Source organism: Eublepharis macularius, chromosome 1 (genome assembly GCF_028583425.1).
Source record: "Eublepharis macularius isolate TG4126 chromosome 1, MPM_Emac_v1.0, whole genome shotgun sequence".
Lineage (NCBI taxonomy): Eukaryota > Metazoa > Chordata > Lepidosauria > Squamata > Eublepharidae > Eublepharis > Eublepharis macularius.
This window is the reverse complement of record NC_072790.1, coordinates 230,581,886-230,653,974: the sequence shown is the minus strand read 5'-3', so window position 1 is coordinate 230,653,974 and position 72,089 is coordinate 230,581,886. Positions and strand designations below refer to the sequence as shown.

Sequence of the window (72,089 nt, the reverse complement as noted above, 5' to 3'; positions counted from 1 at the left end):
GGCAAAATACCCACAAATAGTGGGAGGGGATGGTGGGAGGGAGGGGAAATAATGCTGGGCATGGGTGGGTAGGTGAGGAAACCAACACCTTCCTTTCCACTCTTTTCTATTTTTACTTTGGGTACAATCTTCCAAGAAAAAGAGCTTTGTATCTTTTCTCCTGCAGGGGAAAAACAGTTTGGGGGATGGTGTTGATCTGGAACTATGAACCTGCCTAAGCCAGCTCTGAATAAAAAACAGTGGAGAGAGAGAGAAGAATCACATAACTAGCACATAATTTATGTACAAACTTGCATGCAGATTTTATTTGGGCAAAATTACCATGAATGGGGCTTTAGATACCAATGCGTGGTATTGCAAAGCAGAAAAGGCTGCTGGAGAACATTCCATGGCATCAGAGCTGCTCAGCCAGTGTCTGTTTGTGGAGATAATAATGTCATTAACTTTGTAAACCGCTCTGAGTGTGGCATTAACTTATCCTGAAGAGCTGTATATAAGCACAAGGTTGTTGTTGTTGTATTTCAGCTGAACTTGATGCTACCATTTCACAGTAGTGTGCTCCTCAAATACATTTTTAGGTGTAGAGTGGTGAGGAGCAGTACTGCAGCCCAAGCTCTGCTCACGACCTGAGTTCGATCCTGGCAGAAGCTGGATTCAGGTAGCCAGCTCAAGGTTGACTCAGCCTTCCATCCTTCCGAGGTCGGTAAAATGAGTACCCAGTTTTCTGGGGGTAAAGTATAGATGACAGGGGAAGGCAATGGCAAACCACCCTGTAAAAAAGTCTACCAAGAAAACGTCGTGGTACGATGTCCCCCTCCATGGGTCAGTAATGACTCAGTGTTTGCACAGGGGACTACCTTTACCTTCAGTATGGCAGATATTCATTAATCTGAAACTGTACAGTTCTGAAAATATACTCAAATTATTACTCAAGGCCTTTTTTATGATGGTACTCGTTGCTATTGAATATCTGCACTTTTTCTCAGGGGTCTCCCAGGTTCTGAGGTGGGAATTGGTGCAAATCGGCAGAACCTTTTATATGAGTGCCGGCACTTTTTTAAAAACAAAAAAAGCACTGCTAATACATTGCCTAGTATGTGTTGTGACAAAAATTGCACGCCAGGTGCAAAATCGCACGCCAGGTACATTGGAAATTTAGCCGATTCAATCTTCCTTGTTCCATCGCAGATGTGCCTCTCCTGAGTCAACAGTCCTCAGCATTGCTTTTTGCCAAATATTGGGTCCCACTTCTCATTGTTCTTGTGGTGTTGCTTATCCTGTTCCTCATGTACAGACGAAAGAGAGGAAGAGGTGAGTTTCTTTTGTCGTTCATTTCATTAGTAGGGAAAATTATGTGTAGAAAGCTCTTTGCATAGCCTTTGCATAGCTCTGCCTTTTGGAGTCACTATAGAAGGTTCCAATTCATGCTTAAGTTCAAAGCAATTCAGATAGAACCCTGTCAAAGGCCTTATCTAAAAAATATACTTACCACATTCCGGGCTGGTGATGGGATGTCTGACAAGAGTACTTGGGACGAATGTTGATCATTGCAAATATTAGTCTGCATCGTATTGCATGGTATAAAGGCTTTTAAAAACATTCCGTGGAGCTCTGAAATTTTCTTATAACATAAGTCATTGCAAGCTTCCTAAAGGAAGTTGTAGACACCATTATTTTGATGGAGAACCATTGATACCTAGATGGCTAGTCTGTCCCGATTTTGAAATCTGAATACTGTAGTTATCCGATACTGAAAGGCTGCCTTCCCCAATAGTATGCCATGGGAGTTCATGTCATGGGCTAAGCACAGGAAACCCTCATGGAATTTTTGAAGTGGCAAGGAACTAACTCAACATGCTGTGGTATCTCTCATAAATAAACAACTGTGTCACATTGTCAGGGTGGCCCCTGCCATACATTGAGGTTAGGGTTGCCAGGCCCCCTCAATCTCCCAGCGGGAGATTGGGTCCTGGCTCTTACCTGGGGGGGGGGTGCACATGCGCTTTGCACGCTCGCTTGCTCCCGCAAGCGTGATGACGTCACTTCTGGGAAGTGACGTCATCACGCACCCCCTGGATTGCGCCGTTGGGGGCTGCTGCGGAGCACAGGAACGCTCCTGCACTTCGCAGCAGCCCAAAACGGGCCCGATCCGTGCCAAAACAGGCACTGATTGGGCCCGTTTTGGTGTGGATCGGGCCCGTTTTGGCGCGGATCGGGCCTGTTGTGGGCCCCTGTGGAGCGCAGGAGCGTTCCTGTGCTCCGCAGGGGCCCACAATGGGCCCAATCCACGCCAAAACGGACCTGATCCGCGCCCATTTTGGTGCAGATCGGGCCCGTTTTGAAGCGGATCTGGTCGTTTTGGGCCCCTGTGGAGCGCAGGAATGCTCCCGCGCTCCACAGGGGCCCCGAGCCAGGCCAAAACAGGTGTGATCCTGGCAGCTGCTGTGCGCAGGGGGGCGCAGCACAGCAGGGGGTGCGCATGGAAGGTGCGCACCCCCCTGCTGGCCAGGTAAGTGTGGTGGGAGGGGGGGCAGGGGATCCCCCACCCCCACTGGGGGTCTGGCAGCCCTAATTGAGGTGTTCATGGAATTCACTGGAGGGGTGTTACCATGGAGACAAAGAGGATCCGCAGACCTAGTCAAAACTATAACATTGTTTACTTTCATTTTACTTTCTGCAGCTTATTAGAAGTGAACTTAGAGCTTAGTCTCGGGGGGAGTAGAGTGGGTAGTTCCTGAAGAATTTAATGCTTAACAGGGGGAGGGGACAGCCATTCCTATCAAGAAGGTTCTTCTGTACTGAACTCTTAGGTTATCAATAATAGCTTTAACTCATGCATCCTTGGACTCGTGCAGTGAATTTACTTGAGATCTAAGCTGGCAGTCTCTGACACACATTAAAAGATATATTATCTCCCTGTGATGCCTGATCATCGTACAGTCTAGACCTGAGTCCCTTGAAAGGGGTTGCTTATTATAGGATACAGTGCTGGGTCCAATGAACCAATGTTCTGGCTCAGGTGAGACACATTGGTGTTAGTGGGAGGTATTCATGGCTCAGCAATAGAATACATGCTGAGGGATTCGGTTTCGTTTTCTCAGCCATGCCAGACGCTCCTCTCGGCTGGTCCGGGAGGAAACGACTGGGCACCCTGACCGGGCGGCTGATCCGCAAGGATTAGCCCCCAGGACTCCCAGGGAGGGAGCCAGGGTCCGGGACGCAGCGGGAAGAACTCCCCGAAATCAATGCGGGGGGGAATTGCCCGTTTGTCCCTATGGAGGCCGGCAGATGTGCGCAGCGCCTCGAGTGCCGCCGGGCAACGAGAAACGGCAAGTAAAAGAAACAGGCGGAAGCCTGTAAACAAGCGAATCCCTTCTGTTCTACAAGCGTTTGTGAAGGAGAGGTTGATCTGAAGAAGACTCGCTCTTCCCCTTCGTTGAGTTCCAGAATTTTGTTGGCGCCCCCCCCCCCCCCCAAATGGCAGCAAAGAAGCAAAGTCCCGCTCTCGGTAAGTCAATCTCGGCTACCTTGCAGAAGCGGGAGTCGCTCGAAGAGTTGGTGCGCAGGGCGGTGGTGGAAGCCATAAAACCCTTTGTTGACAAGCTGAACGAAACTGATCAAAGGGTGGGCTTAATTGAAAGCGAGGTGAAAACCATTAAGGCAGCAGCGGGGGGGGGGCAGAAAAGTCTGCTCTGGAAAGTGCGTCACTTGTGAAGGCTACAAAAAAGGAGCTGAAGTTGGTGGAGAACCAGCTGATCGGGCTACAGGTGGAACGAACGCAGACAATTTTGCGTCTCCAAAACGTGAAAGAGGAGGAAAATGAGGATCTGTGGGATTTGGTCTCGGAACTACTGGCGACACCCGCGAGGACAACTAAAGAAGAGGTTAAAAGCGCCATTTTGGAGGTCCGTCGGGCTTCTTCAAAATATGCAACAAAGCGACAGTTGCCTCGTGAGATCATTATTGACTTTTCATCTAAAAAGATTCGGGACACCATCCTATATAACTCATACAATGCGGATTTGGACTTTATGGGTTTGAAAGTCAAGATTTTGAAGGACGTTCCATTTCTAGTCCGGAAACGGCGTTTTAAATATAGAAAGTTTGCAGCTCTTCTGAGGGACCATGGAATAAAGTACAAATGGTTATTCCCGGAAGGAATATGGTTCAGATATAAAGATCAGGCCTATAAGATATTATCAGAAGATCAACTAAAGGATTTTGAGAATAAAAACCCAGAACTCTGCTGCACCAAGAACGAAGAAAAGGAGGAGCCGGAGGGGGGGGAGGAGGAGGAGAGCATCGCAACAGCAGTTGCACAGAGAGAACTGCGTCCGGGACCTAGAAGGGGGAGGAAAGTTTAATCAGATTTTGAAATGTTTATTCTCTGTATGATTAACCACTCCATCATTATTCTATGGAGCTATTTTTGTATTATGACAGTATGAAGGGAAACATTGAAGTGTAGTGTTTAGTGTTTGTAGTTCATTCCCCCCCCCCCTTTTCTTTTTCCACCCCCCTTTGTCCCTTCCCTCTCCCTTTTCCTTGTGATAGTCTGGTGTAGTGTTTTGTAGTTATGAAAAATAAAAAAATTTATAAAAAAAAAAAAAGAATACATGCTGAGGGTTCCATCTCTGGCATCTCCATCTTAAAGGTCCACATGTGGCAGGGCTAGGAAAGATGCTCCCTACCTGAGACCATGGAAAGCTGCTGTAAGTCAGAGTAGATAGTAATGAACTAGATGGACCATTAGTCTGAATCAGCGTCAGGCAGCATCAAAGTACTTACAACTTCTCATCAGAGCCAAGCTACAAGTGACGCCTTACACAGGTTGGACACTTGTCAGCTTACCTCAAGTTTTGATGGGAAATGTAGGCATCCTGGTTTTACAGCTTGGCTCTCCATTACAGCTGCAAGACCAGGATGCTTACATTTCCCATCAAAACTTGAGGGAAGTTGACAAGTATCCAACCTGTGTCAGGCGTCACTTGTAGCTTGGCTCTTAAAAGCAAAACTTGTACCCACTGGTATGGCATAGGGCGGGATTAGAGTGTCAGGCTAGGCCCTGAGTCGACTGGGCTTTAATCTCTCACTTAAACATGGAAGTCCATCACGTGACCTTTGGCCCCATCTCAGTCTCTCAACCTAACCCACCCTCACAAGGTTGTTGATGTGAGGATTAAACAGAGGAGGGGGGAACAATGTGAAAAGCCGCTTTGAATCCCTGTTCAGTGGGGGAAGAGGGGTATAAAATGTAAAAATAAGAAGAGATTGGCTTGTGCCTTGTGCAGAATTGTTCCTAAGGTCAATGAAGAGTGATCCCCCTAACTTCTTGTTGATTCCAGCCTCTTCAACTTGATGTAGATATTTATGTATTTATTTATTATTTATACTACAACATTCTTCCCTATGGCGACCCAAAATAGCTTACATCATTCACCTCTCCTCCATTTTATCCTCACAACAACCCTGTAAGGTAGGATAGGCTGAGTCTCTGTGACTGGCCCAAGTTCACCGAGTGAGATTCCATGGCAGAGTGAGGATTCAAACCTGGTTCTCCCAGATCCTGGTACAGCACTCTACTCACTACAAATCACTGTCTCTCCATGACCCCCCCTCCCCTTGTGTTGGATTCTAGGCCACCTGCAGCCAGGAATGATGGGTGTGCTTTGAGAATATTTGCATGATATACCATATCTGCTGCTAACTGTTGGAGTAGGTTCCAGAAGGCCCAGGTTCAAGTCCCCATCCTTCCCCAAAGCACACTGGGTAATCTTGGCCTGGTCATTCTCTCTCAGCATCACCACCTTGCAGGATTATTTTGAGGCCAAAATGGAGAAGGCAGAATCCTATGTACCGTTCTCAGCAGAAGAAGAGTAACATGAACAAGTCCTAGACAGATTAATCCATCAATGGACAGCACATATGTTTTCCATGCCAAAGGTTCCAGCTTCAGTCCTTGGTATTCATGGTAGCCAGGGCTTTTTTTCTGGGAAAAGAGGTGGTGGAACTCAGTGGGTTGCCCTTGGAGAAAATGGTCACATGGCCCTGCCCCCTGATCTCCAGACAGAGGGGAGTTTAGATTGCGGTGTGGAGGGCTATCTAAACTCCCCTCTGTCTGGAGATCAGGGGGCAGGGCCGCCAACCATGTGACCATTTTCAAGAGGTTCCGGAACTCCGTTCCACCGCGTTCCAGCTGAAAAAAAGCCCTGATGGTAGGCAGCATTAGTCTGAGATCTTCAAGTAGGGTTGCCAACTCTGAGTTGGGAAATTCTTGGAGATTTGGGGGTAGATTCTGGGGATCGCAGTGTTTGAGAAAGGGAGGGACCCCAACGGGGTATAATGCCATTCAGTCCGCCCTCCAAAGCAGCTGTTTTCTATAGGGAACTGTATTCTGGAGCTCAGTTCTAATTCCAGAAGATCTCCAGGCTCCACCTGTCCTAGAGAGCTGCTACCAGTCAGAGTAGACAATGCTGAGCAAAGGTAGCATACTTGTCTGACTCAGAATAAAGCACCTTCCTATAATTATACAAAGATTCTGCCAGGTTGACCACTAAATAGATTCCACCTGGTTTGTCAAGGACTTAAACATTAAATGCAGTCCATTTTTAGAACTCCAGAAGAGAAGTTTTGCTATTATTGGAAGACATAGAGACACATGTTAATTTAATGCCCTTTTCTTTTCTTGGACACAGCAAGCCGCAGTAGGACGGTATCCATCAACGAATCTTCAGGTACGGAGATCTGCAATGCCTGTTGCAGTACTTGTTTACAGAGCAAATAGTGGGTATTTGTGTTCAAGCAGGGCCTAGCTAGACTTCCTTTCAAGGCGAGACTCCCATATTTCCAGAAAAGGCTTCAAAAAAGTGTACGGAGAGTCAGTGATTTTCTCACAGTGAAAAGTAACTTCTAGAGGCCTCTGACCAAGGTCTTTTCCACATGGCAGTGATGTCCTGAGGAAGCCCAGGCAAATAACCCATGTGGGGAGAAACCCATGTGGTCTATAAACGGATAAAGATCCAGAGGAGTTAGCCGTGTTAGTCTGTAGTCGCAAAATAGTAAAGAGTCCAGTAGCACCTTTAAGACTAACCAAATTTTTGTAGCATAAGCTTTCGAGAACCACAGGTCTCTTCGTCAGATGCTACTGGACTCTTTACTATTTTATGAATGGATAGCATCAGATACTTACAAGATGGATAAGAACAGTTATTTTTAAAAAATTCAGTAGCTTCTTTTGGCCTTGTTATGATCCCCTTCCTTAAGTAACATCCCGAAGTTACAGTCTTTTAGCACTTTGGCGTGCAGAATGTTATAGTTAAAGGGTGAGACTCATTTAAAGGGTGAGAATCATTTAAGATTAAAGGTAATATTTGATCTTGTACAATCCATTTTGAGTTCAGAAGGTAAAATGGACAGAGTTTGGAGCTGGAGGGGCATTTTCTACCACAAATATTTTTAAGCCAGAATTTTTCCTAGTTAAAGCTCTTATTTTTTACCTTAGGGTTAACCGCCTCCAGGTGGTGGCTGGAGATCTCCCGGATTTGCAGTTGATCTCCAGGCCATAGAGATCAGTTCCCCTGGAGAAAATGGCTGCTTTGGAGGGTGGAGTCTATAGGATTATACTCTGCTGAGGTCTCTCCATTCCCCAAATCCTGCCCTCCAGGCTCCACTCCCAAAATCTCCAGGAATTTCCCAACCTGGAGCTGGCAACCCTATTTTACCTGGAAGCTGTTGGAAAACAAATTGCAATGCCTTTTTAAAAAGGAAAATGTCAGATGTGTAAAATCAGTGTTCTGGGAGAGGGCAGCTCCCCCTGGTGTCAACTTGTATCCAACACTACTAAGAATCTCTATAGTTCATCCTAAAGTGCACATAAATTCTGTCAATATTCTGTATAACACAGTTTATAAAGTAGATAGCATATTGTGATTGGGAGATGCTCAGCAGTATGGATTGGCTGAAGATAATTAATAATCCTGAACTTTCATTTGCAGACTCCGACGCTGAGGTCTATCATGTTACAGAACAGTCAGCACAACTAGACCCTCTGCCCAAAGTAATTTGATTTACATTTTAAAAACATTTTTCTACTTAAAACATCATCAAACAAGCCTTAGCAGCAAGGGGTTACAGAAGCAGAGAAGTATCCAGAACCCATTCACCATCATAATACTTAGTGATTGGGGGAGAAGCTTTCAGAATATGATCTACCCCTTGTGAGGTACCACGAAATCACATCAATATATCTAATAGGCAACATGGCCGTCTCTGCAGATACTTAAATCTCCAGATCAGGACCCTGTAGATACAAAAGAGATATTTCTACAAAAGGAGGGAGGTCTGCATAACATTCTAAAAGTTAAACACACAACTATTCCTCAGAGGAAGGGAAAGTGTGAGGAGAAGGGGGAGAAAATGAGTAGAAACCGCTGCCGTCTGCTGCTTTCAGCCACTGAGGTGGCAACAGGATGCGCAGAAGACCCTAGCCATGCCTGCAGCTGAGGTGGTGATGCTCCTTGCCCACCCCCCACCCCAATGCTACAGGCAGCCAAAGGGAGGAGCAGAAGCCTGAGCTACCATGGGAGCGGCTTGGTGAGTGGTGGAGGGAAGAGTGATAGAGAAGGAGAGGAAGGAGAGAAAGGAGAAGAGTAACGGAGAAGAGTTGGGGGTGAAAGAGAGGGGGGAAGATCAACAGTGGGGGAGAGGGGAGGAGGCAAAATCAGGGATAATGAGATGCAGCTGTTTGCAGGGCCCCCCCCCCCTTATACTCTTATTTGCAGCATAGCATACTGGCTAAGTGAATGACCTGCGCTCAGGGAAGTCACTGGTTCAAATCTCACCAATGCATGAGATGACCTTTTGTGAGCCACTCTCTCCTAGCCTCTTCTTCCCACCCACAAGATGATGGCTATATTGGAACCTCTACCTTGCATGACATTTGCAAGGATTATATCAAGATCTGGTAGGCAAGTGCTTTGAACATTGAAAGTGTTATATAAATTCTATCCTCACCACCACAGATAATCCCTGTTTTCTGACCTCCAACATAGTCCCTTTGTTTAACTTGTTGGTGAAAAGTTAAAGATGTCTTTTCGAAAACATTCCTTCTTTCTTAAACACATGAAGTTGCCTTATGTCAAGTTTCTCAGGCCATTGGCCTATCAAGGTCAGTCTTGTCTACCTAGTTGCATCCTACCTAGTTACATTAAGCAAAGAAACACCTGTAGTAGTGGCTCCACAGTTCTTGGTTACGAAGCTCTTGGCTGACCCCAAGTGGATCACTTACGTTCCAACTTGACTATCAAGCTCCAGATTTGGTCACAGGATTGATTGATCGTGTTGCGTTTTTGATTGCTGCAGGCCTGGAAGCAGATTCCTGAGGACAGCCTGCAAACAACAGAAGCCTCGGCAACAGAGAACGATGAAGAGAATTTGGATACCCAAGATCGGCCCCTGAGCCAAGTATGATTTTAGAGTGACTCTCTTGCTTCAGACCCTAACTGAAAGAATCTCTAGGAACAGGGCTGAGATCACAGACAGATTAGGATGTTAAAAGAGTCCTGCAGCAAGCTGGCTGCTGATGTGCGGGAAGCCCCACAGAGGCCACCTCACGGCTCTGCTTGCTCCGAGCTGGCAGGTAGCCCTCTAAGACAACAACCCACTGGGAACTTTCCCAGTTAGCTAAATGGCCATTCCACCACCTCTGCAGGAAAAATTGTTCTGTGCCTGAGATCCTGGAGTATTGCTACCAGTCAGACTAGGTAATTAAAGGCTAAATAGGCCAAAGATCTGACTCGATTGAAGATACTTCCTTAAATATATCTTAACCTTCTCATTATTTAAGGTCTGTCATGGAAGGCCAAATCCAAAAATAACTACACTGATCTCCTTTGAATGTGACAGGTGAAAAGTTTTCCTTTCGAATCTCTTAAGAATCACAAAAGGCTGTGTTGGCTCTTTTATTTCAAAAAGGTTGCCATGGTCTTACTGCCGTTTGATTTACTGCTGCTCTCATTCATGGTACACTTGGTTTCTATTGTTTTGGTTATGGTCATGGGAGGGTTTTTTTCATTGTAAAGTAGAAACAGAGGGCCACATTCTCTGGGTAACTCAAAAGAAAGGGAATGAAAAGCAATCCATGCGTGCAAGATGAACTGTCCATTGGATTTTTTTAAGTCCTTTAAAATCAACAGATTTATTTTAAAAAAAAATTAAAATCCTTTACAAATTCAACTTGAATGATTTTTGAATAGCACTTATCTCCAGAGATGCAACATAAAAATTACAAAAAATTCACTGATTTCAACTAAATTGCTCATATGCGGGGGTGCATGAGCAACTCTGTTGTCCCATATGTTAAGTCACAGAGGCTGGATATACAGTAATTTTCAATGGCTATCAGGAGTAAGATAATCATTTACCAGGTGGAAGTGGAGGAACTCCAAACCCCTGTTGCCTGCACTCACTCCAGCAAGTGGGGGGGAGGGAGCAGGAGGCAGAATGGCAACCCCCCAATGTAATGACATCAATTCCAGCCATGTAGTAGAAAGTGACATCACCCCATAGCTGGTCGCTCTAACATTCTCTTAAAATGTGGTTTTACCGTAGTGTTTCAAATGAATGCTAGAGTGGCTGGCAGTGCCACTTCTGGTTACGCAGCAGGAAATGACATCATGACATCGAGGGATGCCATTCTTGTAAGTTTCCATCCTCTGAAGTATCCTAGGATCAGGAGACCATCCATACCCATAAGCCCACTGGCTCTCGGCAGCAGGAAGTGCTATAAAAGCCCCAAGGAAGTCTGGGAATTCTTATCCACTTAACATACCTGCCTAGCAGGCTCCATCCAGCTGAACCTATCAGAAAAAAGGTGGGAGCAGATGGGCCAGAGAATCCCACAAGATGGTTTAAAGTTCTGTTGCTCTGTGTGAATCATGACACTTCCTTGCTAGCCTTTTCAAGCTGATGCTAATGGTAAAAAAGTCAAATCACTGGAATATTTATGATTGATTGGATCTTACTTTTTTAAAAAAAATAAGTCATGGGGGTATGTACGTGGATTAGGGTTGCAACACATGGTACACACACGCTTCCCCTAACAAAGTCAGGAAAGTAGCATGGGCGGAATGAACTCTCTCCATCCTCCTGTGCTGTAGCCCCGATCTAGAACACCGCCCCCAGCTGCTATTTTCTAAAAAAGTGTATTGATAAACACATCATGTCTCCCTGGGCAGTTGGTCTGGTTTTACTCTTCATTCTCCTGTAATCACCTTTTCAGTTCGTTACTAGCCTGTCTTTAAAAGGTCTGATTTTTTCTAAGTTCAATAGATCTCTCATCTTGCGCTGTGAATCGGGGTCCACTTCTGTCTTTCCCTTATTCCTCTGCTTTATTATAGTTTTAAAATTTGTCATACAAAATGGTATACCATTAAATAAGTGCATTTGTGTTTTGTTGCTCCCCTTCTCCAGTTAGCTAAAGATTTCAGCTGATGTGCTTAATCTTACCTGCAATGTGGAATACATAATTCTGAATAGCTGAACTATACAGGGACTGTCTCTCCCTGTATGTGCCCCAGAGAGCACTTCGTTCAACCAGAAAACATCTACTGGTGGTCCAAGGCCCCAGGGAGGGTTGGCTGGCCTCTACCAGGGCCAGGGCCTTTTTGGTCCTGGCCCCAACCTGGTGGAACTCTCTGTCTGAGGACACTCAGGCCCGCCAGGATCTTGTATCATTTAGGCAGGCCTGTAAGACAGAGATGTTCCGCCAGGCATATGGTGGAGGCTAATTTTAGCCAATCATTGCCGAGCCTTCCACTGGTCTCCCTCTACAAGGGGTATGGAGAGTCCACTCCTGCTGGCTGCTCCAAAAGGGGCACAGTATTTTATCTGTTTTTATAATTGATTTTAAGCGGCATTTTAACCGTTGTACCTCGCCCTGAGCCCGCTTGTGGGGAGGGCGGGTTAAAAATAAATAAATAAACTTCAACAATTATATTCATCCACTGTAGCATATGGTGAGGGAGAGTTATGATATGGTCTCCTCACACACAAACACAGCCTCTGGATTGTGGCCTCAGCCGGTAACATTCAATACCTAATATCAGATTGGTAGAATTCACAGCACACCCAAATGTTCATTTCTGAATATAAAGCAACCTCACATTTGACTGCGACTGATTAAAGGTTGCAAATCAACCCTTTGTATTTTGGAACTGTCTAAACAATTTCTCATAAAAATGCCGCATTTTGCTCTCTATCAGGAATTGACAGCCAGGCTCAAGCTGTATTGATGCCGCATCATGGCCGAGTCGTACACTCAGTAGCGCAGCCCCTCTCGATTGCTTTTCTGCACCGTCGCCTCATCACAGACATGTGCCCTTCCTGTAATGGAGCTTAATTAACCAGTTAATGCATTTCAGTCGCTCAGGGCTCGATGGGAAAGAAGCAGCCGGCGAAAGCCTTTGAAGAAACAGGCAGAGTTGGCCATTTGCTGCCAGGGACAAAATCCTCTTGTGTAGTTTTCAGAAGCAAAAAATCCCCCCTTGTTCTGAATCTGACAAGGCAGAAATTGAACACAGTTCAGTTTGCTGCTTGGTTATTATCTGCTCCCGGTAGATTCCAGGGGTCGTTCTGAGCCTCACTGGGATAAATATCCTCGGTATGATTTGCAGAGAGCCATGGGGTCAGAAGATCGGCTTTGCATGCAGAAGGCCCCAGGATGAATCTCCACTAAAAAGAACTCTGATAGCAAGCAATGGGCCCATCCCTCCTTGAGACAAAAGAGCTGGAAAGATAATACTGAGGTGGGACAATAGCCTGACTCAATAGAGTTAGCAAATTCATCCCATTTTATCATTGCAATCCCAATTTAGGGAGATTAGAAGGGGAGATTGGCCTGTATCCACTTGGTTCAGAAAACGAGGTTGCTAGGCTGCAGTGGAAGGGGGAAAACAGCAAAAACCACCTTACAAAGAGTAGGGCGCTGGACATTGTGACCACTGCAAGGCCACCCAGTTAGCTTATTTATATATTTCTACTCTACCGTACTCAAAACAGCTCTCCTCCGTTTTATCCTCACAACAACTGCCCTGCAAAGTAGGATAGGGCAAGAGAGTGACTGGATCCATCCTCCAGTGACCTTCCATAAGCAGTATTTGAGGTGTCTTTGGCTCGTAGGTAACAAATTTCAGCCTTCTATGTGCTGTGGAATTATCTTAATTTTGAATGGATCAGCGTGGTCAAAATCTATCCAGCCACACAGCACTTGTTCTTGGGAGTACCAATCTCAGCAACTCTGGGAAAGTCAGTATCTCCCAGTTCTGGTAAGTTTGCAGCAGTATTGTGAAATCCCTGAGCGAAATACCTTGATAGCCAGCACACTTCTCTGTCATTCGCTCAGTCTGGTTACGGAGGATCAAAAGTAGGAGCCCTAATAGCCCAGATTAGCCCAGTCTCATCAGACCTCAGAAACTTAAGCAGGGTGAGTACTTGGATGGGAAGCCACCAAGGGTGATGGGGGCTGCTATACAGAGGGAGGCAATGGCAAACTCCCTCTTGTTTTTTAAACCGTATGAGGCAGAAATTCATGGGGTCGCCATGAGCATGATAGTGTGGAGTATGGCTCTTACCACTCATGACAGCAGGGAAACTCAGCCCCGCATAACCAAGGCTGTGAGTTCTATTAAGGCAGAGATCACCAAAGTATGCAAAAATGTGACTTTGTAATTTAAAAAAAACAGGCTGAGCCTGCTCTAGGTGTCACAGAATGTTATGAATCAGTCTCTCTACACAAGATATCTTACAGGAGAACGTTCAAGTGAGGGGAGATGCAATGCTAGCCAGGAAGCATACTTTTAAAAGACAGAGTTTAAGGCTCTGTTAATTTCACCTCTCTACAGCCCGTGGCGCAGAGTGGTAAGCGGCAGTACTGCAGCCCAAGCTCTGCTTACAACCTGAGTTCGATCCTGGCGGAAGCCAGGTTCACATAGCCATCTCAAAGTTGACTCAGCCTTCCATCCTTCCGAGGTCGGTAAAATGAGTACCCAGTTTCCGGGGGGCAAAGTGTAGACGACTGGGGAAGGCAATGGCAAACCACCCCGTAAAAAGCCTGCCAAGAAAACGTCATGATGTGATGTTTCCCTCATGAGTCAGTCATGACTCGGTGCTTGCACACCTTTACCTTTTTACAGAGCTGGCAAAGATGCTCCTCAGAGGGTTTGTTAATTTCCTCCTCTTCTCATCCCCAAAGGCTCTGTCATGTGCAGAGGAAATTAACAAACCCTCCGAGACCACCCCTGTAGAAAGGTGAAATTGGCTCTGTTTTAAAACTACGCTTTCTGGCTAACATTGTGTCTCTCTATAACTGAGCATTCTCGTGTAAGATGTCTCATGCGGGGAGACTTAGTTAAAAATGGAAAACACAGAGACAGGCAAACTGGCCTACACTCTATGAGAATTCACGGTATGTTGGAGAGAGAGATTTGGGTTGTGTTTCCCAAGATCGTCCCAGTCGCCCTTCCCTAACAATTCCCCAGCAAGAACTTTCAGCAGAAAGCCAATAGAGCTATTAGGAAAATCCTTTACCCCACACCTCTCCAGTAAATATCCCATGGACCCTGAGCAAGGAAAGAAGGAAATGGAATACAAAAGGTCCAAAGGTGTTTATTTTTTTTTAAAAATGTACAGTTTTAGTTCCTATATTTATGAAAAAAACCCTATCATGGCCATAATGCTTAGATTCACGGCAAACTGTAAAAAGAAATTTTATATATTAAAAAACAATTTTACATTTTACAATTTTCTACACGCATGCACAAGGTTTATCAAACTCTGTCTTTTAAAAAAAATTAACAGAAATTCTTTTCCTAAATTCAGTGTGTGTGCGTTTGTGTGTATGCCTGCACACAAGTGTGTGTGCGCATGTGTGGTTTGTAAGGGGAGAGGGGAGGAGGGTTTTATTTTTTCTTTCTATGTATTATCTTGCAAAATCACTCTCATGAAAAGCCATCTTTATTTTATTTGTGACAACATGGAACATCAGTGGTAAAGTCACACCCTGGAAAATCAGGATATGAGGTGCACAGATACATGGATTAAAATACGTAATCAAGCAGGAAAGCAGAGGAAGAGGTCATGGCTGAAAAGATAAAAATTGTGTCTCTGGGTTCTCCAGGAAAGAGACCAACGCCATGTTCATATGGGTATTTCATCTTAGCAGAGCCACTTACTGGTTTTCACCATGTAATGGCCCAGTCCTCACTGGGAGACCGCTACAACCAGTAGACCAAAGTCACACAACAAACACATTATTGCCACACAAATCATTATTGGATCAACTGAAGCTGCTTCTAAAGTAAGAGAGCAAGATTCAAATCCAGTAGCACCTTAAAGACCAACAAGATTTCCAGGGTATAAGCTTTTGAGTGTTGAAGCTCTGATGAAGGGAGTTTTGACTCTCGAAAGCTCATACTCTGGACTCTCAGAGCCAAGCTACAAGTGACGCCTGACACAGGTTGGACACTTGTCAGCTTACCTCAAGTTCTGATGGGAAATGTAGGCATCCTGGTTATACAGCTTGGCTCTCCATTACAGCTGCCAGACCAGGACGCCTACATTTCCCGCCAAAACTTGAGGGAAGCTGACAAGCGTCCAACCTGCGTCAGGCGTCACTTGTAGCTTGGCTCTAAGGTGCTACTTCTTGCTCTTCTACTGCACTGCAACATGGGTACCCACCTGAAATTATCTTCTATGCAATAAAATCACTTCAACGCATTAAACACACTTCTGTTGATCGACAGACTTGCAGAGAGAGAATGAGCTCTGGCCTAATCATTTCAGTCAACTACCTCCACGAGCAACCAGGGGCGGGAGGGGGGTGGTGGCTGGTAATGCGAGGATACTGCCATGACTTCAGACAACCACCTCTCCACCCGGTAAATATTTAAAGGGCTGCGATGTGGTTTTCTGTCAACTATTTCCACCTTGGCTGAGGTATTTGTGCCCACGAGTATTAATTCCAGTGCCACGTTAAAGGAGATAGGCGTATCTTAGCTGCATCAAGCCTACCAGTCACAGCTGAGACAAGAAGAAGGGGGGAGTCAGACCACCGCCATAATTTTACAGTGGGATGGCAGCCAAACACACGCACACACACACACACACACACACACAAAATGGAAGAATGGCCAAAGGACAGGAACTAGATAGCGAGAGAACAGGGGTGACTGCAGGAGGAAAGAGAGAAGTGTATCACCAGGGTAATCTCCCACTGACATAAGATGAACATTACCGATAGATGCCTATGGGTAATTTTAAATATTACACAGAAACCCAGGTATGTCAATCTGTATCTTCTTCAAGGAGAAATACAGCCAGTCCTGGACCGCTGGCAAATTGTGCTGCACAAGTTTCACATCTTCACATTTCACATTACAATGTACGCTTAAACATACCGGCTCTCTTAGGCCTCCTCCTGGGTGCTCCCTGCAGCAAACTGGACTTTACAGCATGGGGCAGGGGGTGGGGACGAGGAGAATGCTCTCCATACAAAACATACAACCTCACAGATCTGACTAGGAAATATACCTCTTTTTGCTGATCCAGCCAAAGTGTGGCAAATTAAGGCCTGTGGATTTCACTCGGACAAGGGTCTGCTGGTTGCCATTTGGTCCACAACAAAATCCAAAGCTCCATGAAATACTTTTTATGAAGACCAACCAAAATGACACAAAACATGGTGCAAACTTCTGTGTTCTCCAATACTCATTAGGCTGGTTGTTTTTTGTTTTTGTTTTTTCGAAAAGGGGTAGAGAGAGAGATGTCTTAGATTATGATCTTAAGGGACACCCTCTCCTACTTGAATTCTGTGTAGAATTCCAGGTAGGGCTTGAATGGATGGGTGCTGGATCAAGCTGGTATCCTAAGTAGGGTTAATCCCTTCCTAAGTTCATTGACTTCAATGGGCTTAGAAGGGTGTAACTCTGCTTAGGGTAGAGATTAGGATGTCCCTTAGGATAGCTATGGAGGGTCTTCTCGGACAGAGAAAGGTCTTTCCCAGCACTGCTATCTAAATTCCTTGGAAATGAAGATGTTCAAGACCAAACACAGGAGCTTCCAAAAGCCAGCTTCAAACACAAATCAGGGGCTGTAGAGCAGAAGTATAAATTTTCCCACATTGAAAATGAAAATGACCCCCTTCCCACAGACACACCATGTCCTGAGAACCATATAGTCAGTCCATGCTGGCCGTCTGGCCATGCTTCAGTGGCAGAGCACCTCTTTGCAAGGGGAAGGTCACTCACAGGTTTAATGTTTTTATCCCTCCCTTCTGCTAAAAAAAAAAAAGCACTGGTGATGACTCACCAAGGGCGGTGGGGTGGGTGGGAATGCACTAATACAAAATCCCAGTCACCTCCCATTAAAGGTCCTTGTGGAGCAGAGACTGGGGCTTGTGCCTGTAAAGTCGATGGGACCAAAGGAATGACCTGCTATAAAAAAAGCTTCAGATATAATCTTGGACTACTTCCAACTGCTAAGTCACTGCAGACCCCGTTTCCCCGTCAGAATATTTTTCCTGAAAGCTGTATTATATTGGGTCAGATCACTGCTCCATCTAACGCACTCTGCCAACTCTTGATTGGTGGTGCCTCTTTCCAGGTCAGGAAAGGTCTTTCCCTCTACTTAATTCTTTAATTAGAGACGCTGAGGGTTGAACCTGGGGATTTTTCTTGGCAAACAAACCATGAGTTCGACCACAGAGTCCCTTTCAATCAAGTTGCCGGAGAGACGGAATGCAGCATATCATACAAATGCGACACCTGGTGATGAATTAGTAGCACAAGGCAACGTTCTCCCACAAGGAAGGGGCAAAGCAGAACACTGTATATTACAGACGCCTATGCAGGAAAAATTCTCCCTCTGAAGAGGTTGGAAACATTTAGAAGTCCGGGAGTTTTTAAACTATGCCTCTTGAGTATCACTGACCTCAGAAATAACTGGGTGTAAGGTGAAAAATACATTATTTCTTCTCTCATTCCTGTATAGGTTCTGCCCTTGAGAGGACATAACTACACCGATTTATCTAGCACAGGGTTAAACTACCCTGGCTGGCAAAAGATCTCAGGCAGATTTTCTAAAGGGTACCCAAACAGCTTAACGACAGGTGCCAGGGACTGAACGCAGGACCTTCTACGTGCAAGGCAGACGCTCTGCTCCTGAGCCACAGCCCTTCTCACGGAAACCAATAGGATTTAAAAGCGCTTCACATTAGCTGGATCATGCCCCAAGTATTAAAATAACTGTTATTTAAAAAATCACAGTGATTAAATACAAGGTATCTCACGCCACGTCCTCACCTTCAGCCTTTAAGCAAAACAACCCACCCACAGACAATTCCCAACACCAAAAAGCACCAACTTAGCAATCACTTTTAGAGCAACCGAAACTCTGCCCTTCTTTATTTAAAAATATTTTTAAAAAATTAGATAACTGGAACTGCAGCAGACATACAAAGAGCCCCTTCAAAAGAAAAAAAAATCCTGAGGTATCTGTAACAAAAAGGGATTCCTTCCAGAAAAATAAGCGGATTTTTTTTAAAAAATCCACGTTGAAGACATGAATGTGAAGAACTGATTTACAGGTGTTGTGATGTCATCATTCCTTGTCAACAATGGCAGCCAATAAGCATCTTGGATGTGCTGGTGCTGGCCAATAAGCCTCTTGGAATTCTTGATGGCGGCCAATAAATATACTGGAATTCTCAAGAGATGCTGGTGGAATTTGTGGAGATCTGCGGCTCTGACCTGATGGCATGCAGAAGCCCAAAGTGGGAAATCCCCAGCCTACAGACCTCTTGCAACTTGTCTAGGGACTTTTCTAGCTGAAGGTAGCACTGCAGCATCACCCAACAGAAGGCATTCAGCTAGATTACTCTAGAAGGGCCCACTAACCCCAGATCTCCTCCAGGTGCACAGTAGTTAACACTATTTTAAGCATATAAAAACTTACAGAGGCAGAGTGAAGCCAACTGCCTGCCTGAGGGCCAAAATTATAATTGGCCAACTCTTACATTGGACACATTTTTGCTCTAACGTGGCTGGTATAAGAGGACATCATACTTGAAGGTGGTGAGATACTAGGGCCATAAAACCAAGATAAACAACCAACAGCCATGCAATTCACGCTGTTGCTAGTGGTTTACAACAGCTAAGGACACAATCCAAATGGATGTTCTTCCGTACACGCCTTGTTGAGATGAACAGAAACTGCTCAAGAGAGTCCAATAATTTCAAAAGATCGTGAGCAGGGGAATGTCCCATGGATCATGTTCCAAAAGAGCAGTGCCTCGATTCAGATCAGAGACAGGAAATGGCTAAAGTGCCTGAAGTTCCAGTTAAAAAAACTTGAGTGCAGCTATGATTCTGCTATAGGCACTGAGCAGAACTGCTCTATTCCTTGGCATCTCTATGGAGAGAACCCTCTCTGGCTGTGATCTTTGGCCCTTCCAGACCCAGGGACCCACTGAGCTGCAATCATATGACAGGAAGTCATGTGACACCAAAAACATGGCAGGATGGTCAAGTATGTGACTGTGGGCTGCAGACCTAAAGAGCAGGGGACAGGAACCAAGCTGGGGTGCCATAGTGAGGAATAAGTGAACGGTTACACTCATGGAGGAATCCACCTCTCTATTTTGCCTTGCCATTCTGTTGCCTCTCTCAGTGTATTTGTGCAAAGAGAGGCACGCAGCCCTCGCTCTCTAGGTGTGGGCACTAGCAGCAGGTCCTTCCTAAAGGAAGCAAGAGAATGGCTGGGGTTTGGGACACAGCAGTGACCTCCCCGTCCCCCCATGGCTGAAAGAGCACTGCTCTATTGCACTGAAAGTTAAAGGAGTGGAACAGCAATTCAATTTTAGAAGAGAACTGTCAAGGAGGGCTGTGATACTGCGCTCTCCTCCAGGTCTCACACCGAGGGTCTTCCGACACACAACCACCTCTGAGTAAATGAGGCTCCAACCACAAGGAGAGGTGCACACAACTATGATTCCGGCGATCCTAACAGAAGTCAATTATTTACAACACACAGGATTTCTTTAAAAAAGCACAGCGATCAACATCATTTTTAGAAGGAAAAAAACCCCTCACCATTTTAAAACATTACCCCAAAAACCCCATCGTTTTTTTTTTTTGTTTCGTTTTGTACTGAAAAAAGTTGTGCTGGGAAAAAACAGCCGAGGAAAATGAAACGGAGGGGTGTTTCTGTACCAAAGTTGCAAACGACAAAAGAGGGGCCAGCTGGGTCCATCCTCCACGCTCCACGTAGGGATGGAAGATCAAAAATAGCAGCCACCGGGCAGAGGTTGCTTTCTTCTTCCGTGATGCTCTATAAAGTCTTGTGCAAGTCAGGTTGGAGCTTGGGGACCGAGAGATGCCAACACCGAAACTGGGCGATGTTTCAGAGGCTGGAGCCAAGAGGTTAGTTGGTTGCTATTTTTACTTTTTTAAAAAAACACATTCAAGGAAGTTCCTCAGACCCCACTGCGTTTGGAGATGCTGGTGAAGACAGTGAACGGAATTAGCCCTTAAATTTGGCACCACACTTTCGATTGTGTCTTTTTGCAAGGGGAGAGGGGAGATATATGCCATCCGTCACCCCTGTGCGCCTTCTGGGTTTTGCTACAAGCACAACTGGGATTGGAGAGAACGGAAACTGGGAGGGGCAGAAAGAGGTCGCCCCCCATCTCCTGACTACTCCCCCTCAATAGGTGTTGTGAAGAACTGGTGGAGGGGAGATCTGGAGGAAACGGAAATCGAGTGGTCGATGTCAGCGCATCAAACGATGCAGAGATGCAGACGTCAACTCCCACACCAGGAAGGCTTTCGGCCAACTGGATAGCCTCTTCCAAATCCCAGAGAGAACAAAAGAAAAAAGATGTGCACCTGCCTGCTCCCTTCACAGAAGGCCATCTCCAAGCCCTTCAAGCCCCTTGCCCCAGTTTCAGTTCACACCGAGGTCTCTGACTGAAGCCGCATCACAAACTTGTGCGATTTGGGGTCCACAAATTCTTCCGAGAGTTTGAAGAATGGAATCTTTTTGGTGCTCACAACCAGGCTGAAGTCGTGGCGCTTGAGGATAAAGACCACTCCGTCCTTCAGGCCGTTGGTCACTGGTTCCTCACTGACCAGAGTCCACTGCTTGGCAAGCCAGCGGTCTTTGTGGTACTGGATGGTAGGACCCGCGGTCAGGTAACGTTCAAGGAATGCCTATAGAAACAGAAGAGCAGAGGGACCTCAGTATGTGCCGTTATCTGGGTTGGACACCAGGGCTTTTTTTCAGGGGGAACGCAGGGGAACGGAGTTCTGGAACCGCTTGAAAACGGTCACATGGCTGGTGGCCCCGCCCCCTGATCTCCAGACAGAGGGCAGTTTAGATTGCCCTCCGTGCCGTGGAGCGGCGTGGAGGGCAATCTAAACTCCCCTCTGTCTAGAGATCAGGGGGCGGGGCCACCAGCCATGTGACCATTTTCTCTGAGGGCAACCCACTGAGTTCCACCACCTCTTTTCCCAGAAAAAAACCCCTGTTGGACACTATTTTATCCCACATCCTCCAAAGAGCGCAGGATACATGTTATTTCCCTCTCCTGTTTTATCTTCACAACAACCCTATGAGGTAGGATAGTCTGAACATGAATGACTGAAAAAAGGCACTGAATGAACTTTGTGGTAAGAGGGAGGTTTTCAACCAAGGTCTCCCAGACCCTTGTCCAACGCTGCAACCACTACACCACAAGGTTGCCAATGAATAGCTGCTCCCTTGTTCCAGCTGTTTTCTTGTTCTGGACCCCCACCTTCATTCAAAACTCTAGGGGCAAAGTGCACCACAGATTTCAAAAAGAAATACAAAAATATACACCAGCACAAAAATCAAGGTAAGACCCTAGAGCCGGAAGGGCCATTCAACCAACTGGTTAGCCTCTTCCAAATCCCAGAAAATGACAGATGTTGCCTCCTCAAGCTCTTCCCTCTCTCAGAAGACTTAAATCCAGACATCAAAAGCCAGTTTAAAAAGAAAAAACGGCTGCCTTTGGCCCAAAAGGCAGTGAAGGGAATCCTGTAGCCCACAACGGCAGCAGCATCCATGCTTGACTACTGTCACGTGCTTTATAAGGGGCTCTTGCTGAAGACTGTTCAGAAACTAAAGCTAGTCTAGAACATTACAGTCTAAAAGCTATCAAAAACATTAGCTGTAGGGAACATATTTCCCCAATAATAAAGGTCTTCAGTGACTCTCAGTTTGTTTCAGGACACGATCCTAAAGTGACGACCTGTAAAGCCCAACAGCAGCCTGAACAGCCCTGACTAGCCTGAGCTCATCAGAGCTTGGAAGCTAAGCAGGGTCTGCTCTGGTCAGTACTTGGATGGGAGACCACCAAAGAAGCCCAGGACAGTTATGGCAAACTATCTCTGTTCATCTTCCCTGGAATGCCCCGAGGATGGGGTCACCTTAAGTCTGTTACAAACTGACAGCATTTAATTATTATTAAAGCTCTACACCAAGGTATCTTTAGGGCCACTTGTTCTCAAATTAATTTGCCTGGCAGCTGAGATCTGCATCTGTAACCCCACAGTAATGTAGCCTGTCCAAGCTCCACCCCTTCTGTAGAGGATTTTAATGTCATACACAGAAGTCTCCTGACAAGGAGCCCTTCATGGTTAGCACTGGGTTCCAATAAGGGACTCCCTTACCTTGGGTGTCATGTCATGGGTAATGCAGAACTCCAAATGTTGCAGGATGCTCTCCATTGTGTGGTAGGGCTGCTGCTTGGTGGTACGCAAGTATTTCTGCATGGCCCGGGCCATGGAGGCAAAGATGGCCTGAGCTGCCTCTCGTGGGTCCATGATCTCTCGTGGGTTTTTCTGATCCTCCTCCTGGAGCCGTTTGATGTGCGTGAAGGCCTCTTCTACGGCTACCACTAGCCTGTTGTGACAAGAACAAGGTTTTGTGATAGTAAGCTATAAAGCAATTAATTATATCCCTGCCCTCCATAGCAAGAGGAGATGATGCAACAGAGAAAAGGAAAGCCACAGAATCTATATTGAACACCAATGCACTAAGCTGGTGCGAGAGCATGGAATGTTTGTAATCATTCAATCTTCTCAGGGAACAAAAACTGTCAGAATGTTTGCAGCCCAACTTCTCTGAGGGAAGGACAAACTGTCATTTCAGTTGCAGAGATGCGTTGTATGGCTGGGTTAGACTGAGCACATATACTGATTGGGAAAAAATAACAGAAATGGAAAGGGAAGAGTAGGAAGGAGGAAAAAGAGGAGATAGGGAATTGAGGCAATTTCCTAAATTGACTCAAGGCTGCTCATTCTTTTGCTTAGGGCATTTTGCAACCCGGGGCTGCCATAATGCACTTCACCATCCAATTTGTGCACACAGTCAAGGGGGACAATGGTTAGGCTTCCTGGTTGTTCACTGGTGGTGAGCAATCCAATTGCTGGCAATCCGTGGGAGGTGGCAAGTCCCCAAGGAGATTGCCTGCCACCAACAAGCAACTCAGGAAAGTGTTCATCAGGCGCGCTCCTGGCGGGGCACAACAACATCAAAATAGGCTAGAATTAGCCCTGCCCAGAGCATGGGAGCACACCTGTACCAGCATAATGACATCATCTTCCTAGAAATGATGTCATCACGCAAGCACAGGAAGTGCACGTGAAAAAGAACACATACAAGGCATGAAGTAAATGCCAAATGTTGCCCCGCCTCCCCCCGTCCTGCTGGGAGGGTATAGAAACCTGGCAACCCTAACAATGGTCTCAGTGACAACATAATAGCCTAAAAAGATTTTCCAGGCCTATAATACCAGCTGTATTGGGAGAAAATATATATTGGAACACTCATAAATTGGGAGTGAAGGAAGACAAAACAACAACTCCCCACACACAGAAAGCTAGCACATCAGGGAGGCCATTCTCCAAACCCTATCCATGGCATATTCTTCCTTTCCTTATTAATGCTTCTGATTTGATTACTTGTTTTAAAAAGCCTGATCCCCTTGCAGACTGGGCAGATCTCGTGGAATGAGGGTCCAAAGGAGTGGCCAAGGTCCGTACTTGGCCCCCCAAAGAGGCTCCCTGACCCAGGGAGGAATTCTGGCTTGGTAACTAGGCTGCTCCGTTCAAAACCTTTGTGGATAGGCTTTGGATGTAAGCAGTGGAGTGAGGGAGGAGCACAGGCAACCGGCTGTCTCAAACTGACTCTGCTCCATTAAAGCTTGGGTATTCTGATAATCAATTTCTCATAGCTACAACCAACCTATTTTTAAAAAATTATAAAAGGGGGGAGGTTAATTCTCCCCTCTCCCTTCTTAAGCAAAATTTTTAGTGCCAATGAAGGACACAGAGTGACATAAGTAGGTCCCTGCCCCAAGGGGGTTGCAATGTAAATTTCAGCAGTGCAGGGAGACAACAATGAGAACGAGGGCCGAGTCAACCTCTGCTTCTTCCCTCCAGCAAGGTGGCAAGCCCCCCCCCTTCCGCTTGCCACCCTGGACGGATGTACCTGGCACGTCGTTTCCGCACCCTGCGCTCATGCTCCGCCTCCTCGTAGTAATATTCATTGTGGCTGTTGTCCCGCCTCCGGGCAGCTGCGGCAATGACAGCCCGCGACTGGCTCGTTGAGTTGTTGGTTGTGTTTTCTGGAGGAGAGGAAAATGGGGTGCAGGGGTCAGAAGGTCAGGATCATCTTTTCTGATCATCTCCTGAGATTCTGCCACCGTTGAGGTACTGGAGCCTGAGCCACACAAAGCACCACCCGGAGCCGGATTCTGCACCCAGTTCCTTGTGAGATTTAGGCTCAAACTTGACACAACAGAGGCAAACCGGAACGGAAGGATCATGTCTAAAGTAGGAGATGGGGTGCGGACTGCAAGGAGGTAATCAGCAAGCATGGGGGAAGTTTCACTGCAACCCTTTTGCTCCAAAAATCCACCACCAACCACCACCAGGGAGTCAGCTAGGCAATCTTTGACCTACACCCTCCTTGAACATTTAAGACATTAATTAGTTGTACGCACACATACAAATATGATCCAGCTGGAGCTTAGCACTTTAAAGCCCCCTTTGTTCCAAGGGGAGATTTCTGAAATCTCCTGCACAGCAGATGAATTTTAAAAAGGGTTTCACTTTGCCTGGGTAATGCCCAAGGTTTTTCCACGGAAAGCCATAAAGTACAAATGAGACCAGCACAAATTCAGAAGTGTGCACATCTGCATGGTAGCCAGAGCAGTGCAGTGATTCGTGTTGGACTAGCATCTGGTTCAAAGCCCCACTCCGCCAGGGAAACTTGCCAGATGACCTTGAGCCAATCACATTTTCTCACCCTAGCCTACCTTACAGGATTGCTGTTGTGAGGATAAAAGGAAGACGAGAATGATGGTGTAAGCTGCTTAGGTCCCCGCAGGGGAGAAAAATGGGGTATAACAATGTAAAGAAATAAATAAGCACTCTCATCAGGGATGGAGAGGAGAGGAGAATGAGTTAAAAGAGCAGCACAGGGCAAGGACAGAATCCGAATTCAGTTTCCCAAAGAACTGGAAAATCCCAAGTTCCTAGATCTTATCAATACAAGCTAAGTCTGAAAATGTGTGCCATTCCTGGCAAAATCTAACTCATGGCTCCTCTTTGGTGCTTCTCTTGGCTCCGAATCCGGGTAGGTCGGTTTGTTTTTAGCACAGAGTACACACAGGCTTGCTTATAATTGCTAATTTGCGCAATTATTGTAATCACGCACAATCAGTGTGGGAGGGAGGGCGTGCCAGTAAAGACGGCAGAAAATAAGGGTGAAGACAGACCGTCAAAGAGAGCAGAGAAAACAGAGGCAGGGAGGAAGTCCCAGGGAGGAGTGGCAGCTCTGAGGCAGAGCACGTGCTTTGCATACAAAAAGACGTGGGTTAAAATAAGAGGCTCTGGCAGCAGGAGATAGCATTGAGGTCAGCGGACAATAAAACGGTTCCAGAGGAACTCCTGAGCTTTGAGAGGGGCTGGAGCTCAGCAAGCTTTGTCTTTCGAAGGTCCAGGGTTCAATCCCGACTATCTCCAATTAAAAACATCTCAGACAATGGAGGCTGGGAAAGACCTTGGAGTGGTGTTAACTCCGGCCAGAGTAAGCAATGGATGGACCAGCGGCTTGAGTCATACAGCACATGTGAAGCTGCCCCATACTGACTGAGATCCTTGGTCCATCAAAGTCAGCACTGTCTATTCAGACGGATAGCGACTCTCCAGCATCTCAGGCAGAGGTCTTTTACATCACTTCCTGCCTGATTCTTTTAACTGGAGATGCCAGTGCCCAAACCTGGGTCCTTATGCATGCCAGCAGAGGCTCTACACTGAGCCCTGGACTCTTCTGTGGAAAGGCAGCTTCGTACGTTCATTGGATGCATTCGCTCACTGACAAGAGCACCGGCTTTGTATGCAGAAGGTCTCAAGTCCAATCCCTGGCATTGCCAGTTTAATGGGTTTTAAGCAGCTGGGGCTTTTGCAACAGTGCACTAATAGTGTAAGGCAAACCCTTAGGCCGTGGCTCAGTGGCAGAGCTCTCACTTTTTATGCAGAAAGTCCCAGCTTCAATCCCCAGCATCTTCAGTTAAAAGGATATGAGAAATCAGGAAGGAAGGGAAATATCTTTTTCTGCTTCACATTTTAAAGAGAGAGACTCCACTTCCAGCAGGGGGAATATCTGGCTAGACAAACGAATGGCTCGACTCGATCTAAGGCAGTTTCAGGTAGTCAGGAGACCAGGGCTTTTTTTCAGCTGGAACGCGGTGGAACGGAGTTCCGGAACCTCTTGAAAATGGTCACATGGCCGGTGGCCCCACCCCCTGATCTCCAGACAGAGGGGAGTTTAGATTGCCCTCAGCGCCGCACGCGGAGGGCAATCTCAACTCCCCTCTGTCTGGAGATCAGGGGGCGGGGCCACCGGCCCATGTGACCATTTTCTCCGAGGGCGACCCACTGAGTTCCACCACCTCTTTTCCCAGAAAAAAAGCCCTGCAGGAGACATATGACAACTTACCTTCCCCAAGGGAGTACACCTTGAACCCAGACATTTTCTTGGACAGAACAGACTTTGGCAGGTTAAGGAGAGCAGGGTTGTAAACTGGGAAGTCGTGGTAGTAATTTTCAAGGATCCACACTGCAACTCGCTGGATGCTGCAGGGAGAGACAAAGGAAGACATGAGGCGTGGGGTAAGCAAAATCTTTGGCTTCATCTGACATGAGCAGATGATATTTCATCACCAAATGTTATCCGCCAAAGTTTCTGGCTCGCTGCAAGGAATGCCGAGACATATAGAAAACATGCCTAAATTTGACCAGCAGAGGGCAGCAGTGAGACTTACCAGTATTACCCATGCATGGAGGCCAATTCTCCCACATCCTTCTCTGTTCCCAAAGCCCTTTTTGATCCCCAGAAAGATCATTCCTGGGGGGGAGGGGGGCACATAATCTGTATGGTGGGACACCTGTGTGGGTGGGTGGGGTGAAGAGGAACAAGGGGTTGAGACTGGCTACATTCCTGTGCTTGTAGAAGAGAGAGCAATTTTACCCTTTCTCCTCCTTTACTACAGTTCCTCAACCTTTGCTCTAATTCCTCCATGTGGGTCCCACAACCTTGAGAGTGATCTTTTGGGGGGGTCATAAGAGGCTGCAAACAATAACAACATTCAATATATCTACCACCTTTCAGGACAACTTAACGTCCACTCAGAGTGGTTTACAAAGTGTGTTATTATCTTCACAACAGTCACCCTGTGAGGTGGGTGAGGCTGAGAGAGCTCTGAGAGAGCTGTGGCTGACCCAAGGTCACTCAGCTGGCTTCAAGCGGAGGAGTGGGGAATCACACCTGGCTTTCCAGATTAGAGTCCTGCCACTCTTAACCACTACACCAAACCGGTTCTCAAAACACAGAGGAAGATATGAAAGCAAGGAATTTCATACATGGAGTGGAAAGTACAAGCTGCCATTTTCTGTCTTATGTACAGACATTTCTGGTGTCTGAAGAAGGGAGCTCTGACTCTCAAAAGCCACCTCTCCAGATCTGCTCGAGGTGGCTTCCTCACAACACGAATTCCTCTTGCATACCATTCCTTACCTGAGATGGCCGACATTATAGAACCGGCTGGCCCCATCAGTAGAGCGCACCACCTTGAGGGTGAAGTGAGGCTGGAGTTGCCGCAGCTCAAGAAGAACCACAGCCAAGTAGTGGACGAAGAGCAGGGCGTCCACAAGGGAGACGGCGTACTGCACGATGCCCTGGTAGTTGGTGTCACGTGAGTCCAGGATGCGGACGCCATAGAAGAGCCAGTAAGAGACCACCAGGAGGAAAACCAGCACCATAAGCAAGGCCCGGAAGACAAAGATGCGAGGGAAGAAGGCCTTGGGGCGGCGGAAGAAGAGAGCCCAGCTGCCCAAGAGGAGGATGAGGAGCTTGAAGGCCACCGAGATGAAGAGCCCTTCACAAGGTGTCCCACAGGGCTCCAGTTTCTCTCCCCATAGTAACTGGGGCAGGAGCATGAAGGCCAAGGGGGTGAGGAAGGAGAGGAGGGCCAAGGCCCCGCCGAGCGAGACGCCCAGGTGGCGTGAGCAGTCCAAGTGGGCACTGTCCTCCATGTCCTTTGTGATACGTGTGATGTCATCGTGGGAGATGCTGTGCTCCGATGTGCCCGTCACCACTGTGGTGGTCTCCCCCCAGTTGTCATCCTGCCGGGGAAGGAAGACCCAAAAGGGAGGTTACTCTGGCCTGCATCCCGTCTCCATGAAGCCCCAGGCCTTTCCAGAATTCTTTATCACTCCAATGCGAGGGATGGTGTGACATTCATAGAATCATAGAGTTGGAAGGGGCCATACAGACCATCTAGTCCAACCCCTTGCCCAGTGCAGGATCACCATAATTCACCACTGATACAAGACGCAGCTTTATTTCTAGATACACAGTAATCTAACCATGTTGGTTTCTGGACTGTACCACTTCAGACAGCGGTTGAGGAATCACATAACTGAATGGTCCTCCAAGGGGCCTGAATAGTACATAGAAAACTAGATAGAAAACTAGACCATCAGGCAAACAGCTAGGCTAGGTCCCTTCTCCTGCTCTTCACACAGACAGAAAAATGGAGTAGGGGGGAAGTCAAGAATCCCTCCTCCCCCTACAGAGTAGTAGTCCCAACCAGAGTTGGGTCCCCAGTGTGCGGTTGGAAGGAGTTGTGAGAACTCACTGTACAAAACAGAGATATGTCTCCAAGGTGAACTCAGAACACCATCTCATCGAGTTTGGCCCTGAGATCTTTTAACTAGGGATTGCTGGGGACTGAACCCAAGACCTTCTGCATACAAGGCTCTGCCATTAAGCCACAGCTCCTCCTAATCACTAGCTAATTATGGTTATGTAACAAACATATGCATGCGCTTACAACAATATTTTAAGAACATGGTCATCTTTAACATTTCTATAGCATGCATATGTAAGGCAGGCTAGTATTATCCCCATATAAAGGAGTGGAGGAAGATGCTAAAGCTGAGAATGGAAGCGCCCGTCTATCTGTGTGGTTTACCTAAGGCTGTCCAATAGATTCACGGGTGCAGCAAGGCTTGGCACAGGAATGGCCTAGGCTCTCCATTCATCCGCCAGCTCACTATACAACCGTAATGGAGTCATATTGAAAAACCCGGCATTACTCCAAGCTGCTGTATTTTCAAAAGGATCATAAGCCTAATATATCCTGTTTTTCTTCTATGGTATGTATGTTCCCTTTGCCCATATAATATGGTGGAACTACCAGGCTCAATCCAAGTCCACAACCCCAGAAATGTCACCCACGCTTTGGGAGCTGTGCCCCGGAAGGCAGCTCAGGAAAAGGGAGGGAAAGACTATGCAGGCTGTGAGCCCTCGTAGCTTTTCCATGAAAGCATTGCTCTGGCCACTCACCCGTTCATCTCCACGGGTTGACTCGTTGTCCAGCAGAGGCTCCCCGGGGGCCTGAATAGTCACTGACTTGTCCCCTCGGCTCCCATCTCGGCTCTTGGACCGATGCCGCTCCCGCCTATCTCTGCATGGGAGGAGAGAGAGAAAAAGAAATTGTGGACTTCATAGCTCCCAATTCTGCATTAAGTGACTCACTTCAGCAGAGGATCCTAATTTAGCTGCCGTCTTGGATATCCCCCATCCAACCGTTAAAGCCCACATAGTGAAGCCTCTGGCAGTAACAGATAATTCTAAAACTAACCAGTCAATATTCTTGAAACATGATCCAATATGGAGACCAAATGATAGACCCATTTCTGTGGGCTCTCGTGCCGGTTCTGTTTCCTGGGCTTCTGCCAGGCAGGGTTGGGAAAATCAACCTGAGCCTATTTCCTTACTGATACCCCAGCTATCATGTGCTGGGAATATTGGAGGATTTTGGGGGGCTCTTTTTAATTAGACAGCTGAAGAATTCTCTGTATCCCGAAGACGCAGAAACATCAAAGCAGGAACAGACCAAGTCCAGCCAAGGCCAGAAAGTCTGCTGTGGATTGTTAATATATATTAATAGATATCTTTCACAACGTGCGAGTATACTGTTTATAAGATGCCTTGAGCTGCCTGGGAAAGGCAAGATAAAAATATTTTTTAATATTGGACTGTCAAAGACATTGATTAGGAAAAGTCAACAAAGACGGAAGTGAATGGAACAAAAACATCAGAAAGCTGGATTTCAAAGCAGAAGGGCAAAGCATCCCCTACTCGAAGAGGAAGCGCAACAGATCCACCCTGACCTCATGCTCACCTGTGTTTCCGGGAGCTGCGCGAGTGACCCGACTTGTAGGAGTACCCCGAGTACTGCGACTCGTTGTCCATGTTGTCAGAACGCCGAGCCTTGTAGCGGTCCACGTTGACGGATTTGGGTCTCCCGGCCCCCGGGACAGCTGCCAAGGCAGCTGCTGCCTCCTTCAGAGTGGGCTTCTTCAGGCCGAGGGGCACCTTCAGGAAGTCAACTTTCACCTTGAGGGACTCTATTTTGATTGGCTGACTGGGCTCGTCTCAGAAGAAAAAAGGGGTACCTACATATGGAGATAGGAAACGTTTAACCAAACGAACTATACACAGTGAACAAAGCAAGTCCACTCCCCCTGAAATGGGCTGTACCGTTACAAATTGCAAAAGGGGAGGAAGAGAAAAAAAAATGCCATGTTCGATCGGTTACTGCATTAAAAAAACGTATGCAGAAAACACATGAAGCTGCCTTATACTGAGTCAGACCATTGGTACATCTATCTTGGTTCTGTCTCCCCTGAATAGCAGAAGAAACACTTATCCAGGGTATGAGGCAGGCAATGACCTTTTCCAACATCTGTTACCAGGGATACTTTGAACAGAGGTGCCAAGGGCTGAATATGGGACCTTGTAAATGCAAGGCAGACATTTTTCCATTGAGCCACCCCTGCCTCCACTCCTCAACGTCTCCAAACTAAGCACAACCAACAAGAGGACAGGTAAGTCAGAAGCCCTCTCCCTGACACACTGGCTTTCCACATCCAGGGAAGGGGCCGTTGGGGAGGGATTTTCATTTGCTTAATTCCATACATATGTACACCTGCATTCTGAAAGGGCACAATAAGGCCAAGCACATCAGACAAAGAAAGTTTAGTTGATTCATCATATGAGTTTAACAGATTAAATGGGGGGGGGGAACCCGCACACACGAAAGGAAAAAAACAAACACGTATTCTTGTTTTTAAAACCATGCATGTACGAGGCATCAACATTCACCCCACCCTCCCTTTTGCCTCTCCTAAGATGAAATTCGTGGTCTGCAATACTTACAAGTACTTGCAAAAAAGCAACTCAATGGCAAACAAGTTTTATAATGCAATCTTTTATAGTCTTTTATAACGCAAGTTTTATAATGCAACCTGCACTGTTAAAGGTTTTTTTTTTTTAAAAAAATAATAAGTAAACCAGGGGAGCTTTTTTTTGTCAGTTATAAAAAATGGGGCCAGTCACTTCTCTCTCAGTCTAACCTACCTCACATAGTTATTGTGAGAGGGGGAGGATGGAGAAGGCAAGAACCACACACTGTTTCCTGGAGGAAGAATGGTATAGAAACATGATATACAGCTCCATTAACTCAATGTTGCAGCCCTAGACTCAACGGGTGACTTTGTTCAGAACACCCTATTTCCCTCAAGCCAAAACTACAGCTCACCAAGTACTTTCACTCAGGGAGAAGAGCGATGTTGCAAACCAAGATGCAGAGTACCGAAATGCTACTCAACATAAATGCACATTCAGTCACAGATTTTACCAAAACCAAAAAATAACACACCCACATTTTAAAGATTTTCCTCTGTGAACAGGAGAGCTTTTTAAAATGAACGCTGAGATAACGGGATCCCTTTTCCACCAGCAAAATTTCCTTGCGTGGCACGATGGGGTTATACAGAGCACAAAGCCCTGGCCAAGATCACATGCACAGACGGACAGAATGGGAGTAGTGGAAGAATTAAATCCCCACCAACTGGCGCTAAAGAGGATCTTGTGTAAATGTTCTTCCCCAGAACAACAAGCAAAGCACCAAACGTACTTGCCCAGCTATTTCGACAGAATATCACCCCCAGCTTGGGCTGCCAGAATTCACATCCCCCCTCCCTTTCTGTTATTTCCACTGCTGCAAAATTAAACATTTCACATGATTTATGTTTTCATTAATGTTACGCTCCACATATTAATTGCCTGAAAGAAAGCCTGGGGTAGAAGCCAGCGCAGAAATGAATTATTCAAGGCAAACGCCGGCTCAGTGCCCGCTGCAGGGCTTCGGGTTTCTGTCAGAACAAGTTTTGATACAGAGACTCCGGGAGGAATCTAAGCCGACAAACGATGAACTCCTATTTCCCAGCAAAGGAACCTTTCAACAGACTCCCAGATCCGGTTCTCTCCCCTTTCCCGGGAGGGAGGGGGGCTGTAACTCAATGGCAGAGGACATGCTTGGCATGTTAAAAGATCCAGGTATAATTCCCAGCTTCAGCAGCTGAAAGACCTCCAGCTATAGGAACCAGAACCTTCTGGACTCTGTGGCCTTGGACAAATGATAGTTAATTTGGAGGGGACAACGGGCCAGTAGAATAACTCTTTCTTCTGGTGAATGCGGAAATTCTGAGAAAAGTTCATAGCTGAGTGGTACAGTACCTGCTTTGCATATGGGCTTAATCGCTGTTCAAATTACCCCAAGATCACAGGGACTCATTCCTAACTATTACGGTTTAATTATGTCCAACAGACCTATCTGCCATGAACTCAGAAAGAGCCTCGCTGGATTGAATCTAGCTTGTTTCCAAGAGCAGCCTGTCAAATACTATACGAAAACCCACACGCAGGAAACAAAGGCGATTGCTCTGCCCTCTTGTTTGTTCCCCGGCATCTGATATTCAAGGAAAGATTGCCTCTGAGGTGACAGAACAGCAACTGCAGGCCCATCCATTCTGCCATGTTGGTGGGAAATGCTGTCAAGCTGCAGTCGACTTATGGTGATTCCACAGGGTTTTCAAGGCAAGAGACGTCCAGAGGTGGTTTCCCATTGGCCGCCTCTGCTTAAAGACCCTGCACTTCCTTGATGGTCTCCCATCCAAGCACTAACCAGGGCCAACCCTGCTTAGCTTCCATGGGGAGAGGGGATGTACCTCGCTTTCATCTCTCCTCAGGGAGAACCCCACTTCTCCAACCTGCTTTCACACACCCTACCCCAACAGCTCCCAATTATTATGCCATTTCTCTAGAGAACCTGCTCAAGATAGTTAACAAAACTTGCTGGGAATCAAATCAGCATAAACATTGTTTAAAAAAATAGTAACAAACCCATAAAAACCCAGCATTAAAAATCCCAGACAGAGCATGAAACCAGTACAAAACATTTAGCAGCATAAAAAGGAGTCTCAGAAATAGGTTTTCAGGGTAGGAGCTGTAAAAACACTATTAAAAGATTAACCCTTTAGTTAAAAGCTTGGGTAAACAAAAATGTTTGGCCTGGTGCCTAAAAGACAGTATGGTAGGAGTTAGGCTAGCTTCAAGGGGGAGAGCATTCCAAAAGTGAGGTGCCACCACAGAAAAAGCGCTGCCTCTGTTTGCCACCCGCCTCACTGCTAAAGGTGGGGCGAAAGACAGCCATGCTGTGAAAAGAACTGACAGGCTGAACAATACGGGCAGAGGCCCTTGAATAAGCATCTTTTACCACTTGCATGTGCCACTTTAGGTCCCTCTGAAAATAAAACCATTTCTTCTTGTCTAAGGAGTCTCCTCTAGGCCTTTTCTGGCCCCTTGCATAGCTTGGACCAAGTTCAGCTTTTTAGAAGGGTGCAAAAAGAAGAAAATAACTGGTAGTGATTAGTTTAAAAAAAAGGAAAATGTTTAGCTGAACAAGATTTTCTAGCAATTACAGAGCAAAAGAAAAATAATTTTATTATTTATTGGTATCTACTTTTCCCCCCAGTGAGGACCCAAAGTGACTTACAATATTAGTCCCCCCTTCTCCATTTTATCATCAAAACAAACCTATGAGTTAAGTTAGGCTGACTCTGACTGGCCCACAAGCTTCCATGGCAAAATGGAGGCTTGAACATGGGACACCTAGATCCTAGTCTGTCTCTCTTCCTAACTTACCCTTCAATAGGAGTTGCTAGATGGGACCATGGGCGTAGGGGGAAAGTAGAGGCTCTACAAACTGGCATTACTGATGCCATAATATACCCAGAAGTGACGTCACATTGTCACAGGAGGTTCTAGGAATTTCCCAGATCTCTACGGTTTTTACCATAAAGGCTTTTTCATAGAGATTTGTGAAACACTTACCGTTTTTACCACAGATATTTGGATTTCAAGAGCATCATGCAACACTGTGACATCTCTTCTAGATATACAAGCAAGAGTGACATTACAGCATTGTACAACACCAATTTCCCCCCAATTTTTCTCCCACTGCTCCATGGCAGGAATCCACAGTACAGAGGTGCCCCTATCCTTGTATGATAATTAAGAGCTAGGCAGGATAATCTTTGAGTTAGCAGATTTCAGTTTCCATCTTTTTCTCACATTTTGAGAAACTGTGTGTATAGTGGTTAGAGCAACGGATTATGCCCAGGGAGACCTAGTTCAAACCACTGCTTGCCCTGAAACTCACTGGATAACTCAGGGCTAGTTATTTTCTCTTTGACTAAGCTGCCTCACTTTTTGTGATGATTAAGTGACGCTAGGGAGAACCACATGAAATGTCCTGAACTGCTGGGAAGAAAGATAAGCTAGAAATATCCTAAACGGAGGCTCTATTTAGTCTTCATAGACCTCTCTCCTTCCAAGTTTGCCTAACCCCCTTCAAAAGCCATCACTTCCTCATGCGGCAACCAAATCCCCACAAATTCTACACTGTGTGGAGAAGCGCCAGCTTTTGTCTGTCTTGAATTCTACTGAAGAATTCCAGAAAGGGAGGGAGGGGGTGGTGGAAATCCAAGTATCCATGATACGATGGATCAAAATCCAATTAACTGCTCAAGGCCTTAAGCTGAAAATATACATGACTGAAATTTTGAAATGTGCCTGTTAACAGTGAATGCAAATAAACTTGCTCACTGCAAGTTGCAAACGGAAAGTGGTTACATCTTTTTAAATAATTCTGAAGAAGAGAGAAACTGGGACTAAAGCAACTTCTCCTCCTGGGGGATGGGAAGGAAATCCCCTCTTATGCAACTGTCAGAGGCAAAGCAACCCCACAGTCCTCTTTTTCAGCTGCTCGTTGTATCTTGGTAGACACCATAAAACCATTGAGCCTCCAAATATGAAGGCTTCATTCAGCCACCCTGAGTAAAATCCATTAATACACCTCTGCAACTCTGAATTTATCGCAAGCCACCTTGAGCCAAGAGGAAAAGTGGAGTATAAATATCTTAATAAATTAGAGCAAAGAACTCTCACCTCCTTTCAAAGCCTCTGCACTGTGGCAGTGATTTTCATAAGTTAGCCATAACTTGTGTGAACAAGTACTTCCTGTTTTCTCTCCTCAACTCATTGCCAATCTGCTTAACTGACACTGTACCCAAGTTCCAGTATTATCGAAGTGAGAACCCCTACCCACCCTCCTTGGTCATCTTGTTTCTAAGCTAAAAAACCTACAAATGGAGAAAGTGCACCGAGGCCTGGTGCGTCCATGGAGGCGTTGCCGGCAGCTGAACTGTGAAGGAGGCGCCATGCCAGCCCCCGACAACTTCCCTCCCCCGACCCAGAAGCGGGCTGCACCCCCACTCGCCTCTCCGGCCCTTCGCTGCTGCTGCCTGCCTCGGCTCGTCTCTTGGTGAGCCGGTCGCCCAGGCAACAAGCGGGGAAGCAGGCCACCTCCCTGCCCCTTCGCCGTTTCTGCCCGCCTCAGGTGACGTCATTGCACATGGGGCAAGAGGCACAAGTAGGTATCTTGCCTCAGGCGCCAGAAACCCTGGCACCAGCCCTGAGTGCACCTAGCCTATTCAGGCTACCCAAAAGTAAATTCAAAGTCTGTTTTACAACCACACCGCTTACTGGGTGAGTCACTCTTTCTCAGCCTAACCTGCCTCACAAGGTTGTTTTTGAGAGGAGAAATATTGTAATTTTGAGGAGAAAAAGCAAGTATAATAATAATAATAATCCCCAAGGGTGCCACCTTACAGTGGTGATGGGGCTTGTGTGCTCTGATGAGGATGAGAACGGACCTTTGGACACTTACCATGAAGGGTCCTTCTCCTCTGAGGAACGGAGGATGTCTTGGGTGATTCCCACGATCCAATCAGGGAGGCAAGAATTGTTTCTTCCTGTTGGTGCATGGGTCGTCCTTTCCCTCAGTTCAGACAACTCCACAAAGCAGTGCTCTAACTTTGGAATCTTCAACTGATAACAGAGCAACTAAGAGGAAGAATAAAATGGAAGAAACATATAGCAACTAGAAACCAGCGTTCAAAAAAACACAGAAGAAAATGCAGAAGACGAAGGCCCCTGGGAGGGCAAGATGTCCTCCATTCCTCAGAGGAGAAGGACCGTTCACACGGTAAGTGTCCAAAGGTCTGTTCTCCCTCTGAGGCGGAGGACATCTTGAGTGCTCCCATAGCAGTTATGTATTTCCAGGTGGGGACAGGTCTTTGTCTTGGATTATATGTTGCAACACTCTTCTCCCAAAGGCTGTATCTGCCAAGTCATATAAATTCAGTCTGTAATGCTTTATGAACGTGGATACTGAAGACCATGTGGCCGCCTTACACACTTACCGAAGGCCGCGTTTGTCACAGCGCTTTTCAAGGAATGTGCTGTAATCCCCTCAGGAACCTCATGTGCCGCTCTGTACGCTTCTGCGATGCAGGATCTAATACATCAACCTATGGCCACAGATGACATTTTCCTTCTCGTGTTGGGAGGTCCCACGTTTAAGAAGATGGAATCTGTTCTCCTAATGCTCTCCGTCCTGACGAGGTATGTTTTGAGGGCCCTTCTTATATCCAGACAGCGCCATTCCCTCTCCCTAGGATGTCTAGGCTTTGGGCAAAAAGACGGTAGGTTGATTTCCTGCGTTCTGTGAAACCTAGAGTATGCTTTTGGGAGAAAGGCAGGGTCCGTTCACAGGACCACCTTGTCCTTGTGGAATATACATAGATGCGGCTTTATTGACAGGGCACTTAGTTCCGATATTCTTCTAGCTGATGTAATGGCTACTAGGAATATCGTCTTTAGCCTCAACCATTTTAGGGAAATGCTCTTTATGGGCTCAAAGGGAGCTTTAGTTAATGCCCGAAGCACCATGTTGAGTCTTCACGCTGGGAAGCGATGTACCGTTGGCAGGCTCAGCAAGGTCAGTGGTTGTCCTGACCTCTTACATGTGGATGTCTAGAAATTTTTATTCCCTCTAGGGGGGCTAGAACTGAGTCCGATGCTGCTGTCTGTCTCCTTAACGAAGGTGGGTTTTAGGCCAGAATCCAGCCCGTCCTGCAAAAATGTGAGTACCACACTCTACGGAGGATGCAGAGGGTCTACCTTTTTTCTTTTGGCCCATCTGACAAATGCCTTCCAAAAAGAATTGTAAATCCGGATGGTTGAGCCCTTCCTAGAGACTAGCATTGTGTCTACCACTCTCAGAATGTATCCTAACTTGGTCAGGGATTTCCTTTCAGCTTCCAAGCAGTCAGACGTAAATGTTCCAGATATGGGTACCAAATTGGGCCCTGATGAAGCAGATCTGGGAGTGGATCGAGAGTCACTGGTGGATCTGTCGTAAACCATGGTCATCTCAGCCAACAGGGAGCTATCACAATGACATGGGCTCTCTGTTCTATTATCTTTCTCAAGAGTTTGGAAAGAACCGGGAATGGCGGGAAGGCATACAGAAGACCCTGGGGCCATTGAGATGTAAGTGCGTCTCTGTACCCTCTGCCTGAGGGTGTTGGTATCTGGATAGAAATTGAGAAAGTTGATGGTTCCAAGGAGACACGAAAAGGTCCATGATTGGTTGTCCAAAGTGTTTCGTTATCATCTGAAAGATTTGCTTTTTGAGGGCCCACTCTCCTGGCTGGATCGTCTGCCTGCTCAGCCAGTCCGCCTGAATGTTGTCCTGACCTCTTATGTTCTGCCCTGATCGATGACAGGTGGGATTCAGCCCACGTCAGAATTTTGGTTGCTTCCTTGACGAGGGCAGACAAGCGTGTTCCCCCGTTTGTTGATGTATGATTTTGCCAACATGTTTTCCGTGCGAACTAACACATCTCGCCCTAGGATCTTGTTCGAGAATTTGGATAGAGCTAACTCGAGGAGGTTGATCGGAAGGCAGGACTCCTCCTCCTCCGTCCACCGACCCTGGACTGGTACTCCCTCTAGCGCGGCTCCCCATCCCAAGAGACTGGCATCTGTGAAGATTTGGATCACTGGGGGGTTCAGGAAGCTCTTGCCTTGTGTCAGGTTTCTGTCCTTGGTCCTCCAAAGAAGACTCTCCTTGACTCTCCTGGGCACAACGACTGACTTGTTTGTCTTTGTCATAATGAGGCCTTGGTAAGGGTGTAAGAAGGATAGAAGGGTCCTGGAGTGTAGATGTCCCCAATAGATGGCCTCGCAATTTGCCACCAGCATCTCCATGAGTTTGGAAAGAGTCAGCAGGGAAGTCGACCTGCCTTGAATTACTGTGTTGATCAGGTCCTTGGTTTTCTGCATTTTTCTTCTGGGGAAGAAGAAACAACACTTCTTGGTGTCCACAGTCATTCCCAGATGCTGGATTAATTGGGAAGGTTGTAGTGAACATTTCTCCAGATTTAGCTGAAAGCCGTGGCACTGAAGAAAGTGTATCACTGTTCAGGTGTCTTGTTGCGCCTTTTCCCTGGCATTGGCGTGGATCAGATGTTGTCCAAATATGGGTGGACATGTATTCTCATTTCCCTGAGACGGACTATTGGATTGACAAGGACCTTGGTGAAGACCCTGGGCGCCGTAGCTAGATTGAATGGCAGGGCTCTGAACTGATAATGAGCGCTGTTCACATGGAAACGTAGAAAGCAGTGATGTGCTGCATGGATAGGAACATGCAGATAAGCTTCTGTGAGGTCTACTGATGTCAGGAAATCCTCTGGTTGGAGGGCTTCTGCCACTGAGCGAACGGTTTCCATGCGGAAGCTCTGAACCTTCAAGAATTTGTTCACGAACTTCAGGTCTAAAATCACCCTCCAGTCCCTGTTCCTCTTCGAGACTGTAAAGAAAAGGGAATACACGCCCTGTCCCCACTGGTCGGGAGGCACTGGCTCTATTGCCTGAATGTCCATTAGATGGTCGACAGCCAATAAGGTACTGCATCGTCAAAGGGGATTCTTGCATAGGGGGGAGGTGATGAAGCGGTCTGGGGGAAGAGATCTGAATTCCATCGAGTACCCTCTGGAGACCACTTCTAGAGTCCATTCGTCTGCTTTTGATTCTGCCCATACATGACTGAACTGGAGCAGTCTCCCCCCTACCGGTCCCTAAATCGAGTTAGGATTTGGGAGCTTTGTTGTCAAAGTCGGTTCTGTCTCCCTTCACCTGGAAGGATCTGTTGGCCTTGCCACCGAAGGGCCCCCTTTTGAAGTTCTGTCTAGGGGGGTTCCAGGATGAGTGTTTTGAATCCTGCCGGGGCCTGGCCAACAAGTGATAGGTCTGAAATGGCTGCATGCCAAAGGAGCATCTCACTCTTTCAGAGCTGTGACTCACAAAAGCTTATATCCTACCACAAATTTTGTTAAGTCTTATAGGTGCTACTGGATTCTTGCTCTTTTCTACTGCTACAGACAGATTAACACGACCACCCATCTTGATCTGTGGCTTAAGTTATTCTTAACAACAACAACAACAACAACAACACTTGATTTATATACCACCCTTCAGGATGACTTAACACCCACTCAGAGCAGTTTATAATGTATGCCATTATTATCCCCACAACAAGACACCCTGTGAGGTGGGTGGGGCTGAGAGAGCTAGAAGCTGTGACTGACCCAAGGTCACTCAGCTGGCTTCAAGTGGAAGAGTGAGGAAAGCTTCAAAAAGCGTAGATGAAACATTTTTGTTATTTTCTTGCACCAGTAGTTTTCAAATTCTGGATCAGGACCCAAAAATGGGCTGTCTCTCCCTCGCAGATGAGTCACACAGTCAGAAGAAGGATGGAACAGGGTGGGCTGGGAGAAACAACTCTTGTGGGCTCAATGACAAAGTTGAGTTTGCCGCAGCATAATCCATAAAATTGCTAAGAGGTACAGCTTGCTGCTCAGTAATGCTAGATGATATTTGAAAATACTAAACCTCAAAAAAAAAAGAGAGAAACTTTGTTCAATGTACATTTATGTGAGATTCCTATAATTCATGTTGGGAGGGGTAAAGTGGCATGGAATTTTTTTTGCAGCTTAGATCCCAAAAAGAGCAGCCAATTTAGTTTGAGAACCACTGCTTGTATGAATAAATATAGATTTACCAATCCAAGAGGATAAGCTCATCATCTTCTATGGCAGGGATAAATGATGCATGAAAATCATGCATTTAAATCAGGAAACAGACTTGAACTGCAATAAAGCATTCAAAATGCGAACAAATGGAAAGGAAAGCACCGAAGTATAGCAAGGTCCCAGAGGCCAGAGAAGTGTTTCTGGCACGGAGCAGCAACAAGCACTGTGTTCCTATGTTTCTCAGAGGGAGCAGGAAGGTTGGGGGAGGGTGGGGCAGTGTCAGCCCTCATCACATGATTTGCTCTGGCTTTGGGGCTGATCTGTCAGACTACCACGCAATTCAGGTGCAGCAGCCACAGCCAATCACAATAGAAAGAAAACAGGATCTGGCACAAGGGCATCATGTACTACCACCACAAGGGCATGACCTGTGGAATGCATCAATGCCTCAGGAGAGGACAGATTCTGGAAAGGGAGGAGAGGGAACAAAGTGGAAGGAGCAGCCAGTTGATCCATGGCACCTCCATTTGAAGGAGCTCAGTCGGCAGGTGTTGCGAAGGCCTCTGTTAGAATAGACAACATAAGGCTAAGTAAGCCAAGGACCAGATTCAGTGTAAAGCCGTTTCATATGCCCAAAGGAATAGAGTACTCAATGTAACACTATAAAGGATTAAAAGGCAAACACTCTTTCATTCATTCATTCATTCATTCACCTGGATTTTAACCCACCCTTCCTCCAAGGAGCTCAGGATGGTATACATCAGTCTCCCATCCTCCATTTTACCCTCACAACAACCCTGTGAGTTAGGTTAGGCTGAGTGAGAATGAATGCCCCAAGGCAGAGTGGTAATTCTTGCAGGGAGAGTGTGCTATAAATCAAATCAAATAATTCGAACCTGGGTCTCCCAGATCCTAGTCCATCAGTAACTACACCCGGTAACGTGTTAGCCGCTTCAACATCCTATGCTGTTAGTGAGTGTTCATGTGAACAGCATAACCACATGAGCAGGGCAGTTGTTCATGCACTAGACCTACCTGTTTAGCCAATGCGCTTGTGTTTTTCACAAACACATCTCAGCAGCTCCCATTCCACAGGGTCTTCGTGCAAGATGTGGACACGGCAACAATGCAGTGCCACTCAGTCACCTGCCTACCTACTGACAGAGATTATTCTCCTTCCTAAGGGAGAGCAGAGGAGAAGAGCTGGACACATGACGCTACCTTCAACTGAGTCAGACCTTTGGCCTTTGAAGGTCAGTACTGTCTACTCTGACTAGCAGAGACCCTCTAGGGGCTTGAGCTGAAGTCTTCCACATCGCCAACTGACTGATTCAGTGTAAGGCATTTTCATATGTTTGCCCTTCTGAGCCTTTTAACTGGAGATATCAGGGATTGAACCTATGACCTTGGGCATGCAACGGCAGATGCTCTACCGCTGAGCCACAGCCCCACCTTAGTTCAGCTACCCAGGCTTTGATGGTGCCCAGCTGCTGTTTAAGTAGTAGGATCTCTCCACCACCCCTCTAGGCATCCTGATACAGATCACAGCATCACAGTCAGTTGCTTTCAATGGGCAAAAAAGCAGGTCTGTGTGTGGCAGGGAGGGGGGAGGGGCAGAAATAACTAGGAATTCCCCGCCTCTCTGCCCATCCCATGGAGGGTCCGGGGGAAGATCCACATGCTTGAGGATGCACACATGCTCTTCACGCGCTCCTCCCTGAACCTCTTTCTGCCTTCCAGAACTTAGATCATCCTGGTACATTTGCAATTCAATTCTCCCCAAGAGTTTCCCCCATTCAAAGCATGCTGAATAAGTAGGGGAATTATTACGCATTTTGCATAATGCCAGGAGGTGCATTAAGGCTTGTTCACGTTCTGCCACAGGAGCTCAAAGAACTGTCCCGTGGGCTGCCAAGAGCTCGATTCACCTGCAGCAGGGCAGGCCTACAGCCCATCCCGTCTTTTGATCACTTCACTCATGCAGGCATGCACACTCACCTCTGGCATATTGAAAGACCACTGCCGAATCAAAGCAAGTGTCTTGTTTTTGGCACACATTGATACCAAGGCATTCTTGCCTGGAGCCACGTGTTAATACGGCAGTACACAATTTTTTTTAACTAAATAAAAATAAAGCCAGTGTTGAGAGTTAGGAGGCCCTGCTAAAGCTCCGCCATGGATTCGGCGAGTGGCCTTGAGCAAGTTATTTGCCTTCCAGGCAGACCTGCACAATACAATAAACTTCATGGCAGAGAATTCCCAACTCTACAGCATTTCAGAATGGGGGGAATGTCAAGCTCAAATGCCCCCCAATAGGGCAGAAAAATACTCCCATGCACATAGAAAACTAGCACATCAGGGAGAAACCTGTTCTAGAATGTTTCTCCCTGAGATCCTAAGTTTTCTATATGCACTATTCCAACACTTGCTCTTCAAAATGACACAGTCTGATTTATCAGCAGACAGGTCCTCGGCTCATTCCACTTGTAAAATGGGAATGACAAAGTACTGTCTCAAAGTGTTCTTCGCAGATTAAGAACTGCAAATGTGAACAATTGATAATAAAAAAATTTTAAAAAACAAATGAGCAGAAAGCATATGTATGCATCGATTCAAAGGAACATTACGTGCCACCCCTTACAATTTGCTTCCTCCCTGCCCCCGTCTTCCTTTCCCCTCCACAAAACGGACCTCTGTCCCTCCACCTCCGACTCCTGAGCAAGCAAAAAAAGGAAAAAAGAAACCAACACAAACTCTGCTCAGTGAAAGGAAGCCAAAACAAAGGATGAGAGACCCGTAGAACAGCAGGACAGCAACAGACTTCTGCAGGGCGAGACACTCTTGCACAAGCCTCTGGATTCACAGAGTACAAGGATTTCTTGGCAGAGTTTTACATGAAGTCTTTGCAGGGTTGGAGGGGGGGCGGGAGAATAAGAGGAGAATGGAAGGACCTACAGTGGCCTCAATGTGCAATCAGCCATGAGGTTCAGAAATAACACAGTGCCACTGCTTCGAATTTAAGGCAACCAGAGGGTCAGCCGCAGAGGAGATTATGTACATATAAAACTACCCTGTATGGAGTCCAAGGCCATTCCAGCTAATACTATCAGCTCGCAGAGCCGGATCGACCTGGGGGGAGGGGCAGGAGGGGTAGTCTACCCCCAGTGACACCAAAGAGGGGGCGCCGGGCGCGGCTGCCAGCCACCAGGGGCGCACTAGAGTTGGCGGCGGCAGCGTGGGCGGCTGAGCGGAGGGCTGGGAGGCCGCCCGCGCCGTTTGCCTGCCCCGCCAATGGGGCGGCTGGCTTGCTGCATGCGCAGGACAGGGAGTGCGCAGCAAGCCATCCGCCCTGTCAGCAGGACAGGCGAACAGCGCGGGCAGCCTCCCAGCCCTCCGCTCAGCCGCCCGCACTGCCGCCGCCAGCTCCACAACGCACCATGCGCCAGGCTTGCCATGCAGGCGGCACACCTCCAGGCACGCAGTGCTGGGAGAATGCGGATCTTGGGTTGCCCTGGGTGCTGCCAACCCTAGATCCAGCCCTGTCTGCTCTAATGGGCAGCAACTCTCCTTGACGCCTTCCCCGAGATCCTCATAAAGGGACGTGTCCATGAGTCAGAGTGGAAGCCTTTGGCATGGAAGGCACCTCTTCTGCCACTAAGCTACCCAGTCCTCCACTGACAAACTGCTTTCTATCACATCAGACCCTCTTACACCAGGATTGCAATGCCCACATACCCATTACATGTTTATTGAAATGTCTTTGATATTGACTGTACTGACTCACATTGCCTTGAGTTATAGAGCTAAACTACACAAGGCAAATTACACGAGGATGCTCAAGTGAAGGGAGATGCAACGTTAGTCAGGAAGCAGTTTAAATTTCATCTCTCTACAGAGCCAGCAAAGATCGCTCCTTGGAGAGTTTGTTAATAATTGACAGAGCCTTCAGGGAGGCAAAGAAGAAATTAAAAAAAACTCTGAAGAGCAATCTTTGCCAGCTCTGTAGAGAGAGGTGAAATTCAAACTATGCTTCCCAGCTAACATTGAATCTCCCTTCGCTTGAGCATCTTCGTGTAATTGGTCTCATGTAGTTGGTCTCATGTAGTCTCAGTAAGAAAGGCAGACTATAAATAAATAAATAAGTCTGCCCCCCCCCCCGCTGATAACCAGAGATGGATTAAACTGAAAATGCTATGGACTAAGCCCCCTCTCTGACATGAGAGGGGAGAGCCAGTTTGGTGTAGTGGTTAAGAGCGCGGGACTCTAATCTGGAGAACCGGGTTTGATTCCCCACTCCTCCTCTTGAAGCCAGCTGGGCGACCTTGGGTCAGTCACAGCTTCTAGGAACTCTCTCAGCCCCACCCACCTCACAGGGTGATTGTTGTGGGGATAATAATGACATACTTTGTAAACCGCTTTGAGTGGGTGTTAAGTTGTTCTTAAGTGCAGTATATAAATCCAATGTTTAATAATAAAGCGCACAAGATAGCACACGCAGTACTCCTCTGCTCGCAACAAGCCCTTGAGGTAGAGTAGGCTAACGAGGAGTGGTTGTCCCAAGACCAACAGGGAGCTTCTTTGAATCAGGGCCTCCCCACACAGTCCAGCCCTCTAACTGATTCACCACATGAATACTGAGAGCTTTTTGTGGGACCTGGGACTTTGTGCCTGAAAAGAACATGCTTCGCCTCTAAGCTGTGGCCCTTCCCTAATGGCACATGAAACGGCATCATGCTGAAGTAGGATTGTTCATCCAACTTCAATCTACTCCAGGGGTTCTTTGCGATTCCAAGAAGAGAAAGGTCCTGCTTATCTGGAAGCTGAACCTGAGATCTACAAAGCATAGGCTCCAAAGAAGGTCCTACGGGGTCCGCTTCCCAAAAGAAAAAGGGGACAATACATAGCACGATCCAGAGGAATTAAAAGAATGGGGGGGGGGTTGGATTTCGACCTATTGATTGAGGGGAACTTGAAGAGTAACTAAATGAAATACTTCTTTGCAACAGCCACAAGAAGTGGTGAAAGCCATTGGCTTAGATCCCCTTATAAAAAAAGGATGGACAAATTCCCCGAAGACAGGCTTACTGGCTACTAGTTCAGTCAAACCTCCACGTACAGAAGTAGTGTTATCTCAGATTACCAGATTTGCAAACAGGGATAAGCCTTCAAATTTCTATCCAGCTAGTGGGCTTCCTGGTAACCACTGGCTGACCACTGCAGAATGCTACACTAAGTAAGCCTTTTGTTTAATAGTCAGGCTGGATCAGCACTGTTGCGCTTGTGATAAGAAACTGATAGGAGGAAACACTAATTTCCTAAAGCATCCTGAACTCCAGTCTACAACATGAGACTACATAAAACCAACACGAACTCGGCTTAGTGAAAGGAACCAAATGCTCTACCACTGAGCCACAGTCCCTCCCATGAGGTGAGCAAAGCTAATCTCCTTAGCCTTTCCTCTTGGGAAAAGTGCTCCAATCTCTTGATAATTTTGGATGATTTTTGGCACCCTTTCCAGCACTACAACGACTTTTGTGAGATACAGCAACTAGAACTGTACACAGTATTCCAAATGTGGCTGCACCATAATGCTGCAGAAGAGCATTGCAATAATGCAGGACGGCATGGCACGGCGCATCCCTCCCAACCGTTTGCTAGAGCCCGTTGCATTTTTTTTTTCACGCAACGGGCTTTGTTGCTAGTACCAAATAATCCTAGATGGGGAAAACCAAGGCTGACTGTGAAGAGCTCGAGGTGGATCTATCAAAACGCGCATAACTCAATGAAAATGTTGACTCAATATGTGGCAGCCGTGAAAAAAGAAAAGTCCGTGCTGAAGATTATCGGGAAATAAATTGAAAGTAAAACGGCCAACATTGCCATGCCTTTGTATAGAGCTATTGTGTCCCCTCGTTCGGAATGCTGTGTAAATTTCTGGTTGCTGTTGCTCAAAATGGAAAAAGTACAGATGAGCATAAGCAAGATAATGAAGGGGTTAGAGCACCTTTTATATGACAAAAGGCTGAAGAATCTGCAACTTTTCAGTTTAGAAAAGATGACTGAGGGGGGGAACATGATACAGGTTTTTTAAAAGTATGCATGGGGTGGAGAAAGTAGATAGAGCTTTTTCTCTCTTTCTCTCTCATAATACTACAACTCGGGGGCCCCAAAGAAATCGACTGGCATCTGATTCAGGACAGACAAAAGGAACTACTTCTTTACTCAATGAAAAACTAATTTGTGGAATTCACTGCCCATGGATGTAGTGGCAACCGTGAACAGAGGCATCTTTAAAGGGAGGTTAGACAGATTCATGGAGGAGAGACCATGGTGAGTAAAAAGAACCTCAATCCATAGAGGCAGCAAACTTCTGAATACCAGCACTGGGAGGCAGTATCAGGGAGGCTTTGCCCTCTCTGCCCTGCTTGCTGGCCTTCCAGGGCAACTGTTTGGACTGCTGTGTGAAACAGGGTGCTGGATTGAAAACCACCGGTCTGATCCATGAGGGCTTCTCTTATGTTCTTATGGACTCTCCTTCCTTCGCTGTATTTTTCCTTCTGTGTCAAACTTCCTTGCAGTCCCCCACTTTTTCTTTCTCTTAAAACCTGTATTGGCACCACCACCATGACCCTTTGCAAGTCAAGATGAACGTATGACGCTACCTTATACCAAGTCAAGCCAAGCTGTTTCTCTCCCACTGAGTCACAAAGCATAGGGTCTACCACTAAGCCACGTACATGATGCAACACAGTTATCTTACAACAACCCTGCAATGTAGCTTGGGCTGAGTCACAGGGACTCTCCCATGGCAGCAACCGGGTAAGTAAGGATTGATGTCAAGGTGGGAACTAAGCCCAAGAGGCCCACCCTGAAGCCCCATACAACCTGTCACTACACACTGCAGACCACACAACCCCCTTCAAGAAATACTATCAATTTTAACTAAGCAGTACCCCCTTTTCCAGAAAAGAATGTTTCACAAGACTTCTCGTTGCCCCATTTTAGCAAGACTGCCACTTGTTCAAGGAATGTCAACCCCCGTGTTTTGTTACATCTGCACAAATCTGCAAATGAATAAACATTCTGAGGGAAAAGGTATCTAAGTGAGGCTTGGGTGGGAGGGGAGACAGCAGACATCAGATCAAAAGCGGTTTTCCCTCCTGTGTGAGACAGAAGAGACGCCCCACACGTGAAGGGGGAGAAAAATGAGTATAGTTTACCAAGAGGCCAAAGGACCAGGGGCAGAGAGAGGGCCTACCTGGGCTTCAATGCTGATTCCGTTATATTATCTATTTAAAATATGCCAGAAATAAGATAAATGCCTTTTGTCACTCATGAAGAGACTGTATTTGAAATGGAGTCTGAGAACCCAGAGGAATGATGGATTTCAGGTTAGCAACAAAAGGGAAAGACCCTCTCTCTGAGCCCTGGGGAGGCTGCTGCCAGTCAGAGTACACAGCCCTGGGCTAGAAGGACTGATGTTTTGAAAATATAAGGTGGTTTTCATAGCCCTGGGAGTACCTCTTCTGAGATTTTCTAGCTATCTAGTAAATTTTTCTCCTGCCCTTCATGAAAGGAGCTCAGAGCAGAATTCATGGTTCCTCCCCTCCCCCATTTTATTCTCACAACAGCCCTGAGAGGTTGGTGAGGCTGAGAGAATGTGACTGGCCCAGGGTCACCCAGTAAATTTCACGGCAGTGTGGGGATTCAAACCCCAGTGTCCCAAATTCTAGTCCACCTCTCTAACCACTCCACCATCATGTACTCCTGCAGCCGCTATCTTAGAAGTGTACCCTCCCATTTAAGAGATGACATTGCTTCTGAAATAGCTCCTGCCCTCTGCAGATTTTATAAACGCCGCTATTAAAAATAATTTAGGGATATTTTTAAAAATGTGCTCTCTGATTATACTAAGGGCACCTTTCTAAACCAATTTCTAATCTTTTGCTGATTAACTAAATCATGTAATTACTACAGCCGCTGTTCTGATCTTCTTTACTACATTACTAAAAATCAGGGCACCCCCACCTCAACCCACTCTCTCCATCTGACTAAGATTTCCACATCCCAGTTAAAATCATTTTACGGTATTTCTCAAGTACACAATGAACCAGGGAGAAGACAATCCTTCCCGGGTCTGGGAAAAGGAAATGCCGTTTCACTAAAAAAACTAAAATACGTGGGGGGGGGGTGTTGGCCTTGTCCAAACGTTGGGTGAGGGGGGGTGAGGGGAAGGTGAGGGGGACATTTTGGAACAGGAGGAGAGGGAGGGGAATGGGGAGGAGCAACCTTTTGTGCAAGATGCATGAGGTTTTCGCACATTTATCACGGCAAGAGACAAAAGGCCTCCCCTAACACACGCACACCATGGTTGCCTAGGTAATCGCAACAAGGCCTGAGAGCTCGCAGGCCAGCATCCAGAGCGAGCCAAAGACCGGCAGAAAAATTTGGGAGTGGGGAGAGAGGGGGGTAACGGGGGGGGGGGAGCCTTACTCACCCACCCCTTCATCCCCACTCTGGGCTTTGTTTGAAAAAAGGGTTTCTGAGGAAACAATAACACAAGGGAAGACAAGGACAGAAGGATGAAAAATTTAAGAGGGGGCAAAAGACATGAGGCCCCTTTGCAAAGGGGGGAGGGGTTAGGTTGCCCTCTGACAAACCTTATTCAGAGGTGCCCCTTTGGGAGATTTATGGGGACGGCACCCAGAAAGGGGGTGGGAAGAAGTGCAAGGAGATATAAAAGTACGAGGAAGGGACAAACAGTCGCTCCCTTTTTGTTGCCCAACTAGGATCAGGAGCCAGATAGGAAGAAAGCAGCCATTCCTAAATTAAAGACTACCATAATATCCACCCGTAAAGGAAGCTGCCGACTACGTCTCTGAAAGATAGATGCCCCAGCCATGCTTCCTTTCAATCAGCAATTCTCTCATTTTAGCAGCAGCTGTGACCGAATCCTTCAGTCATATCCAAGGTGAGACACGGCAGAATTACCTACCCTCAGAAAAGGGTTCCTATTGTCTCTCTGCCTGAGTCACTGTTATAAGTTTTGCATCCTGCCAATCTGGCAGTAGAGTCAAAACAAGGACTCATGGAGAAGAATGGGCCATCCAAAGAGGTTTCGGGCATTTCGGAATAGAAGTTCCCTGCCCCTGAAGAAGCCTCCTTGTGGTTTCTGCTTGAGTCACTTGCTATACGTTTTTATTTTATTTCTTTAGGATATTTCTATGTCACTTTTTAGAGTTCTGTTCAAAGCAGCTTACAACTAAAACCATGGAACATTATTAAAACAAGCTGTTAAAAACAAGCCACTGGATGTAAACGGCATAAAACCTATCCATAAAACAGAACCAGGCCATTAAAAAAGCAGGTAAGATAAGACCCCTACCTGGGTAAAATGATGTGTTTGGGCCTGACACCTAAAAGGAAATGAAACAGGCCGTAGAGGAGCCTCAAGAGGGATGGCGTTCCAAAGGCAAGATGCCACCACGGAAAACGCCTCACTTCTACTCACCACTTGCCTCACATCTGAAGGCAGGGCACAGAGAGCAGTTTTGAGAAGCAGATCTTAATTGGTGGGCTGGATACATCCTCCAAGCTCAAGTAATACTCACTCCATCACAATCTAAAATTAAACCTTGCTTGGAATACAGAGTGAAGCATGAGTCCAATTTTAAATCAGAGGACGGGGGAGCAAACTTTGGTTACTGAAGCTTGAGAATCACTAAGAACAGGCACCTTTTTCGGGGCCTTCACATACATATTCATTTGTAGACACTCTCTTGAATACTCCACAAACAAGCTACATCCTCTTTCAGTGGCACAGTGCTCAATATCGTCAGGTATTGTCTCTGAAGCACCTGGTGAATTTGCAACTGATGAAGTGAGCTCTGACACTGAGGAGGCCATGCTGCGATAGACAAACGTGGCCACCTCTCTGGATTAATTCTCGGAAGCAGAAAGTGTAAAAGCCTATTTTAAAGTAAAATTAAAATCATATGTAGATGCTAAGTATGCACAACAAATAACAGATTCCTTATTCATAGAGCAGACCATTGTGCATGCAGGATTTGTATACTTTCTGCAATCCTATTACCTCATTGTCTCATTTTGTACAAAAGGGTGTATCATCTGCTTCTGGAAGCATCTGTTTCTTTTCCTGGTTAGAACATATTAACAGGTATCACAGTGAATGAATTTTAAATGGACCTCAAGGCCTACATTGACTAAGAAACACTACTCCAATACTTTAGGACCAAGGCCTGCAACAAACCAAGATACTAACTCTGTCCCCAAATTCACTCCAACAACACAATCACTGGACCTAACAACACCAGTTACCCAATCTCAGGCTCATTCACTTGATCATCTTCCAATGTTATGTATGCTATCAAGTGTCAATAACACCCTTCTACTCTCTATATTGGACAAACAGGTCAATCTCTACACAAAAGAATAAATGGACATAAAATCTAACATTAAAAATCAAACACTCAAAACCCAGTGGAAGAACATTTTACTCTTCCAGGACCTTCCACTGCTGACCTAAAAGTGGCTGTCCTCAGAGAAACTTCAAGGGAAGGTTACAATGTGAAATTGCTGAAATGGAGTCCATTCACAAATTCAGAACAATGGGACTGAACAGAGACTTAGGATTCTTATCTCACTACAGATGCTAATTTCTGCTCTAATCAAGCTGCATCGTACTTTTACATCCTGACTCCCTTCTTTGCTTCACCCCACCCACTTTGGACTGAAATGTAAAGGCTCAGGGATCTCCACTGCTCCCTATTTCTGAAGAAGGGAGCTTTGACTCTCAAAAGTTTATACCCTGAAAATCTTTTCTGTCTAGGGTTGCCAGGTTCCTTCATTCTCCCAGCGGGAGATTGGGACGCTGGCTCTTACCTCTCCACCTTCCCCTCCTCTCTTTTTTGTGTGCACGCACAGCGCACGCGTGCTTCCAGCCGGCATGATGACATCATTTCCGGGAAGTGACATCTTCACGTGGGTCAAAGGGTGGCCAAGAGTGCTCCCACGCTTGCCAAAGGGCTGAATTGTTCCCCGTGGGGCCTGATTTGGCCCAAAACAGGCCCACTGCAGGGTGCGGGAGCACGTTGCACTGCCTGGGGGTGCGCCCCCCCTTTGTCCCGGTAAGTGGGGGTGGAGAGTGGGAGGAGGGGATCCCCTGCCCCGGGTGGGGGAATGGCAATCCTATTTCCGTCTCTAAGGTGCCACTGGACTCAAATCCTGCTATACCACAACACTGTAAGGAGAAAATTCATCTCCTTCAATATGTAAGACCTAAAGTCTTTCTTGGTACATAACCACTGTATGTAAGACAAACTTTGATGACAAGATATTTACAAGACATATAGCTAGGGTTGCCAGCTACAACTTGGGAAATTCCTGGAGACCTGGGGGGCGGGGTGAAACCTGGAGAAAGTAGAGTTTGGGGAGGGAAAGGACCTTGGCATGGCATAATTCCATAGCATCTACCACCCTCCCCCAGAGTAGCCATTTTCTCCAGGTGAACTGATCTCTGTGGCCTGGGAACCATCTGTAATTCCGAGTGATCTCCAGCCACTACCTGGAGGCTGGCAACCCTACATATAGCCAGTGTAGACAAATGGCAACAGGTTCAGGGGCTGGCCAACAAAAATGGTCAGGAGTCTGAAAAAAACACCTTATGAGGATAGGGTGAGGGAATGGGAGTTTGGCCAGGAGAAGAGAAGAAAGAGGAAAGATATGTCTGCACCCCTCAGATATCCAAAAGGCAATTACATAGAAAAGAGCTAAAATTTATCTGTTGCTCCAGAAAGCAAGACTACAACAAATCAGCTTAAACTGCACGGGTTTGTGTGTGAGAGACAGAATTCAGTTGAACATCTCCTAATGGTAAGAGCAGTTCAACAACAAAACAAATTATCTCACTAAGGGTGGGCTCCCCTTTGTGAGAGACCTTCAAAGAGAGGTCAGACAGTCATCTTCTTGGAATTACTCTAGTTTGAAGTTTCTAAACAGAGCAAGAGTACTGACTACAAAATCTCTTCTCTAGGATTCTATGTTTCTACACAAGCGCCTTGCGTAATTTCAGTTCAGTGACTCTGGGCCACAGTAAATAATACTGCCTTTCCCAGGGATGCTCCACCATTTTGAAGCTCTGAGTTCCCACTACGGGATTCCTTTTAACTGTGCTGAAAGACCCAATTTTGATTGGGCTCGACTGCCCACAGCTCCACTCCCCCGACAGAGGAGGGGAAGAAGAGCATGTTCCCACCCCTACTCACACCCATCCCATCCATGGCTTCTGCCACCTGCTCATGCCAAAACTCACTCATGCTTGCCCTGTCTGAGGTTTGGACAACCTGTGGTAGCTTCTGCCTGCCCCACCCAAAGCTCAGGCAGCACTGCTGGTTCCTGTCCATCTCACGCAGGGCAACAGCTACCCTTTGCTTGGCCCTGGTGGGGGCTGGGGGGCTGCATGCATGGCAGTGATTCTGATATCCCACCCTAGAATTTTGACCAGGGTGCTACTGCCTCCAAGGTTCCAGAAGCTGGGATTCTTCTCCTATTGAGGAATGGCAGAATCCAACAGCACCAGCACAGACCTTAGAGCTCACTTTCCAGGCCAGCAACCCCCTTAGCCCCCAATCCGTGCAATGGAGCACTCACCAACTTCGTGGCACACAGCTGGAGAGTCAGAGCGATGGAGAAGAGTCGTCTTCCCCAGTCAAGCCTGCAAACATCTGTGCATGATGGCGCCTCCAAGCCACTCAGCAGCTGGATCCAGAGCCACGTTGCTGTTCCAGTCGGTGGGGTGAGCCTGGGGCTGCGGCATCTACAACGTCTGTGGCGCCAGGATTCTGGAAGCAATCTGTGGGGGAAAACAAACAAACAAACTTGGAACAAGAGGTCAGCCTGTAGACTTGGCACAGTGCTTCTGGGAGGCACCGAATCCCAGTTTAACTCTGACACAAGTATTGCTCAGCAACCAGGCCTTCAGTCACAAAATGACTTCTTTTATTTATTTGTTTGTTTATGTATTTATTTATTTAAAACATTTATTAGCCGCCTTTTTACCTCACAGAACTCAAGGTGGCTCACAGTGTAAATAAATCAATAAACTTACAAATACATAAAACTGCAATTTAAACCCCACAATTTAAACTACTAATAACCTAATTAAGTGAATGCTGCCCTGAATTTTTTTTTAAAAAAAAGATTTGTGATCATTATCATACAGTGCTGTTAAGTGGTTACCACTGCCCAGTTAGTAGAAAGAACCTTTAGTTAACCGTCGGGAGTTAACTTGCTTACTTGAAAGAACTTTGCATAGACCAGTTTATCTTTCCATATATTGTTAACTGTTGCACACTTATCTGCTGTTCACATATTTATATAATCACATTTTTTCTGTTCCTTCTTGGTGAAATCAGCCCAAAATACTTAAATACAATTGGGAAAACAGTTAACTGACCCATCAAATATTAACATTTTTAGGTACATAGCTGCATTGCTCTACAGTAAGATAGTGTGATTTGAGTCCAGCGGCACCTTAAGAGACCAACAAAATTTTCTGAAATCTTACTGGTCTCTAAGGTGCCAGTGGACTCACATCAAATACTAAGTCCCTTTGGAATTCTTTGCCTATGGACACGCATCCCATTCTCTGTGGGCAATAGCTACAATCAAACCTTCATAGTCAGCAGCAGTCTATCTGTGAATACCATATGCAGGGGGGCAGGGATATTTCCTTCATGCCCTGTTCAGTAGTTTCCTTTGAACCAGCAAGAAACTTGCATTAACAATTCCACCACAGAGCTATCTATCCAACAGCAAAACAGGAGCGTCGGCTCCCAGCTGACCAAGTCCTCCAGGAATGTAGATATGCAGGCACACACTTTACTAAAGTGCGCTACAATCACATTTAAAAATTAACATCTGTGCTTTAGACTCACTGAGTTTCTTTTAAATTTTAAATTTAATTTTAAACGGTCTGCATCCCTTTGGGCTGATCTCAGGGGACTTCAAGGCAAAGCCAAACCATTTAATCTCCTGAATTCGGTTGTCACACGTTCATATTTGTGTAAACACCGTTAGCTATAAATATTGATGGCAATCGTTGAGAATTTAATTACTTCATTTCATAGTGGACTAAGGGGAGTTTATAATTAGCTTGTACCTCCTCCTTCATTACAGTTCTGCTAAACCACTGTTTCAAAGACTCCACTGGCATTAGATAATAACAAGCGAGGGGATCCACAAGACTTGGGGGGGTGGATTCTATCCTTCCCCTTACTCACTCAGCAGGTTGCCCACTTGTCCACCAGTCTGCCTGGCTGCAGCGCCACCTCTGCCTATGTGGCCATGCACCTGCAGGGAGGACAGCAGCTGCTCTTCCTCCCCAGCTTGCCTGCTGTGCCACTGCCACTGTCTCTGCCTTCCTGGCAAACATGGCAACAGTGGAGGCAGAAGCGGTTCACGCTCCTCCTCCCACATGAGCCTACAGCACCACTGCCTCCACCTGCCTAGTCCATGTGGCAGCTGTGGGGCAACTCTTGCTCTTCCTCCTTCTCCCCACCAGCCTGCAGGACCACTACTGCCACCTGTCTGGCTCACAAGGCGAAGGGCAGTAGGTCCTTCCTCCTCCTCCAGTATATTCCAGGTACTTTGGCAGGCTTGGTATAAGTTGCTAAGCAACCATCTAAATGGCAGTCGAGATCTCATGACATACCATCACAAGATGAGTCCTCGACTCCGCCCTTTCCACACATGTTAATTTTTTAAAATTTCTTTTTGGGATTTTTTTGCACAGCAGGGTTTATACAAACATCCTCCTAGTCTGTACCTGTCCCCAGCATGGGTTTTTTTTGATCTGCATTCCAGAGTCCAGATTCAGCATTAGCTATATGATGTAATTGGACAATTCATCATGCATTATTGGAATGGTCAAGGACCCAGATTTCTCAGCGACAACAGGCAGGTACACAGAATACCCAATCTACTGGACACTCCTCTGTAGCAGTCAGAAGACATGCACCCAACATCCCATTGGCCAGCCAGAGGTACAAGTGATCATGGAAAAAAGCAAGATGCGGGGAACTGGATTCTGTGTTGAACTACCATCCGTATTGACTTCCTTCAGCTCTTCTTCACTTCATCCACAAACCTCGTGTCATCTTTAACTGGAGCGCTTTAAATGCAAAAGGCAAATTCAGGACTTTCTTGAACATTTAACAGTTCAATCATAAACAAAGATATACCCTTTTAAGTGAACAGAAATTAGTCAATTTAGAAAAGTGTAATTCTGTTTAGGAATACACAATAGATCTTGGACAAGACCAAAAGCCACCCAAGGCCCTAATCAACTAGACCTGCTACTGTCCATTGCACAGCCCCAGGATCCGTGCTAAACATCTCTGTCAAATGTGCTCCTAATTCAGAGGCCCTTGCCTCCAAAAGACGCATTGCAAAATAAATTAGAGAGCACATAATTAACTAGGAAAACTTTACTTCTGCACAAACTTCTGCCATTACAAGACAGACAGCAATGCTGTGCTGGTGCCAACTTTCCGCCACGTGAGAACAAACCCAGAGAGCCGAGAGGATGTTTACACCTGCTGTCAGCAGTAGATGACCTTTACTCTCAAGGGGCTCAGTTGGCAGCCGCACTTCATAAACGCTCTCAGTCGGGGCCAAGGATATCGTTGTCCATCTGAGCACCATGGCTGCAGATGCCCACGCACCGTAAGTCACGTCTCCCAGCAAACCACAACTCTCTCCTGCCCACAAAATCCCAGCCATGTAAACAAATCTGCTACTAGAAAACCGTTCCTCACCAGCTTTCCTTCAACAGGTCATCTTACAAGGTTCTGCCAAGGCCCACAAAAACAGAACCAGAACTGGCACTGGTACACTATCAAGAAGGCACAAATAAGACAAGAGCTCTGATTTCACCTACATCTAAACAACTGGGATTACATAGCACAGCATAACATACCATACCACAGTTCCAGTGAGACGGCGACCTGATGACATCACTTCCAGAAGTGACATCAAAGCGTTGCTGGTGACATCACTGCATCATTGGCAAGCATGCGCTGCAATTAGTAAATCCTGTCCCCCGACCCCACAGTTGTCCCCGGACCTCCGCTGGTTGCCGAGGGGACCTGGCAACCCTCTACTCTACTCAGGAATGGGATCTGGGTTTAGTTCGGCACCAGGAGCAAAGTATAGAACTTATACATACGCAAGTGAGAGAAAATGTCTGCTATCCTAGGGTCTGCTACTGGGATACAGAAAGAGACTGAAAATAAAATGTCTAACAATGTAATGCCCTTATATGAAGCTATGGTGCGGCCTCATTTATGCAGTTCTGGTCCCTGTTATCTCAAAAAAAAAATGGAAAAAGGACAAAGAAGGACACAGGGCAACCAAGAAGATAGTGGATCAGAGCAAGATCGGTCTACCAAAAAAAGAAGCTAGAGGTTTATTATGTACTTCATATATATCCTACCTTTCTCCCCAATGGGGACCCAAAACAGCTTACAATCATTCTCTCGTCCGTTTTATCCTCACAACAACCCTATGAGGTAGGTTAGGCTGAGCGTTTGCAACTGGTCCAAGGCCATCCAGTGAGCTTACACGTCAGAGAGGGGATTTGAACCTGGGTCTCCCAGATCCTAATCCAACCACTACACCACACTGTCTATATATTTATACCATTATGCATGAGATAGAGAAAGTGGATAGCAATTGTTCTCCCTTTCTCATAATTCTAGAACTCAGGGGACCCAATGAAGTTGCTGAAAAACAGTCTCAAAATGGACAAAAGGAACTACTTCTTTACTCAATGAGTAATTAAACTGGGGAATTCACTGTTCGAGGTAATGCTGACCATGAGCACAGATCACTGGGGGGGGGGGTGGAGTTAGATAGATTCATGAAGGGGAGGGAGGTCCATCAGTGAATTTATAGCATTTAGTGCATTTATGAAATTTAAGACTTAGTTTTCAACAAGGAAAACTCTGGCCATCTCAGCCACAGGAAAAAAGAAAAGTTGAAAATATAAGAGGGTTTTATTTGGGCAGAAACAGACTTGTGCAGTCATGACAGATTAGCAGCCTGCCTGGTACTCCAGCTAAACTTTGCAACGTGGAAAAAACACCGAACTCTTCAACAACGTCTTATCGTCAGACATATTGTAGCACATTGTGGCCAAATTAACCATGTTTAAAGAATAATGAGCATATCCGTGAAGACATGTTGCATATATCTGTGCAGGAATTAGCATTAAGTGAAGGGAACTTGGTCTTAAAAAGCATTTCATTCATTCTAACGGAGAACATCGTAGAAAAAAGGGAGGGTTTTTTTTGTGGTTCCCCAAATGTCCAAGTGCTCTGCTGGCACCTCACTGGAAGGCAAGGTGGTGAATAGGTGGGGGAGACCAACACGAGCGGCCCTCCCCACAAGGTCACATCATTCACACAGGCAGCTGAGGATCAAACGATCCAAAGTGGCTCTTCCACACTGCTGGACGGATTGGTGTATAAATGGGACCATACAGAGGCAGAATGGCCCAGCGGAGGAAGTGTTGGATTTGAATGGGAGAAAGAGCCACAATAAACCCCCAATGTAAAGAGAGGGAGAAAAGAGATGGCACCCCATGGCCCAATATGGACAGGTTTCTTTCCAGCAATTTTATTTTATCATGTTCAGAGACTTCAGATAAATTCAATTGAGGGGAGGTGATAATTGGGTCCTTAAACAAAAGGATGCATTCAGCAGAAGCCGCCAATCGGCAGCAGAGCGCATGCTTCGCATGCAGAACGTTCCAGTTAAAAGGACCTTTAACAGCAGGGCTGGGAAAGGCCACTCTCTGCCTGAGAACCTGGAGAGACGCTGCCAGTTGGAAGAGATAATGCTGGACTAGAAACACCAATGGTCTGGCTCCAAGGCAGCTTCACATTTTACGAGGAGCTGTCACTCTGCTGCAGAGCCCCTGCCTGGCATTGAAATGAGTCGGGGCTCAGTCCTTGGCATCTCCAGTTTATGAGGTTCTGCAGGAGGAGGTCTGGGAAAGATCTTTCTCTGCCTGACATTCTGGAGACTGAGGAACCATCAAGATTCAAGACCAGTAGCCCCTTGTTGTTCTACTGCAGACCAACATGACTACCGTCCCGAAACTATCTTCATGGAAAGCACCTCTCAAAATAGCTAGAACTGGGCAATATGGAGGAAGTGGCTGTGGCCCAGCGGCAGAGCACCTGCCTTGAGTACAAAAGGTTCCAGGTTCAATCCTCGGGGTCTCCAGTTGAAAGAATCAAGTTGTAGATGATATGAAAGACTGGGAATTCTGGAAAGCTGCTGCTATCAAAGTAGACCTTGATAGACTAACAGTCGTCTCGGCCTAAGGCAGCTTCATGTGTGTAATTTATTTATCAGATGGGCCATGGCAGCATCTGCCTTGCATGAAGAGGGTCCCAAGTTCAATGTCCAACATCTCCAGTTGGAAGGACCAAGTAGGAAATTCTGGAGAGTCACGGCCAGCCTGAGAAGACAATACCAACCTTGACAGATGAAGGTTCTGGTTCAGTATAAGGTAGTTTTCTGTGTTCGACACAGTCCTCAGCCTGCACTGCAAAAGTGACCAGACCACAGAAGAACCACAGCAGTTTTTTTCACGGCTGGAGCACCTCAAAGCTGAATAACAGACAACAGTACAAGCTGTCATGAGGCATCCTTCAGTGTCCCAATCAATGTGCCCACCCCACACACATCCAGAGATAACACGGGTGGCATGAGGCATAGGATCGTTGACCAGAGACTTTTCTGAAGTGGCACCTTGACTTTGGACGCAGTGGTTCAACTGGCATCAAGTTACAAACGCCAAATGCAAAGTTGGTCATTCTTTTTCTTTATTTCCCTCCCTCCCCTCTCTCGGCTGAGTTACTGCTCCTATTTCTTTTTGGTATGTATTAATTTGGGCTTCTTATTTTTGCTCAGTTTTTACAACTTATCCAAATGGTCGCCTGCATTAACATTAACCTCCAATCATATAAAATTCTTAAATTTTGGTCTCTTACTCCACAAAAACTCTCCAAAATCTATTCCAAAAACCCACCTTTGTGTTGGAAGCAATGTGCGTGATTATGCTCATTGTTGGTGGAAGTACCAATATGTAGCAGATTTCTGGAACAAGATTCTATCTCAAACTGAGCTCATAACAAACTACAAAATAACTTTGAAACTGGAAATTATCTTTTTAGATATGTGGAGGGATCAGAAGGTCCCTTCTATTAGGAAAGATCTAATAACAACACTACTTTTTGCAGCCAAAACTTCACTGGCATTACATTGGAAATCAAAGTCAGTTCCCTCTATTAACACCTGGTTCAATAAAATTTGGGATCTCTTACTGATGGAGAAAATAACTGAAAAGTTGTACTTACAATCCAACCCCACAGGTATTTCAAACTTCTATGCCAAATGGGAACCTTACTTAGAATTTTTGTCTAAAAATAATCTTATTTTAACAAAATTAAGATATCAAGAAGCTGTCGAAATGGAAATGTGGGGACTGTGGTAAATCCTATTGAAAGAAATGTTTATTGAAGATATTTCTGTTATAGCTATGGATCTCTTGAAATGTGACTTTGTACAGACAACAGTTAATTTTTTACAGATACAAAGATATCTTTGTAGTTGTAATTTGTAATGGTTTGTAAGTTTTGTTAGTATAAAATTCTTAATAATAATAATAAAAAAGGTCGCCTGGATTTACTGGGACCCAATCCTATCTGTAAGTTGAAAAATCTTCTTTTATTTTAGGCTGGTTTTATCCCTGAGATGCATCATGCTGCTTTTAGATTCTATTGCAATGTATTTTATATCAATCGTATTGCAAACCAGACAGGGAATTTTAATTTTTTTTTTAGACTGGCGAGTATGATATGCAAGATTTTTTTAAAAAAACAAATGAAATTAGAGGCCACCACAGAAGATCCAAAGAGATGCAAATATTAAGGCCAGAAATCCCACTTCAAATGGTAGAATCAGCCACTCTTAAAGGTAAGCTTAAAGATTGTTAGGATATAACATTTGAGTCCTTAAAGACCAACAAGATTTCCATGGTATAAACTTATAAAATCTTGCTCTACTACTGCAGACCAACATGACTACCCACATGAAACTACAATTTATTATGTTGTTATGTTATTTTTAACATAAAACGTGGATTTTATCTGGAGCTGAAGCTGTCCTATCTGTCGCTGTCTTATCTTAGGCCAAACTTTTCTGGGAAATAGAAGTCTTGGCCTTTGGCTATTTGTATATTCCAGCTGGAGAATCTCAGCAGCGTACAGGCTTTGCTGTGCAGAAACCAGAGGGATTGTAGCTCGGCAGAGGTACACACAACTTCACATGCAGAAGGCTCCATGTCCAATCAAACCCTTGGCATTATTAGACATGGAAGGAGTCATAGCTTGGCGAGAAGAAATCCAGGTCCTGCTAGATGAGGCCAATAGTCAATCTAATGCAGTATCCAGTTTCACAGTGTAATCAACTAGAAGTCCTTGGAGCACATACAAAGCAGTACACAGAAGAAAAGTCTGTTCCCTCCTCACCAGTGATATTCAGAAGTGTAGCGCCTCTGAACATAGAGGTTCCCTTTCATCCTCAAGACTGATGGACCACTGATGAACCTATCCACCATGAATTTGTCTAATTTCCCCTCTGAGACTGTCTAAATCCATGGCCGTCGCGATTTCCTGCAGCAGTGAATTCCACTGTTGAGCAAAGAAGTAACCTTTGACCTGTTCTGTATCAATTGCCCATCACTGGGTGCCCCAAAGTTCTAGCATTATTGAAGAGGAAGGGAAATTTTTCTCTGGCAACTGTCTCACATAAGGAGTGGAGTGGTGGGACTCTGGCCCAGTGGAACAGCTTCTGTGCTGTATGCAGGTCTCAGGTTCAATCACTGGTATCTTCAGATATAAGGATCGGGGGCAGGTGATGTGAACAACCTCTGCCTGAGAGCCTGGAGAGCAGCCGCCAGTCTGAACCACTAGTATACTCGATAACAGTGCAATCCTATGCATAGTTACTCCAGTCTAAGTGCATTTCAGTGGGCTTAGAATGGAGTACTCATGTAAGATGGCATGATCAGTCAGCCCATAGCTTCAGTCCACAGGATCAAATGAGAAAACAGTGCACTAAGCTAAAATGAGAAAACTGAGGCTATCGTACTGTGGTCATATCATGAGAAGACAAGATTCTCCCTGGAAAAGTGAAAGGGAGTAGGAAAAGAGGAAGACCCAAAATGAGATGGCTTGACTCAATGAAGGAAGCCACGCCCTCCAGTTTGCAAGACCTGAGCAAGTCTGTCAACGATAGGATGTTCTGGAGGTCTTTCATTCATAGCAGCGCCGGATCCAGGCGTGCGGACGCCCGGGGCAAACGTTGCCCAGGCAATCCCGGCGCTGCGTGATGATGTCACTTTTGTGACGTCATCACACAGGGCAGGAGCCATGCGCGGCAAGCCGGCTGCTCCAGTGCCCGGTGAGCCATGGAACTGGCGGCGGCGCATGCGTGCTCTGGGGCGGCTGGCTGGCTTGCCGTGCGCACAGGACCTCCTAGCCCTGCGCTCAGCTACCCCGCACGGCAAGCCAGCTGCCCCAGTGCACGCTCTTGCTGCCAACAGCTCCATGGCTCACCAGGTGCTGGGGTGGCCGGCTTGCCATGCAGCCAGCTGACCGCAGGGCTAGGAGGCCCTCCGCGCAGTTAGCGTGCCCCGCTGCCCTGTGCCGCCCACGCGGCAAGCTGGCTGCCCCAGCGCATGGTGAGCCGCTGAGCTGTCGGCAGCGAGAGCGTGCGCTGGGGCAGCTGGCTTGCCGCGCAGGGTGGCTGAGCACAGGGCTGGGAGGTCCTGCACGCGCAGCAAGCCAGCCACCCGCCCCATCGGCGGGGCTGACAAGGGTCTCCCAACCCTGCGCTCAGCCTCCCGGGCAGCGGGCAGCCACGCCCGGCGCCCCCTCTTTGGCGGCGCCAGGCGCAGGCTACCCCCCCTGCCCCCCTCGATCCAGCCCTGATTCATAGGGTCACCATAGATCAGAGGCAGGGACGGATCGAGGGGCAGGGGGGTAGCCTGCCCCCGGCGCCGCCCAAGAGGGGGTGCCAGGCGCGGCTGCCAGCCACCAGGAACACGCCATCATTTGCCGTGCGGGAGGCTGAGCGCCGGGTTGGGAGGCCCTCGCCTGCCCCGCCGATGGGACGACTGGTTTGCCGCACACACAGGACCTCCCAGTCCTGCGCTCAGCCACCCACGCGGCAAGCCAGCTGCCCCAGCACACGCCCGCGCTGCCGCTGCCAGCTCCACAGCACACCGGGCGCTGGGGCGGCCGGCTTGCCAAGCGGGCGGCACACCTCCCAGCCGTGCGTGATGATGTCATGGAAGTGACATCATCGCGCAGCGCCAGGAGCGCGCGTGCACGCAGAGGGCCGGACAAGGGTTGCACCGGGCGCCAGAAACCCTAGATCCAGCCCTGAACAGAGGCAACTTGACAGCGCATAACACACACGAGCAAACATACAGAATCAGACCAGATACAAACAACACACCAGCTTCTTCTACTGCACCGATTGGAAATAAAGCTCACTCTTTCTCCAGTTTCCTTTTCACCTCCTCCCCCCACCAATCATTTTGTATTGTTCATAACAGTGATCAGAAAATCACAGACCTGCTGTTCGGTGGGCAGGCGGGCAGAAGCCCAAACCGTTTAGCAAACCCCAACCGCCCAGGAGCCAAGCAACCACCTTACAAGACTAAGGGACTCCTCGTCTGCATCCCCTTCGGGCCTCCAAGAAGTGCCATCTGGAGCCAACAGGAGGGGCAGGTCAACGGAGCTTCCAAGCAGGATTTTCTGTGGCTTAAGTTAAATGAACATGCCTAGCTGGGTTTGCACAATAGAGCCTGTCTGCCTTGTAGCCACTGCATCACAACCACCTCCACCACCCGGGGAGAGTGTGCAACACACTCCAACAGAGGCAAGGATGCTTTCAGACCAGCAGTGTGACCAACAGAGGGGGACGACGCCCTCCCCAGTCCCCGGAGGTAGCAAATGCCCTCGCTTCTGCTTCCCTGAAATCCTTCTGCACAACATACTCCCAAGCTACTGCGAGGACATTCAACTGGTACAGCCGACTTCTCTTCCCAAAGAAACCACACGGTACATAGATTAAGTGCACAAATGTATCTGCATCAACACACCTGTGGCCCTTCTAAGAAAGAAATGTAATCTCCCCTGGAGGTAAGAGTGACTAGACCACTCGTCTAATCAGTTCCATCACTATTGGTCAAAGCAGCTACATTTTTTTAAAAAAAACACACAGAAATAAGCAATCCTTTTCTATTTCTTTCTATCCCCCTTATGCTTCTATACTTACCGTATCAGAACTAACACCCTTTGGAATGTTATTTCACAGCGCTCCACAGAAATAACTGTTTTGTGCCTCAGATCCTCAAAGATCACTTTGCTATCTCACAGCCTTCTGAGACTTTTAAAAAGATGAAAGGACTCTGCTAAAACTCTGAAAACTGTCCAGGTCAGTTTGACTTCTGTTTATCCACCTAGTACATGTTTATCCTGTCCTCCCATCAAGGTGCTTAAAGCGATGCACCTAGATCTCACGTCCTCATTTTATCCTCACAATAACCTTGCGAAGAAGGCTATTTCAAGAGGGCGTGTGAGTGGTCCAAGTTAGTATAAAAATTTCATTTTCCACAGATCCAACAGGGCTGGCACTGGGCCTCAGAAACACACACAAGGTCACAGGTTCAACCCCGGACATCTTCCGTTTAAAAAAATCAGATAGTAGTTGATGCAAAAGACCTAAAGCCCTGGAGACCCACTGTCAGTTAGGGTCGACATTACTGACCTTGACAGACCAATGGTCTCATTCAATAAGTGCAGTTTCATGTCTTTTCTCTTCCGCCTCCTTCGTGGACCCCAGATCAACCTGAAGAGGTCAAGAAATCTCCCAACTCTCCTGGCTTTCCACAAACGATGCAAAACTGAATTATTCAAGAGGGCTTTCTACTCGGGATAGGAGGGCTGTACTGCAGAAAGATAGTCCCAAAGAGATGCATAAGTAAAGGGATAGGGACTATAGACTTTACTTCTATGTACTGTCTGTTGCTGTAAGTACGATCTTACTGTATAGCTTATATGCTAATTACTTATGCTCTGTTCAGCATTTCTTCAACTCTGTATTGGATTCCTGCTAGTTTTAAAGCGTTGCAAATTTGCATTTATATTCCCAACTCCATTGCTTAAAGAAATGTCTTTGAAATTGTCTGTACTACTCACTCTGTGTAATCCAACTTGAGTCTCCATGAGGAAGGCAGACTATACATAACTTAAATAAATACATCTATCTCTGTCGCTCCATCGTATCTAGTTAGCGAGAACCTCCCCGCTCACCTTCCCTTCCAACATCCCAGTCAAGAACAAACCACAGAAATCAAAATCGTCATCAAAAATCAGATTCTAATAGCAGCAACTTTTGAAGGGGGAGCCATGTTGTTATTTGGACTGCAACAGACTAAGAGTAGAGCGGGAGAGCTGGAGTTTCGTTCCACTAATGGCTGTACTTTCAACCTAGCACCAGGAGCCCTCCCTTGACACAAAAGGCTTACCTCTTTTATTGGGGAAGGCCCTTGGCGCCATGCAAAAGTGCAAAATGGAGCCACAGGATCGAACCCTCCCAGTTTGCAGGGGTAAATGTTTGCAGGGTCCAAAGGGCGCTTCATCCCATTCTTCTTCTGCTCCAGCCCACAAAAGCTTCTTGAACAAATAAATCCCTTAAGAGTGCCCCAAGACTCTTTGTTGTAATTACGGCAGCAAATTATGCAGATTAGCATGAAGTCAAGGTCTTGCGATCACAAAAATATCCAAGTTCTCCAGTCACAGAATTGGATGCAGTTTCGGGCGGGAGGGGTTCCCTTCCTTTCCCCTTAAAAATGAGCGGAATTCCACACTCCCCAACAACCATTATCTCAGTTTCCAAAAGGAAAACACAGAGCTGTTTGCCAGTGAAGGGGATCAGTTACTCCCTCTCCACCACCCAGTCATTTGCAGGCTGATCACCACTGACACACCATCTGCAGCTCCAAGGTCTCCCACACAGCAGCCCTCACCCCTCCCTTGCAACCGCCCTCGTTCCAACAGACTGTTCGAGTAAACCAAAGCACTTGACCGAGAGACTGCCGACTGCCACCTCATTATCTTCAGATCATCAAACCGGGAAGAAAAAAAACACCTCACAAAAAACAAAACATAAAACGGAAGGCCTGGAAACCAACACAACAGACTCCCCGCTAGACAAACAGCTGTATGTATACTGATATCATCACCCAAAAAATTGCCCGCTCATTTCTAGGCCAAAGGTCTGATCTCCACTGAGGTGTTTATATTTGGGAAGTCCCACATCAGACAGCAGGTGTGGAATGATCTTACACACAAATCCATGCACAGAGAAATCTATCATGTCTACTCCTATATGAATTAACCAAACCACTACAGTAATCTTTTAATGCCTTGCTTCAGGTGCCCCTGCGTTCTGAGGCTAGACAGGTGGCAAGTAGAGATGGGCACGAGCCAAAATACGAACCAAAATTCATGACGAACCAGGTAAGTTCATGGTTCACGAACCAGCGGTTTGTCCCACCCCATTTCTGACTAACCGCCACGAACTTTAGGTTGGTTGGTTTGGTTCGTTTTTTTGGTTCATCACTGCAGACAGCCTGGTGCCGATCAATCAGTTTCCTAGGCAACAGGGGGTGGACTTCCTGCAGACCTTCTGCTGACCCGGAAGTGACAGTTTTCTGACCTGGATGTGACATTTTCACGAACCAAACGAACCGGTTCACGAACTGGGGACAGGTTCATGAAAGTTCATGGTTCATGAAATTTGACGAACCACGAACCACATGGTTCAGTTTTTTCCTGGTTCATGTCCATCTCTAGTGGCAAGCTGAGAGAGGGCCTTCTTGGTCATGGCACCTAAATTATGCTACTCTCTCCCCAATGATATTTGTCTGCCCCCTTATATCACAGTCTTCCATCAGCAAGTGAAGACTTTTTTTATTCCACCTGGTGTTCCCTCAATGACCTCTCCTTACTGCCCTATACTTGAACTGCAGTCTTTTTGTTTTAAAGATTTTATTTTACTTTCGGCTTACTTAGTTTTATGAAGAATTTTTAAAATGTTCTGTTTTTAATTGTTAGCCACCTTTGTGGCTCTGGTTGGGCAAAATAGCTGGATATATTTTGTAAATAAATAAATAAACAAAACATGTGAAAGGAAAGACTGAGCGGGGGCCCTTTCTCCCTTGTATGCTTGTTTTCCATGTGCAAGTCAGCCTCTTCGGTGAGAATCAGGGCCCAAATTCTCTTATTTCCTTATGAACTGCACAGTTTACACGCTCCCAGCCAGTACAGGTTGCAACCCACCCAGCCAAATGTGATCTTCCAGCCTAAGTGTTGCAATGTGCCAAGTTGGAAACTGGAAAAAGTATCTTGCAGTGGTCCACCATACTGGACTAACAGTGAAATCTAAGCAGAGTTACTCCAATTTAAGCCCATTTAAATCAATGGGCTTAAACTGGAGTAACTCTGCTTAGGATTTCACTGTAAGTCCCAAACTCAATCCCTGGCATCTCCCAATAAAGGCTCTCAGGTACCTGGGAAAGAAATTGTGGAGGACCATTGCTGGCAAAGGAAGATATTATCAATGGACGTAGACTGGAGTAACTCTACAAAGGATTCTACTGTGAGTTAGGTGGGCCAGCCCTCTGGATTTGGCACAAGATGGTTTCATGTTTAAGACAGTAAGCAGCCCATAAAACCCGACAAAATCAAAGGCAGGTTCATTGCAATACATCCTTTCCATATCTTTTTAAATAAAAGGTTCAAGCTTGGTGTACCTTGGCCAGTGCCACAATCTGGTACCTGCTACAGAGACTACTTGCCCCGTACTGCCTACTCATCCAGGGATTGCTGGAACCATCCAAAGATATTCTGTGCTAGGAAGAGCAAGGAAGCAAATATAGGAAAGGGTGCTTCTTATGGCCACTAGATGTGGTAATGGCCTCACTGGCTTAGCTTTAAAAAAGAGTCCTTCATGAAAGACAGGCAGACCCATAGCTATTAGCCATCATGGCCAAATGGAACCTTTATGTTCCAAAGTGGTCTACCTTAGATGGCTTTCAAAAGAGACCAGACACCTTTACAGAGGACAGGTCTACCCACAGCTATTATCTATCATAGAGTGGTAAGCTGCAGTGACTGCAGCCCAAGCTCTGCTCATAACCTGAGTTCAACCCTGGCGGAAGCCGCGTTCAAATAGCCAACTCAAGGTTGACTCAGCCGTCCATCCTTCCGAGGTCGGTAAAATGAGTACCCAGTTCCCCAGCGGTAAAGTGTAGATGACCGGGGAAGGTAATGGCAAACCACCCCGTAACAAAAAGTCTGCCAAGAAAACGTTGTGATGCGCTGTACCCCAGTGGGTCAGTAATGACTCAGTGCTCGCACAGGGGACTTACCTTTACCTTTAGCTAAATGGAACCGCCATGTTCAAAACCAATATGCCCGAAAGCATCGGCGTGGCCACTGGGGGAAACAAGATGCTTTGACCTAGCCAACCAGGAGGAATTCACACAAGCCAAGTGGTGGCTTCCATTGGTGAAGATACCTCGACAGATCACACGCCGAGCAGGGCAAAGCTTCTTCAAATGCAACACTCTCCTATAGATAATTTGCTAAATGAACTTACCTCACAAGTAAACCTCAACACTATGCTTTTTATGGCCCAGTGCTTACAAACACCTGTATTTGGCTCAGTTTGAGAAAGGCAAACTGACCAATTCACTGGCGAGCAACAAAAACCCACAGACAGCCGAACGAGCGACTCTTTGCAAACCTGGATGTTCACGCATGTGTGAATTCGTGCCAAGTTCACTTAGCGCTGAAGTTGAATCCAAGCTCAGAGTATATCAGAAGTCATTCTTGGCCCGTTTTCAAATCCAAACAGATCCAGCACATCTAACATCAAAGAGACAGGGCTGCCCCTTAAGCCCTTGCAGAGTGCCCCATCCTAAATGTCTAGGACTGGAGAGCTTCCTACGAGCCCCACCCTTCTCTTTTCAGAATGTGAGACACGCCAGCCTTTGACACCCCCAGAGAAAGTGTTAGTGTAGAGAGACCACACCTCCTCCGGTGACAATCCACATTAAACAATCCAGACAGTTTCTGAGCAAATCACCTCTCTGGAGTGAAGTCATCCCTTAATTAAAACTCAGGAGAACAAGATCCTGAGCAGGCACACACCACAAGCAGATGTAAGCTTACAGGAGTGATGCCAAGAAAAGAAAAGCAAGATCAGCCCCAGAGCTGAGAAGCCCAGCACAACGGAGCAAAGACGTGTGATTAAGCAATTTTCCCCTCCTCCTCCACAATTACTACACTCACGCCTGAAGGGGAACATGAATAAAATCTTTCCACGTGCTTTTAGAAGACATTTTATTTCCCATCTCAGAAAGAGAACGCATAACAATGAAGAGACAGCAAAGGTTAAGCTTTGAATACAGATCAGAAAACCTAGAAGGGCAAGAAGAATGCAAGGAAGGCGCTCGGATTAAGAGGCAATTCAGTTCTTACACCGACCAATATTCCACAGCTAGAAACAGTCAATGTTTACAGCTTTTGAAGGTGAAAGGGAGGGAAAGAGAGAAAAAGACACAAGAGCTGAGGCAGAGGTTCAGAAAAGAGAACAGATATACAGCAGGTTTGCAAGCAACAGAAGAAAGGGCCTTCCTGACTCCGCACACTGTCAACCTGTGGAACTCACTGCTACAAGATGTCGCAACAGCAACCCCCACAAAGAGCTTTTTGACAAGGGATCTAACAGATACACAAAGGAAGAGGCTGTCCAGCGGCTTCTCACTAAGTAGCCAAAAGCACAAACTCAGCTGCCAGAGGAGGGGACCAGCAACAGGTGATAGAAATCACTCAAGACGTCTTGTTCTGCCTACCTATGCATGGCCATTCGGTTGGCCAGACAAACCCCAGGCAGGATACTGACCCCAAGCGACCCTGGCAGCAGCTCCAAAAGAACTCCTCTGCCTGTCTCCACTGGGTCGTGATGTGAAGGGGAAAACACAGAATTCCTCTGCAAGAGCATCAACCGAGGTCTGGACTTCTCTTGGGACCGGTTCAGCGTGGCAATCCTTGCATTCTCCTTGCCTGTCCTTTCCTGCCCCAAATCTTCTTCCTCCAGACCTCCCTCGGCAGACACACACACAAAGAAACCAACCTCACCCCTCACGGATGCTTCTCACCCTGCCAGGCGCCCCAGTTCCAGCTCATCTCTTACCAGTTCCACCTCAATGCCCGGCTAGAGAGCGCCGGCACACCTCCGGCTGCCAAGATCACCAGCCCAACGGCCACTGGCAGGCATGACGCCAAGGCAGCCATCTTTTCTGTTGACGAGACACCTTGGGAGGCAGGCTCAGCAAGGGACCCCCATTTGCATCTTTGCCACCCCAAAGCCCAGCCCTAGGGGTGGGGGGTGTTGCTTGGCCCGCTGGACAGGGTTGGTCTGTGGCTGCCTAGAACAGGGAGTCAGCCCAGCGGTGCACAAATGGCCCATTTGCACAAGCGATGGCCACCTCCCCTCCCCCTTCCCCCCCGCAAGGTGTACGAGGCATTCCCACCGGCGTTGCTGCCCCCCAGATCGAGATTCAGATTCCCACAACTCATTTTTCCCCTCCTTTGCCCCAGGGCTGACGGGCAATTGAAAAAACAAAGATTCTAGAGGAAATGTGTTCTTTTTCGTCCCACTCCAGGCACAAGCACGATTACAGATCGTGTTTGCATACACAAAGGGGGACGGAGGGGTCAGGGAGAACACAGGCAAGCCCAATTCACCTGCCCAGCGGGCACAACAGACGCCCCAGGGTTTTGCGAAGTACAAAAAAGAGCAACAAGCAATTGAAAGGGGCGAGAGCGAGCGAGAGAGAAATGCTACGGAATCTCGCAACCGACATCCACGCCTTATTTCTCTCCCCTTCTTCCCCTCCCAGAGGTGGGCCATCATATTGCAGCCAGCAACAGCCCCCACCCCAACGCCGCTTGCAACCCTTCCCAGCCTACCCCCCTCCCCAATTTCTTTGACCTACTCTCTTCCCGGCCAGGTTTCTCATGCAAATCCCAGGCTTTACAGAGGCCCTTCCTTGGGGGAGGGGGATTCAACATCCCCTCCCTCCAAATCGCACCCCTCTTGCAAAGAAGGACCTCTTAAACTGACTCCCCCCTTCAATCGATCCTTAGTAAAAAGGGTCTACGGGGAGAAAGCAAGTGCCCCTTCGTTTACTAAAGTCTGGTCCCGGATTCTGCACACACACGCACAAAAAGAAACAAAAGACCAAGCGAAACGCTCTTGCTCCGATTTACCATTGCAGCCAGCCAACAGCGGCCCCGATCCCGTTGTTCTCCGACTTATAAGGAAAGGGTAGATGTAGCAACTTCCTTGTATTTTCCCTCCGCTGGCTTTTGTTCCTTTCTGGCCCTCTCTCCAGCCACCAAACTGCCTGCAAAATTCCAATTTTCTCTCTCTCTCGGGCGGCTCCTTCCGCTTTCCATGCAATTGCAAGAAGGAAGCGCACACACACTCCCCCCCAAAAAATTCAAATCCAAAACGGTGGGAAAGCCGAGAAAAGAAACGCGTCTTTGATTCCTCGCTTTGGAGAAAGCGAGAAGCCGTTGCGAAAAGCCACGCCGACCCCCTGGACAGCTCCAGATCCACTCCCTTCCAGCCGCTCCCGGCGTGTGAACAGCAGCGGATTCGAACCGGCGGACGCTCCGCGGCTGTTCTCCGGCCCGCGCACACCTCCCTCCGACGCTTCCATTGTCTCCGCCGCGAAGTTCCCAGCGCCTCCGCTCTTCCCTCTTTCCCCCCGCCTCCTCCCGGTCAATTAGTTTTATGGTTTACTGTTACAGAGAGACGAAGAGAAAAAACAGAGTGGGCGGGGGGAAAAACTTT

The 72,089-nt window shown here is 46.8% G+C and overlaps 1 protein-coding gene across 1 annotated transcript; it reads right to left on the bottom strand.

Annotated features, from left to right (window-relative positions):
- Positions 1-15,566: 15,566 nt before the first annotated feature.
- On the bottom strand, positions 15,567-71,856 carry VANGL2 (VANGL planar cell polarity protein 2). Its single transcript, XM_054992178.1, has 9 exons — positions 71,501-71,856; positions 53,664-53,865; positions 30,830-31,103; positions 29,989-30,109; positions 28,156-28,763; positions 27,079-27,215; positions 24,565-24,700; positions 22,743-22,974; positions 15,567-21,260 (listed from the first exon to the last, which is right to left on the bottom strand). The coding sequence occupies exons 3-9, from the start codon at positions 30,898-30,900 to the stop codon at positions 21,000-21,002; spliced, it is 1,566 nt and encodes a 521-aa protein (XP_054848153.1). The 5' UTR covers positions 30,901-31,103; positions 53,664-53,865; positions 71,501-71,856; the 3' UTR covers positions 15,567-20,999.
- Positions 71,857-72,089: the final 233 nt, after the last annotated feature.

Excerpts from the sequence above, each read along its gene's own strand:
- VANGL2 (XM_054992178.1), bottom strand. The coding sequence starts at position 30,900 with ATGGACAACGAGTCGCAGTACTCGGGGTACTCCTACAAGTCGGGTCAC. Across the intron at positions 22,975-24,564 it reads GTGCGGAAACGACGTGCCAG|GCTAGTGGTAGCCGTAGAAG; the intron begins GTACATCCGTCC and ends TTGTCACAACAG. Across the intron at positions 21,261-22,742 it reads CCCATGACATGACACCCAAG|GCATTCCTTGAACGTTACCT; the intron begins GTAAGGGAGTCC and ends CTGTTTCTATAG.